The 52,711-nt window shown below is 40.1% G+C and overlaps 2 protein-coding genes across 2 annotated transcripts in view; one reads left to right on the top strand and one right to left on the bottom strand.

Annotated features, from left to right (window-relative positions):
• Positions 1-12,622: 12,622 nt before the first annotated feature.
• LOC124268479 (NACHT domain- and WD repeat-containing protein 1-like) lies at positions 12,623-31,841 on the bottom strand (the record flags this gene model as incomplete). Its single annotated transcript, XM_046703459.1, is given in 27 exon segments — positions 12,623-12,718; positions 13,016-13,179; positions 13,732-13,893; positions 14,747-14,993; positions 15,496-15,608; positions 16,464-16,632; positions 16,828-16,945; positions 17,137-17,344; positions 17,705-17,839; positions 18,277-18,531; positions 21,597-21,959; positions 22,086-22,411; positions 22,772-22,988; positions 23,164-23,466; positions 24,137-24,467; positions 24,588-24,819; positions 25,787-25,870; positions 26,696-26,838; positions 26,980-27,191; positions 27,286-27,414; positions 27,819-27,947; positions 28,062-28,273; positions 29,107-29,222; positions 29,485-29,642; positions 29,645-29,686; positions 30,654-30,970; positions 31,789-31,841. Coding segments are annotated over 27 exon segments (5,034 nt in total), but the record flags the coding sequence as incomplete, so codon positions are not given.
• A 14,725-nt stretch (positions 31,842-46,566) lies between these two features.
• LOC124268478 overlaps positions 46,567-52,711 on the top strand; it is a 79,701-nt gene continuing 73,556 nt past the window's right edge. Inside the window, exon 1 of the mRNA XM_046703458.1 lies at positions 46,567-46,780. Coding sequence (XP_046559414.1) covers positions 46,723-46,780 — 58 coding nt within the window. The 5' untranslated portion in view covers positions 46,567-46,722. The remainder of the gene's footprint in view (positions 46,781-52,711) is intronic.

The following is a 52,711-nucleotide window of genomic DNA, read 5'->3' as shown; positions in this document are numbered from 1 at the left end:
CATAACTACATAATACATAAGTAGGCATCGGTACATGATGTTGTTTCGTATTGAATATGAATTACAACTTGTGTATGTTTGACTGCCCCTGGTAACATACAAGGCATAAATCGCAATAGTTATATCAGCTTCAAACGTTTACTACCTTGGGGAAACCTACAAGCGGATTTGAGGTTCTGATAAAGCTAGAAGCATTCTCATGATTTGAAACCACGATGCCAAGAGATTTCACCACGAAGTGTCGTGTCTTGGACCTCTAGGCCACTCGTCAATATAAAAGACAAAGACGAAGGAGCGGTAGTACATGACCCGCACTACTGGATTAAGCAACTAACTCTACGTTATATCCGTCTGGACAAACATCATATCACAGTAATATAAACTCCCATATCTATTTACCACTGTGGACGTGATTGCACTCTTCCTTGCCATTACTCCACCTTCCCTTTCACTGGTTGTTTTACTTGCTTACCTCTGAGACTCAGTTGTCTGGGGGATACTTTCACACTATGACAACAACCCATGGGCAACCCTTTCCCCAACGTTAACGCTACCCTAAAGACTGCATCACCAACGCATACCACAGGCCCTTTACTGGTACAAGTATATACTTCCGGAACTTAAATGTACATTTCACGAACTAGATAGAAGCAGCAACCACAACCCACGGGCGACCCTCTCCCCCACGCTGCCCTAAAGACTGCATGACCAACATACCACAGAGGCCCTTTACTGATACAAGTATATACTCCCGTAACTTAAATGTACATTTCAAGAACTAAACACTAGCAGCAACAACAACCCACGGGCGACCCTTTCCCCTCGCTACGATACTAAAGACTGCATCACCAACATATCACATACAGACCCTTTACATGATACGAAAATATACTCCCGTAACACTTCGGAACATCTTCGGATATTTCCGTTTTTGAATCTGTTCTTTTCCCCTGTTTCATTAAGCCAAATATAATCACCCATTATAAAGTAGCCTGTATGTTAAAAATTAACTATACAATCAGGCTGACGACGGGTGGGGTGAATGGCATGCTGTCTGTGTACACAGAGGTCGATAAAACTGAATGAACGACCGAGTGTGGTAACGCGTCTGTCTACCTGCAGCTATGACAACCGAGACCCCTCTTCTCAACAAGCGCTTAACACTGTGATGGAAATAGTTTAAAATTCGTGTTTGCGTATTAACATACAGAGTTCCTATACTTAATCAGGAGTGCAATAAATATGTCGTTGCCGGGTTCTGGGTAATATTCGACGAAAACACCAATGAAGCGTTCGTTGACATGTGTTGCGTAAAAACTGACAACTTTTAAAGTTGAAAGAGAATAGTTGCATTGCATTTCGTTCTGTCAAAGGTCTGACACAAGAAAAAAAACTGGTGATTTCCAAACATTTCCAATTTGGAAATATATTTCCAAAAATTTCCAAAATTAGAAACATGATCTTTCCAAAATTGGAAATGTTTTGGAAACATCATCTTTCCAAGACATTTCCAAGCTTGTAAATGTGACCCTTTTTTGCAGTGTGACTTTAACGTTCTACGGGAGTTTTCATCAAACTTCCCCCATGTCGTTCCCTATATTCAAACACATACAATTCCTAGATCGATGTAAGCATGATGTCTTGTACTGAGAGTGTCACTGTTGCGGAGGTTAGACTGGGGCGACTGTCGTGGTTTGTTTCAAAAAAACGCGGTATACATTATGTAAAGTATACCGCTATGTTTTCACGGCGTGTCCAAATCAACCCGACCATACAGCCCTGAGTATATATAGGTGACCTACATCCAAGTTGGTTCCGGGCTCACACAGACGCACGACATGTACTCAATCTTTTCACCAGGTACTGTATTAGCGGACATCACTTGAAAGGTGTTTACGTCTCCAGACGTACCACGTACGGTCACCAATGACCCTCGCGTGGGAGAAGAATGACAGTAACTCGAAGCTGACAATCGGCACATATATGTGTTAATATGGCATACAAACAAACCCAATATGGACAAGGATAGTAGAGTTGAGTTTGTGCTGTGTACCCCTTCTGTGCTGTAGCTGGCGCATAGCGTTGCTATAGCTCACGATTTGTATTGAGTTTCGAAAATGTCTTTGTTAGGTTAGTTCCAGTTTGTAAAACATTTTGATTCAAGGGTTCATGTTTCGAGAACGTACTAGCTGTTAGACGTATACTCCAATGACTATAGATGTTTCTACAACCACTGAAATTATTCATTATACCACTTTGACTAAGAGATCGATAATCGTTAACTAAATATGGATCGATTATCGATAAATATCGGAGGCGTCATTTTGAGCAAAAATGCCAACAATGTCTGAAAGAAATGAATATATTTCACATCATTGGTGACATATATTGGCATGGATTATAAGCAAAACAGCATCCAGAACATAATTTAGAAGCAGACCATTAATAAAGTCCTCAAACTGCATATTGTGTAAGAAAATTAAAACTGTTTTCTTTCGCAAAAGTTAACATACGATATTATCGATAAGACAATTTTCAAATCGTTAGTCATTAATAATAGTTCCTATCGACGATATTTCCGATTATCGATAATTTTAGCAAGCCCTAACTGTGAACAGAGCCCGTGATTATCTTCAGCAAGAAATACATATTGTAAGAGGCGACTAACGGGATCGGGTGGCCAGGCTCACTGACATGGTTGACACATGTCATCGTATCCAAAATCATACATGGATGCTCATGCTGTTGATCACTGGATTTCTGGTCCAGACTCGATTATTTATAGACCGCCGCCATATATTGCTGATGGTGGCGCTAAAATACAAGCAACCAACCAATCAACTAACTATACCGGTTTATAAGTTATACTGCATAGTCAATGACAAGGTTGTCGACACGTGACCAATTCAGAGAGAGAGTGAGTGAGTGAGTGGACCACCCGATCCCGTGAGTCGCCTCTTACGACAAGCATGGGTTACTAAACATCAATTATAATCCTGATTTCCACGGGTCATTGTAGTGTCTGCCAAACCTAGAGTTCCTTTGCAGTTCTCTATTTTGACTTGTACCATGTGTTCCCGTGTTTGTTAAGTGAACAGTTTAGGCAGAATACGCTTAGTGTTTCCAGACAGAGTTTCAATTTAACGTTTATATTAAAGGGTTCTATCAAACTAAATCAACAAGACATGGGTACACTCTGTGAAGCCCACGTCTGGTGTTCTCCGCTGTAATATCGCTGGGGTATTGCTAAAACGGCGTAAAACTACTCACCTACTCACAGATTCACAAGCCTTTGTAATGATGGCACGCCATGTTTACGTATTTGTTTACGCGCTGCCATGACAACAGAAAGCCGGCCTGAAAATCACGCCTGTATGTTGACATTTGTAAGGGATATCTGGGGTGCCACGAGCCTACCTTTCACGACTTGGATAATGTTTAACGCGATACTTATTAGGGCATTATGTCAAAGCCCAAATAGAACTGTACGTTTGGACCGATCATCGTATTTGTATTGTGTCAATGTTCCCCCCTAGTGGACTATTTGTGTTGATTAAGGTCGTCACTATTTCACTCTCCATCAGAGACCGTGTTCGCTTTATCAACTGTTACTTTGCTCAAGGGAGGCAATTCACCGCAACTGCTCGTCTCTATATATATATACTGAACGTCATTGAAAACGCACCAGTCTCAAATTGTCCATATTTTCATCAAGATGGATTTCAACATGACAATGATCAATGAATATAACTAACATGAAGTCGAAGGGCATGTCCAGTTGAAAAAAATCTTTGGAAACAAATTCCTGTCAACAGTATGACTTTTAATTCCAAAATGCATTAACGTGCAGCCACGCCATGAAAAATGCGCGAATTTCATTCTGAAATCATACTGACTGTGACATTAAAAGCAGGTGTATGAGAACCGATTCTCATTGATTCACTAACGACTGTGAAACGAGTACAGAGATGCCGAGGTGAACACATCACGAAAGAGAACGTAAACTAGGGATGGTTCAGGTTGGCACCAGCAGCAGGGATATTGCTCGACAACTTGGACTTGACCACTCCACCATCGTTAGGCTTCATAGACGACATCAGTAGACAGGCAGCACCCGTGACCCTCAATGACCTTGGCAACAACGTGTTACGACGCTCAATCAGGATCGCCATATTGACCTTGTCCATATCAGTGATTGAACACTGCTGACTGCCAGGACTGCTGCACTAGTTCAAGCTTGACGTGGGGGTCATCAGCGCTGACTCCATGCGACGCCGTCTACACGCTACAGGGCTCCATGCTCGACGTCCTTACGTTGGACCAATTCTGACTGACAGACACCGTAATGAGCGTATACAATGGGCTAGCAGGCATTTTCAGTAAAGGTTACAACAATGGCCTGGTGTGGTAGTCACGAGTCACGTCTTCATCTACGTTATGCTGACGGCCGATTTCGTGTTTGGTGTAGACGTGGTGACCGTTATGCTGATGAGTGTGTGGTTCAGACAGACCTTTGGGTGGTGGGAGTGTCATGGTCTGGGGTGGAATAAATTACAATCACAGGACTGCCTTCATGTCTGTCAAGGGAGAGTTAATGCCCTTTATTACCGTGAGCAGATTCTTCAGAATCACATCGTATCTGTCTTCAATCACCACTAAGATGTCCATACTTTTCAACAGGACAACGCACGGGCACACACAATAAGACTTTCCATGCAGTATCTGGCCCAGCAACACATCCAGGTTATTCATTGGCCAGCACAGTCGCCAGATGTATCCCCCATGGAGCACTTGTGGGACGAAATTGGTCAAAGTCTTTCGAGGCGACAACAGATGCGAAACATCCGGGAACTTCAGGCTGCACTACTGCAGAAGTGGAATGCCATCCTCAAGAACTTTATTCGGACGCTTATTTTTGACTCAATGAGGAGACGTTGAACTGCATGTGTCAATGCAAATGGCGGTCACACGCGATATTGACTTTTCGATTTGACCCCACGTGTGTTTGATCCTTTCTGATTGTGGAACATTTCAATGAATGAGCGTCTTTTCTGTGTTGTTGTTTTTGTCAGTCGTCCATCTGTTATTATCCACTCATAAAATATCAATTCCTTACACGTGCTTTTGATAATCTGAACTTTTATAAGTGGTGCGTTTTCAATGATGTTCAGTATATTAAGATTACAAACTTATCGTTTACTATAACGTTGCCGAACCCGGCGTCGATTGTATTCCAGTGCAATGTTGAGGTGTTTCGACAGGTGGACTGTCCCAGTCACGTTCGATATTACGCAGGATTTATAATACACGTTAAACCACTGGATATCTTGCTGCAGTCACTAATGCTATTTACATACACCCACTGATGTTCCGATATTCAAGTGCCATGAGCTACACGTGTCACAAACCAATAACCGAACTCGCAGTAGTACAAGCTACCGGCAATACACCTCTGAACTATATGGAGATATATTTGCATTCATACGCTTCCAGGCTGTATTTAGATCGCCTTCAACAATGGAACTGGAGGTAAAACACTGTTATTTGTAATTAAAGCCTTCTGAAGAGTAGGGGATAATAAATAAATTAACACACTCGCGTAAATATCATATTGTTTTACAACATGAGCGCCTGAAAAATGTTATTTCCCGAGCGAAAGCTTCAAATGTTCAAGGCCATCTAAATATAGCCTTGAAGCGTATGAATACAAATACGGTAATCGCTCACACAATTCGTGACCAACTCGTGTTATTCCGGAACAAGCCGAATAGCGTCTTCTTGGAGGTTACGGAAAGGGGCGAGTGGTGACGAATGCACTGACAGGAACTGTTGTAGGACTAAAAATCAAGCGCCAATATTAAAAACAGTCAGAGTCTGACAAATACACGTAAAACGTGACAAACTCTTGGAAAATGTGATATGCCTTATTTTGTACTGAAGTCTAGTGTTTATTAGTGTTGATAAATGTGTCAGACGGAGGAAAAGTGAGTAACTGAAGTTGTAGTAAGCACTGTATCCGTAGTAAAAAGTTATGTATGAAAAAAGTAGTCCCGCATTCCGATGTCACGTAATTGTCTCAGCCGGCCAGTTAAATGACCTCTAGGGTTTACTACACGTGTCATCACTTATTTTAACATATGGATTCTAAAATAACAATATAACCCATGCAAGGTAAAGACAAAACGTCAAAGACAGAACCTAGCCAGTCTCGATTAAACACAGAAATATGTTCCATTCGGCCATAAAATTAGGGGATAAATGTAGATCTACAGTTGTTTGACGAATTGGGGACGTATACCGGAGGTTACATATCCGCCAATTTAGTTATATCGGCGACGCGTACGCGTAACCATTCTAATTCAGCTCGTTTTATGCTGTTTTTTCGTGAAAGAAATTCATTATTTAAACTAAGTCAAAGTTCCTCTAAGTCAAAAGTTGGTCACATCACTCCTTGAACTTACACCATCGCCAGAAAAAGTAGTTCCTTTTCAAACTTCAACACGTTTATTATGTGCACACTGACTTAATCTGACAATGATGAATAAATCATAGTGTTATAGCTAACATGGACGGAATTATCATGCAACCGCCCTCTAGTTATTAGAAATGAGCGGGCCGCTGCAAATGATACTGGCCCGCTGATTCCTCAACGACGGGCCATTATCAGTTCTGTTGTGAAATGACGTCATAGAAGGTGACGTCACGCTCCATAATGACGTCATACATCTTGTTTCATGATCTAATAGTGTACCCGGCGGGTACTTTTTCAACATTGAATTATTACCCGGACTCACTTTTCAACGCCCGGGGTCTTTTTTTCAACATTGAATAATTACCCGGCTGCTATTGAAAAATAACCCGGGTCACGTATTGAAAACATACCCTCGTTGAATAATGACCCTCGCTGTTTCTAACGCTGTAAACGTACGTAGCCAATTGAAACACCGTTGATTAGCTTTTTACCCATGTACATGTACTTATTTATGTATATTTCTAGCAATATAACTTAATTATAGATTCGTGTTTGTGTTTTAATATGGTCTCTCGCAATTCTGTGTTGAATGGCTTGTGTACACATATTTTATGGTTTTATCAAAATGTTTTGTTCAAAATGCTGTACATACGGTGAGACCGAAATAAATCATTTGTTGGACGACTGTGCCTGTCTTTGATAGACGCCGCAGATCCAGACGGGAACTTCCAAATCTTTGATATCGTGCCGATGCACGTCCGTATAAAAATGTTACACATTTCAAAAGAATATAACACTCATAAAGTCATTGCATTTCAACACTTTTAATCAACGTGGAAGAACAAGAAGTCAAGGATATCTAAGATTTCAAAAGCAGTAGGAACTACCCAAAGTGGGCGTCTAAAATCTTTCAAACTTTCGGCGAAAATGTGAAAAATTCAATCTGGATAACGACAACGTGTTTTTCAAATCCAAATCCGGACCGCTAAGAGTCCCTCACAAGGCAGATGTGCCAGTGTTCCGATTTCTCGAAACAAACTTAAGTTTTAACTCAAATTTCAAACTGAGTTTGACCATTTGAAACAGCTGAATTTTTAACTCAACTGCATTTTTAAAATAAAAAACCCCAAACAACTTAAGTAATCTATCCACCAAACTCAAATTCGCTACTATGTTTGAGTTTTATATCGATTGCAGTTCATTCTGGGAAATACATTTTCTCAAATTTGAGTAAAAACTCTAACTTAAGTCAAAACTCAGACTTAAGTTTGTTTCGAAAAATCGGGCCTGAAGAGCGTCCATCAGGAAATGGGGGCACGCCTTGGTGTAAAAAAAACGTAAGTATACACACTTTTTTAAATGCAAAATCTACTGATATTCTAATGTAGCTGCGGTTTTATTTTATTTGACCTTTTCACGCGTTGAAGTATATATATGAATCCGCTATTACCTGTCCACTAAGGCGTATATAGAACATCTAACTTGATAGCAACGTTAGTTTTCGTACAACATAAATTTCCTTTGAATTATACCGAGAACAAAAACTTAAACGACACTAGCACTACCAAAAAGGTGAAAAGCGGTGATTGGTGAACGTGGATTTTATACGTCATTGACAGAACTATGGCTACATTCCTTCGCTCCTATGAGATTGTTCTGTATTGATCCGATATCCTATAGGTGACTGACGGTGATAGTGTTTTTGGTGTTGTCATGGCTATAAAGACATACATTTCTCAATAATCAGTGTTATCGTAATGAAACTGCAGTAATTTTATTTTATTGCTTTTGTGTGCCGTAAATATTCATCTCTAAGCAATTATGTTGTTTTCTTTCACAAAGCTCTCTTCACTTTGTCCCTTCACCTCAAGCAGACATCTCATCCCACAATATTACACCCCACCCCTATAACCATATATCCCCCACCCCAACAAGACACATAACGCCTGGACATCCACACCCCTACTCGACACCATCTATTACCCGGAACGAATGTACGTGTGTGGAGGTAGTGTTACCGATAGTGGTTTGGCTCGACACCGTCTATTACCCGGAACGAATGTACGTGTGTGGAGGTAGTGTTACAGATAGTGGTTTGGCTCGACACCGTCTATTACCCGGAACGAATGTACGTGTGTGGAGGTAGTGTTACTGATAGCGGTTTGGCTCGACACCGTCTATTACCCGGAACGAATGTACGTGTGTGGAGGTAGTGTTACCCGGAGAGGGTACACCGTCTGGAACGAATGTACGTGTGTGGAGGTAGTGTTACTGATAGCGGTTTGGCTCGACACCGTCTATTACCCGGAACGAATGTACGTGTGTGGAGGTAGTGTTACCGATAGTGGTTTGGCTCGACACCGTCTATTACCCGGAACGAATGTACGTGTGTGGAGGTAGTGTTACACCGTCTAGATAGCGGTTTGGCTCGACACCGTCTATTACCCGGAACGAATATACGTGTAGTGTAGCGGTTTGGCTCGACACCGTCTATTACCCGAACGAATAGTGTGTGGAGGTAGTGTTACCGATAGTTTTGGCTCGACACCGTCTAATACAACGAATATACGTATTTGACTCGACACCGGAACGAATGTGTCTATTACCCGGAACGAATGTACGTGTGTGGAGGTAGTGTTACTGACAGCGGTTTGGCTCGACACCGTCTATTACCCGATAGTGTTACTGACAGCGGTTTGGCTGGACACCGTCTATTACCCGGAACGAATGTACGTGTGTGGAGGTAGTTGGTATACCGTCCCCGAGGTCGATAATACTGAATAAACGACATAGTGCTGTAACGCGTGTGTACGTGCTGCTCTCTTGGGAGCTCTCTTGTAAACAACCACGCACTGCTGTGATGGATATAGTTCATTTGTAGGTAGATAGATAGATACGTCTAGTCTCGTGTGAATTCATAATTTATTGTTCGCTACAGAGGCATATACAACGAAAACGATGAAACGTTCGTGACACGTGTGTTATAATTTCTTGCGATTGGTGAAAGTTGCTTATCTAGAATGCACTTCCAATGGATAGGTAGTCTGTAGGTTGTTTGTCAACAACGTTCTATGGGTTGTTTCTTGGCGCTCTCCATATGTTCCACTGTATAAAAAAATGGAAGGAAATGAGATCGAATGCCGTCTTACCTTACATTAATTGTGGGGTTGAGGGGAAGGTTAGATGCAGCGGGCGACTGTCCTGGGTTTCTTCGATATAACGCGGTATACATGGTGTACTCTATATCGCTATGTGTTCACATTGTGTCGCCATCACATCCATCCACTTCTGCGTGGAGTGACCAATATCCCAAGTTAGATCGCACAGGCTTAAACAAGTAAATATAGTCAGTCTGTGGGTCGTCTATCCATTACCTGAAATTTGATAGGATACCAGTACAGTCACCACAAAGGGTTTCCACTTCACACGAGGAAGATTTCTGTCAAGCATCATTGACTTGCGGTCCACGCATGCGTTGTAACAAACCCCGAGAGTACTGAAGTAGCAGATAGTTGAGCTAGAGCCATGTCCCTGTTCTATGTTGTCGCTGCTATGGTGTTGGTTACAGATTTGGTATGTATTGAGTATAGAAGAGAAACGTTTTATCAGAAGAAAAGAAGAAAAGCGCACTCCTTCTCATTTCATTTTTGATACATATTAACAAGTGTAATGCATTGAGGATTTAGTGTGGGTTTTAGCCTTTACTACAATATCATATGTTTGTCTAAGTACAGGGCGTGAGAAGACACATATCTAGCCAGTCTGGCGCATTTGTCTGGAGACTCACGCTGTTATTACTCATGTCAGCTCTAAAGATAAAACTCATACTTCTGACGCCATACCGGACTCATATGAGAAAATGCTGATGTTGTGAATTATTTTTGTAAGAAAATGAAACAAATTTTATGTGCAGTTATGTGCAGTTAAAATCACGCAAATATGTCTCAAACATCGTTTTCAGTGATTTGTCTGGAAGTTGCAATTATATGTTTGCTGAAGCCCCTCCGAGGTTCCTCATTGGACCTGAAATCCCGGCATCTCAAGCTTTATTCTCCCTTGGGGTTTGAAACTCTGAAGACGAATAGTTCACTCGTCACAGGTTCGACACAGGTTCGATTCCGCACATAAATAGAACGCGAGAAGCTCCTTTCTCCTTTATCCCACCGCAATGTTTCTTGATTATCAATAAAAAGCGACAAAAACGTTACCCACTCACTCACTCATCAAAAACTCAATAAAGGGTCAATCTCTCTATCAAGTACTTCTTCCTAGTAGTACAGCTCTCGTTCACGACAAATAAGAACGCGTTTACGGTTATACCATTCGCTGATTGCGTGGAAAAATCCTGTCGGTTTTATAGATATACGTCAACACACGTGCGTTTTGCAATGTTCTGGCAATATGTAACTGGCGCCACCAGAAATGACACACTGTACCTGGGTTAGGAATCGAACTCAGAAGAGGCAGGCAGGCAAACACATTAATCTATTTTTGCGTTATGGCTGAAGCTGTGTTTGCATCAATAACTATTTATCAGTTATGACTATCTCACGATATACTTCATTCCCGAATCAGCAAACAAAACCCAGAGCAGCTTCCGTCCAAACTCGTTGGTCACACCGATGAAGTAATTAAGCAAAAAAAGAGCCTCTCTACTGTGACAGAACTGTGGACGGTCTGACAATTATTTATTGTACAATTATCACTGATATGAAATATGTCTTGTTCTCGCATGTCTAGCTATTTCAAATTACAAAAGATTTTGTAAAAACACAACAAATCCTTTTAAATGATCATAGCAGCTTTCTGCTCATGGGGATTTGGCTATGAAATGTAGTGTACACAAAGTCTTACATAACAGTCACAACCCTGTTGGGTAAATATAACACACATCATTGCGTTCATATGTATGGATATATTTCTGCAGTAAAGGTGTTTGTAAAGAAACATGTATCACAGTCTTTCTTGTTGAGCAATATGGAATATGAAACTGAAAACAAACACATCTCAAATCCTTCACCTTGGTAATGTGGCCACATATAGCATATAATTATTTTCAGGAAATGGTATACAAACAGTGCATCATATGTCTGATTATTTGTCATTTTAACGTTCATATACAATATACAATACACAATCATATGTAACTATTAGTGACCTGTTATAGTCCAATACATTACTTTTAGAGAACAGTATACCAATTGCACCATACACTAATCATGATGAAAAGGTATTGCTATTTTCTCTGTACATCATGTAGATTCTCACATTCACGAATATTAACCTAGTTTCATTCATTTTAAAGGTATCTTAATACGAATATAGAAATGACTCCCAGGAACTGATAATAGAAACATCCATGTTCTAGTTTCTAATATTGCAGTACCGACATGTACACTGTGACTGTTTCAGATTGCCAGAGTTTGTCTGACGTTTGAATCAGACATTTACGTTGAGCTTTTCTGTCCAATATGGACTAATCAGCCTTCAGAGTCAGTCCAAGAAGAGACGGAGGACATATAGCTCGAGTCATCACTTTCATAATTGACGTCATCGTCCACCTCATCGATGTCTTTGTCAAGGTCATCCGGATCTTCAGCCTCATCCGTGTCCATTACCAGTTGTAGTTTTAGTTGAACCGCTGAGTATATTTAATCACATGTTAACACAATATTTATGGCATTGAAAATATGGTATTTGACAAATGCTGATTGGTTTGAAATTCAGACAGTGCTTAAGAAATGTGTTTATATATTTTAGATACATGAAGCTGCTTAAATTATTCATCTTCAAAACTACTTATGAAACAAATAATAAGACTGTTGTAGTACAATCGATGTAATCCACCATGCAAATAGGATTGTTATGTTCATTGAGCATGACATTAATATATAGTTAAGTAGACACACACACACACACACATACATACATACATCATACATTCATCCATCCATCCATCCAGACAGAAAGATAGATAGATGGATAGAAAAAAATAAAGTCAGACAGACAGACAGATACATAGATCAAAGGGATGATGGCAACTGCAGTTTCTTTTAAAGATAAAGTCGTGTGACACACTTACTGTCAGGTCCATAGATGTCAGGGAAACTGGACAAAGGCTTGAATGCTTCCCTGTTTGGGTCATCTGCAAGATCCTCCCGCCAGACTCCACGACACTGGCTTCCTGAACTCTCGAAAGTAACATACCACATGGTAGCCATCTTCGGTGAGCGATAAATCTCGTGTCTGTAAGGAATGACATAAGGTCACATTTCTACCTTAATGTATAAACTGTAATGACACCACGTTGTCTTGAGAACTCGCATGTACAATTTCTCAAAAATGAACTTTAAATGAGCACTAGATCCGATGAATAAAGAAAATTTGTAAAATAAACCTTTCAAAGGATTTATGAGAGAGAGTCTCAAAACATAATTATTTAAACACGTATGATCATGCGGTATTTCAATGTCCAGACATTTTAAACCAGATATTTTGAATAACAAGAGTGATTATGCACACAACACAGGTTGATAGACTAACATCATAATCGGGTGAAAAGGTGGCTGTGGTTTCAAATGTTGACCTGTCAATCAACTTGATCACATTGTCTTCACTGTAGGTTCCATGTGACATCAAGTAAGGTCCAGCCTTGACAACTGAAAGGTCAGCACTGATGTGTCCTTCAATTCTCCTTTTCACCTCTCCTTGTAAAGTTACAAAGAAACACCTTTACATTTTTACCATACTCGAGGATGGTATTCACTCCTCCGAGTTCAATATCCAATTGTATTTTCATGCATGCTTTATTTTTGTACAGATTATATCAAATGATGTAATAATGTCTCCTCCATAATGCAGGGATAAACTTAACGAGCATTGTAAATGAAACAAGATGAAATGTATGTGATTCTAATTTGATAATCATTCAATTAATGATCATATTCCAATTTCTACAGTTGCCTTAAGATTTAAGACGAGTATATGGATGGCAACTTCTTCTTTATTGCATAACACGACGTTTCTGGGATACTTATATAACAAATCGTCTTGTCATCCATATACTCGTCTTATTTATTCACGAACTTCTAAATGGCTCTCAAGAATGCCTAAATACCTCCCATGTAGGAACCTATGCAGACAGAAAGCAGACTGTCACCTCTTGGCACCTTCATTGTCTTTACCACGATGTAGAGGATGGATGTTGATTTACTTTGTGTAATGCCGATGATGGAAACAAGTATTCATGATTTATCTACCTGTATTTAAATCGAACACTCGAATGAAGGCGTCTTCATGATTGGAGATGATTGTGCTGTTGTCAAGCAGCTTGAAATTGTCTATCCCGATATCCTCGGTGCTATCCTCCTTCTCGTACTTATAGTAGTATTCATAATCAAACAATTCCTTGTGATGGCAGTCTGAAAATAACCCACACACTTATATATAGAGTGGAGATATTAACAAGAGACGTTTTGAGGTTGATGTGAAGGTAACTTTCAAGACAGATAGACAGGTTTTATTTGAATACATTTAGCAAATAAATATCTCATACATGAGACACCTAGACACTTTAGTTTGTTAACAACAGGTGTATTAGAAACTGTGTAGCTTTCGTTGTAACATTTGATAACTGACAATCTTTATGAACAATAAAGTGCATGGTCATTCACATGACAGCACCATCCTCAATATTAGCAACACTTTTACGGATAATATTATTACAAAGAGTGGTTTGTTCACATAAATCTCCATTGTTCACAAAGTTCAATATTTGATCACATTTTTCATAAACAACATACAATTGATGCATTATATTGAATGAGAAAGTCTATTACGCCAATTTTAAACTATCAGTCTTCGGTCAACATGTGTACAAATATTTATGAGTTACCAACGCTTTCGGCAATCCATACATGGTCAGATCTACTTCCCAACATTTAATTAATTTTTATTGATAAAGAAATCCCTGCCATATTTTGAAGCAACCACTGAATGTTTCTTTTGTATCCTTCCCAAGAACAAAATATGTGCGTCTGTATATTTGCATTTTGCCAGACATTTTCCCGAACCTTCCCAACGACCAGGTCTTCAATGGCCGTGTAAATAACAAGGGGCGATAACTCAATATATAATAAGATATCATTCAGGAAATGATACTTATTTTGGTGTGAAGCCCATTTCTTGTGTCCCCCGCCGTGATATTGCTTGAATATTGCTAAAAGCGGCGTAAAACTAAACTCACTCACTATTTTGGGGTGACGTTGTACGTACACAGAATGTCCCAGCATATTGGTATATAGTATTTGCGATTTCCTTCTGGCGCCTGTTGGGGACGTGTGTGTGTTTGGCATACGATGTAGGCGTCGTCATTGGTGATAGCAGTGTCGAGGATGTGAATGTCATCACTTTTGATCAGTTCAGGGTTGATTTCATACAAAAATGTCCTTGCCAGAACGTCGAACACGTAACAAGGGCCGTCATCAGATGTCGCCAGCAGGACCGTACCCTTGTCACTAGCCTGAAACAGATACCTCGTGACATACATGTAAATCAAAACAAAATGACTATACTCCACTATACAGACATATTGTCTACATTAGAAAACTGAACAGATACAAAGGCAGACGGTATCAGATGACACTCCTTAGTAGACTTGAGGCACTTGTCCCCTAGTTTCTAGGTTAGTATAATTTCCCCTGCTTTCAGTAGAAATTCATTATGAATAGAGCTCGGTACCTTTCGTCATTATTAATACAACTTCATTCAACAAAAAGATATCGTTGTCCATTTTGTAAACATAATATGTAATATATATCTAAACAGACGTTTTATGCTGTTGTCTGTAATAGAATAGCTTTCCCTCCACATAGGCATGCTGAATCTAAAGAATAGTCCTTTGAAATTGCCACCGTGAGGGAACTTCTGAAATTATTGAACCCAGCAATGCTTATGTACTTGTGACAATGGTCACTGGAACAAAACATTCACTGACTCAAAAGTATTGGCCAAATGTAACCTACCCTCAGATCATCAAATTTCTTTGAATTATTTGCTTCCATAATGGCCAGTGTCTTTCCAGTTGCGAGATCATATAACTTGATTCCCTTGCGTCCTCTGGTGAAACATGCCACTTCTAGTGAATGAATAAAGAAATTAGAATCAGCAAATCAAGAAAAGCAAGATGTATAGATGCCAATGTCTTTATAGCGAATAACACGACGTTTAAGACTGTATGCTTGCTCCTTTCTCAGGTTGATGAAGGAGCAAGCATACACTCTTAAACGTCATGTTATTCACAATTTAGAAGTTGATATCCACATTCTTATGCAATCTACTTCTAAATACCCTTCAAAGATTGAATTAGCAAATCATTTTGAAGACTAACACAGAGCAAGACTGAAGAAAAATATGGAGAATTCGTCCAAAGGCTGACAAATGAAAGCTGTAGCCGGGAACAGAAGAAAACAATTATCAACTTAAAAAACAAATTATATATAAAAATAGGAATCAGGCTTCATCTCACGCACTAATGGTATTCTCTATGACGGTCTCTTTTAACGTTGTAAAATGCTTTATGTTAATTTCTGAAGTAACTGAGCTCAGGATAATTGATATGGTTTTTTTTATGCTAACGATGATATTTTTCAATGTTTTCAATCACTGAATATTACAAACAATAACTTGACGTAGTACATTTAACACTTGGTGGCCAGGTCGTTAGGAAGTTGCAAGTCGATGTACAGAGCTGCTCCCCTTGATACGCCTGGAACCTACTTCACTTCGAGCTTTCACACGCTTTAACATCACCACGTAAATAACTGTTGAAAATAGCGTTAAAACAAACTAACTCGCATTCAAACTGCAGTTCATCTCTTGTGGAAAGTATCAAGAAAAAATCTATCATTAAAGATCTTATATTGTAAGGCATTATCTAAATTTGTTCAGATAATATTTTTTTTAAATCATTTTTCCATATATTGAAACAAACCTTTCTTTTCAGCTACAAGTGTGGACTCATAACTGCGTTCTGACAGTTTCCCTTCGAACGTCCTCAGGATAGTTCCAGTTGATAGGTCTATAACCTTCAATTTTCTTTTAATTCGTAATAGGACTTGTATGCTGTCTTCAAGTGGGATAATTGTTGAAGGCGCGAGATCCTGAAAATCCAGTAAATCTGAATTTCTTATTATATACAAACTTTCGTAAACAACATGCAAAATGTCATTTGAAATGTGATACAATAACAACGCCGATTGTGACATTCTTTTAAAGAATTCCTTTCGTTTTTTAAATTCTTTTATCTAAACGTAAAAACGTCACAAAACGAATTTAATGTTCATTGTTGTACTCACCACTTTGATGTGCCTAACTACCTTCTTCAGTGGCAGATCGTAAACCTGAAGGTATCTCATCGGTGATCGACTAACTTTCAGCAACACATATCGTGGGTTTGACAGGGTCATGAGCTGCCTGCAAGATACACCAAATCTGAACTAGTTTTGGACTTTTACACTTTAAGTTATACTATATATTTCTTGTTAGAATATATTAGTTCACGTTGGTCCAATGTGTAAGGGTCGACTCTTCGCCTTGTCCGCAGATTACAAGGCCGTACGTGCTAGTCTATGAACGAGGTAAATATATCTATTTCATGAACATACTTGATTTCAATGGGTTTTGCTTTCCTTTCCTCTGTATCAATGTGCGCTGCAACAATTTCGTCATTGCTCACAAGGCACTCTGAGTCTACAACGTCTTCCTCGTCACTGTGAGACTTTGCCTCCCTCGTCAAATCCCATATTCGAACCACCTTGTCATCGCTGAAGGACACAGCTGTTGTTAGGTCCTTCATTACCACATCAGTAATGCCTGGTAAAGATTAAATTATTATTCTTTCATGGTTTTGAAAATGTTTCCTTTTATTTAATTTATAACCCTATAAGTGAGTGATGAATTCAAATGATATACAGAACTTTCAAGTGATGAAATGGTCAAGATCAAGAAACTACTTTGTACCATTTAAACGTTTTGTTCTTTGTTCTAACGAGACATACGCTTTGATTTTGTAAAAGGCAAACATGAAAAGACCCGTTTGTTCTATTGTGAAGTTATTCTTGCATTGGAAACACCTCACAATGTAAATTGTTTTCTCTCCCATACCAAACCACATTGTGATGGTTCTGATCCTCGAGCTCATTAAAACATTTCTCAACATGTACGGAAACATACTTAGTCCTTGTTGAAGAGCTGTTGATCTTGTTCCAGTTTGTAAATCCCATAAAACAACATGGTCTATGTTGGGGAAGTACAGGATTTTCTCATCTTTTGTAATCTTGAAATTCTCAGACGAGTCATTGTCATTGCCTATGAGAATACAAAGGCAATTAAAATCGAACACATGCTAAGATATGTAGACGTACGAACGTAATTTCCTTTGGTACACATAAATTCCTGTAATTATGAACAGTTTTGACTTGTTTATGTGAGGACTGATTTGTCCCCATGGTAACATTTATGGACGAATGAATTCGTTTCTTGCCGCTTGGACAATGTATAATTGGAATGGTCATCCTGGAGTGGGTTGGGTGAGTGAGTGAGTGAGAGAGAGAATGAATGAGTGTGTGAGTGAGTGTAGGAGTGAAGGAGTGAAGGAATGAGGAATGAGTGAATGATTGAGGGATTAAAGGATTGAAGAAGTGAACGAGTTACAGCACAGTTAGCAATGACAGCTTTCTTGAATATGACATTTTGCGACCAAGGCTCATCTTGATCAAAGATAGATCAAAACACACTCCACATACCTGGATATACGCTTTCCTGCTCCATTGTGTGTGTATTGTATACATAAAGGTCGTTTTTATTCATCTCGGACAGGTAGAGTCGGTGACCGCTGAGGGAAAGGGCAAGAGCGTCAATTATGCACTGGTCTTCATCACCATCTTCAGTTTTGAACTTCTCGAAGATCTTTTTCCTTTGAATGAATTGAGATGTCTCTAGATCAAGGATAAATATCCAGTGTTCGTCCATATCAGTCACTGCTATGTATCGCTCGCTTCCTGGGTGAAAATAAAGAACACTTTCTCAAAGATTTCTCACTCCGATTCGACGCTGTAATTATGAATATCGTCATTTTTGTCCTAAAGAGCGACAGTTTCTCTGCTTGTATCATCTAGCAATATCTTCGGCAATATTCTAAGTATCGCGTATCTCACCATTGTTGCATTACAAATCAGTTATGTATATTCAGTAAGGGGGCCACCGGTCCTTTATACACATACATGTCAGAAGGATTCAATATATGACATGAAGCGCCATAAAAGTGACGGAATGGTAATAGAGGCATAATTGTAAAGACTGACTGACTGAGTTTGGGTTTACGCCGCTTTTAGCAATATTCCAGCAACATCACGGCGGGGAACAGCAGAAATGGGCTTCACACATTGTGCCCATATGGGGATTCGAACCCGGGTCTTCGGCGTGACGAGCCAACGCTTTAACCATTAGGCTACCCCACCGCCCCTATAATTGTAAAGAGATGTGAACACAAGATCATAATATTTCATAGTTTTTTCACAGCTAAAAATATATATTTAGCAAGGTTGTTTATAACATTATTACTTTGATAATTAAACAGTAGGGCTAGCTTGTTTTCAGAAGGGTATACATGATAAAAACGTGGTATGAGAGATGCTCTCATATCGTGATGGAATGGACATTCAAGGCAAAAAAGGCATTCAGATTCGATCATAGGAATAACACACAAGGGACACAAACGTTCGTTGCGTGCAAGATTTAAACGTCTTCCATATTCAATCATTAACATATGATTTGAACAGCGAAATCTACAGAGGGCAATACAATATACCTTCACATTTACAGCACTAATGTAATATTCTTCTGGCACAGTCATTTTTATCCGTCTGAAAATATCTTGTTTAGTATATTTTTCAAGATCTGAAGCCCACGTTTGAAGATCAATATCAATACACCTCTGCTCAAATTGTATAAGGAAATTGTATACATTTGTAATTTGTTGAACAACCCAAACATTTCCAAAACCATAGCTGAAGAGAAGTTTCTTAACTCTCAACGCGCAACAGTCAAGATTCTTTTCAGCTAAACGATACTGATATTTATATACTTTATACAAAATAACATTCTTATCTTGACTTATTAACCTGGTCCAGAAATTCAAAATTTTGTAGTAAGTATTAACCTTCAAAGAATAGCGACCTATTTCACCACGTGCAATGATGTTCGGAGTAGAAATAGATAGGTGCAGTATTTGCTTACAGAACTTGTCATTAATATTCTGTATATTTGGTGAAGGATGAAAACCCCAAATTTCAGAACCATACATCAAGACTGGAAGAATTTTAACATCAAATATATGTAATAAGACTTTCAACGGTAAATTTGTGACGCTTTTCATAGAAGATCTGACAATAGACAGTACTTTCCAGGCTTGTTCTGCTAAGGGTTATTTAGTTTGATACCAATTTCCAGAGAAAAGAGAAATGAAGGCCGAGATATTTATATGATGAAACTATCTCTAAAGGGGTTCCGTTTAAAAGGAATTTTTCATATTTCCTAAGTCTACCTGCTTTTCTGAAAACAATAATTTTAGTCTTATCAATGTTTAGTCTCAGTTTCCATTTATTGCAATAAGTACTTAATTTAACAATTCTCCTGTGCAGCCCTAGAAATGTGCCATCAAATAGAACAGTGTCATCAGCGAAGAGCAGAATGAACAGTTCAACAAAATCTAAATCGATACACCTCTGATTATCAGCAGACAAACATTCAACTAGATCTTTGATAAAAAAGGAGAACAAAAAATGGAGATAGTTGACATCCTTGGTGTACTCCATACATGCATTCAAAAAAAGAGGTGTAGCCTGTTTTCAGAGAGACACATGACTTTACATTTTGGTACATACTTTTAAGCTTTCCTTTCACATTTCCAAGCCACAGCTTGTAAAGTAAACTATTTCTGTCAACAAAATCGACAAAAGTGCAGTACAGCCATCCCTTATATAATGATAAGTATTTATTAACGACTGTATGAAGAATACAAATATTATCAGCTGTTTGGAAACCATGTCTAAGGCCTGCTTTCTCTGGGGTGAAAAGTTCTTCTTGCTGAGCCCATGCATACAACCTGCTATTCACGACTTTAGCAAATATCTTTCCTGAAATTTCCAAAAGTGTAATCGGTCTATAGTTAGAAGGTATATCTACACTGCCCTTTTTGTGAAGAGGAATAATAACACCTAGGGTCCAGGCTGACGGGTATAGCCCTGAACATAGTATGGCATTGAACAAAAACTGCAACATTTGGAGGCAACTGATTGGAGCATTTTTTAAGAACTCTATGCTTATCCCACTTAAACCCGGTGCTTTACCGGACTGCATACACTCTACAGCGTCAACAACTTCCTGCATGGATATTTCCCTATGAAGGTATTCCTGGTCTACAGTAGGGGTAATGAGATCAACATCGATAGAATCTACAAACGTTCCACTTCATCAGCAATATCAAAACTGTTAAACAGTTCAAAGGCATTGTCTGTACAAAGAACATAATCTACAGTACTTTGTCCACTATTTGCAAGGCACGTAATTTTGCCAATACCCTTATCGTTGAACAAACGACCATTACAAATTAAAGGTCCTGTAGTTTTACAAAAGTCAACAGCTGATATCCACGTTTGTTGATTAAACAGTCCTGGGATACGCATGGCTCAATCCCGTCATCAGATTGGTAACTTATGTCCTCATCAATTGGTAGACAGGTGAGGTCATCGTTAATTATAATATCGGAATACACATCACCTCCAGTTCGTCCATTAAAGTCTCCTTGGAGAATAATTTGACAGTCAGAATCCTTTGATCGAAGACTTGTAATATTATCTTCCAAAATAGTAAATATGTGTTCATTAGCATAATCAGTGGAGTGAAAATATACAACACCATAATATAAAACATGCAATGAACATTCGCTGTGTATCTTTAACCACATTATAACTGTACAACAAATGTGTTTTGTGTGTTACTGTTGTGACCGCTCGCATGGCGAGCACCTGCGAGAGGTCTTAAATGCATAGCTTAAGATACCTACCAGCACACAGAGATTTAGTTGTCAGTTCCTGACCATCTTCAAGCAGCGTACACACAACAGTTTGTTGTAGAGTCCCTGTGTCAGCTGCATAAAGTGACACTGACTTTGCGTGAAAGATTCCAATGGTAGTGTTGCCCTTTCCTCCAACACAGAAGAGAACTCTTCCATTTTCTGTGTGGATATTGTACAGTAGGGTGCCTGTTTTAAAGTCATAACCAAGTATGTGTTTTTCTGGATGAACAATTATTACAGAGTCATCACAGCATAGTAGAACCTGCTCTGGGTCTTCCCCGACGTCATCCATTGACCGAACCATTTTTCCACTGCCAATATCCCAAATTTTCACAGACTTGTCAAACGCACCTGCGAACATAAGTAAAGCTGACCATAAGAAGGCTGAAGATGTTAACAGTATAACATTCACCGTTTATACATCCAAAGGATGTTATGGCACTTAATGGTATGACACTAATTAAAACCAGGACTTACATGTCACAATAAAATTGGAGTCATTAGTCATATCAGTTCCATTCAGTTCTTTTTTGTGTCCGGCAAGGCAGTTCACAAGCTGTCCACCGGGTTCGGTTAAGACTGATCTGTCAGGCTGAAGAAAGTACTTTGGTGCCGTCTTACAACCAGCTCGAAGATTCTCCAGGCCATCCCATACTTTGATCCTGCCCAGCAGCTGAGATGGAAGCTCGTTGGGATAGGATACCAGAGCATCTTGGGACAACTGAAGACTCTCTCCAACAGTCTTTAGAGCTTGGTCATCTGGGTACACATTTCTGGCAGCAATAAAGTCCTCTAGGATAGGCCTGGATTCAATACATGCAAAACAGGATTTATAAATAACACTCATATTGTTATATACATGTTAAATGCTGGTGAATACATGTTTTCAAGGTCTGAGAGTCCTCTAAGAGAGGCCTGGATTCATGGAGATATGATGGACGGATTTAATAGGAATACTGACATCCTAAAATTATTCCTATGTGTTTAGTCTAAGTCTTAGAGTGATTAGTTACCAAGCTTGGGATCCCAGGTGTAACTCCCCACAATACTTGTTTGTACCTTACAAAGAGCGTGAAATTCTAAATATGACATATGCTATATCAGCACATGCAAAACAAACCATAAAAGTACCCAACTGCACCTTTGAGTGTCGTTTGGCTTACCTTAAACCTGATGCATGTAGTTTTGACAGAAGGAAAGCAAAGTTCATCAAACACTCCTCCTTCAGCAGACCTAACTGCTTTGCCTCTGTCCGCTGATGAGGAAGGTTGTTCAGTTTCCTTAAGTTATAACCTGTCTTGAATTTGTCAGGCTGTGATGCAGGCTTACGGTCAGCAGTTTCTGTGTTGCCCTTCTTGTCTACGTATGATTTAGGTTTACCTGAATTTCAACATGAAAATTATAAATATATAACGTCAACGCCGGATAATAATAAGTCCGAAATGTCCGCCGAAACAGATCCCATTGGGAGTACAAGGCTAAATGTTGGTGACAGTTACACGAATGAAAAAACAAACAATCAGTGGTGCTGCTTCCCTTGTATCCTGTAACTGACCGTTTGCCCAGGTTCCCGCGAAAAAATCAGCCAGCGCTCCATGTATTAGTTGGTTGAATTGAGGATCAGAGCAATATTTGTCTGTAGCAGCCTCAATGAACTGTCTGTGGTACCAGAAGAAGACCCTCACTCCATCAGCTCCTCTGTCCACCAAATACTGACCAAGGTCTGCCTTCAGCCTGACCAGGAGAAGAGGCGGAAGTCGCCTGACAGGGGGAGTCCAATACATGTACACGTCATTGAGGACATCATCGTCACATGACAGGATGTCCTCCAGCTCACTCTCCGTCAGGCCTGTTTTACCTGAAGAAGAAATAACTCATGTAGTCATCTGAGTTCAAAACGAAATTTATTATATGTAAAATAATAGTGCACAGTTACAAAAGTTGTTTTCAAAAGGCTACCACATAAACAATTGTCAAATGATGCATATATATATGTTTCAAATACGACCAACATTATTGTCTTTTATTACCTACGAGGGCGAACATATCGGGGTTCATATTTTTCACACGATGCCCTAGGGCAAAATTTCACTTTGTCATGGTGACGTGACGTCATGAACAAGGCTATGACGTCACGTTTCTCCTTTTTTTGGTGTGACGTTGCATTCTACATGCGGCGATGGCGGGTAGCCAGTCTATGTTTTTATTTTCCTCAATTTGACGACTACGGTAATAAACAGAATATTATATTCGTGCCCATATCATACTATGTTTACGACACTCGTGCCTAAATATCGGTATTTGTGTGGAATCAAAAAGCTCAGTACACAGCTCACATTTCAAGATTCTGAATCAGTTGGGATAACACTAAGTCAGTATACCAAAGAGATACCTCGATCACACAACACAGTCTACTTTATGCAACATTTGCTGTATTTAGGAATACACTTTCCCAGTCAAGTACAAAGACCTTTAGTGGATGAGCCCTATTCGAACCTCCAATCTTAGAGTAAATCGCCAAGACTTACTTAATGTCAGATACGCTAAAGCTCTTGACACAAAGATTTTTCCATGAAGTGCTTCAATCCTTGAAAACAGGGCGTTGATACTTCCACGAATGGATGTTTGGAGAGTTGTCTCTGACTGGGATGCAAAGGATGACCATCGACATGCCTCATCAAAAGACAGTTTCAGGAACAATGGGAGTGGACACTTCTGGAAGGCCTCAAGGACAGTTTGCCTCTGTTGTTGCATCAGATCACGACGACTTGCATTCAACCATTTGGTAAGAATGCCCTCAACGTCTTTGTCTGCGAGCTTTGGCACTTTAAGGAAATTGCCCCTTTCAGAATACATTTCCTGAAAAAGAATATGTAGAATGCAACATGTAAAATGCATGTAAATATCTTAAATTAGGTGTTTATTGTTGATTGTGACTCAAGAACTGAGGCAGTGACTGTCTAAGTTGCTTCCATTTACCTGTAATCGAGGAAAAGTCTCATACTGAGGTTCTGGTAACGTTGACAAGATCATCTTTACATTGTCAGGGAGTTGTTTCGGTAGCCAGAAGAGTTGGCGAGCGCCCCCCGATGGGTCAAACTGATCAAGTGAGTCCAGCAGGAGTACCAAAGGCTCATCACTAGTGGCCAAATTCAGACACTCGTGGAATATTTTGGTCAGTTCCTTCGTATCCTTGAACGGAAGAGAACAACACGTCGAGGTTGAAGTTTAATACATTGCACTGTGTCTTTCAACATTTGATGCACATACATAGAGTATTGTCATGTACCACACGTACAATGAATTTATATGGTACTTATTTCAATTTCAGAAATATTTCAACAATGATACTTTGGAAAGTATGGCTTTACTTTGAATCATATTTGCCCATAATATTACACTTTACACAAGAGAACTTTATCGACCAGACTTCATGGCGAGACACATCTTGTATTCTATTTTCCCCAGCAACCCTGACGAGCCATACATTGACCAGCTTGACTCAAGGTTTTAAAGAGACACATATTTACCAGAAAGACTATACTGTGAAGAATAGATCTCTACCCCAATTGTCTACGTTGTTAAGAAGATACTGTGCCAACAATACCAAACTTTGAAGAAGAAAGAATCTAATGATGAAGAGACAAACATCTTTCAATTACGCTACTCAGTGGAGCGGAGACAAACACTAACCAGAAGACTACCTTATGAAGCAGAAGGTACGTGTTTTGCAAGCTGATGCAAGATAACTGTAAAAACATCTATGAATGGGCCACTTAGAATCAGCACTGACACCAACATAGACACAGCTCTTCCCATAATACTAACCTTTAAAGGAGAGAAACATCTCTTACTTACAGGGATTTGCAGTAAATGCACATATCTATGGTCAAGACGTTCATAAGAAGAAAAGACACATCTTTTGGTGACACTTTCAAGAAAGGACACATAATTATGCATTAGACTATCATAGAAGTCTTTACCCTCTTGACTATCACGAGAAGAACATGACTTCACCCTATTGAGTACCCTCTTCGCAACGCCATGAAGAAAAGGAATATCCTCAACCATTAGATTACACTTCAAAGAAGAGATACATCTAGGCAGCACTTTGAAGAGGAGAGTCAATTTGGGAGCAGACACTGAAACCTACAGCAGGCAGCTCCTCATCCATATCTTCGCCATAAATCCTGCAAATCTGTGACGTCACACTGGACAACAAGGCACCAATGGTGGAACTGTCAGGAGTGGTTCCAATGAATCTGAAGAGTTGGAACATACACATCAGTGACAATCATTATTAAAAAGACTGGGAATTCTTTTGCAACAACTATTTATATATATACTCATGCCAATAATGGTTGTCACCCCTTCAATTGTTTTAATTGGGTATGAGGGGGTTGGGGGGTGGGGGGGGGTTGGGGCTGGGTGTGACAACCATTATTGGCATGAGTATATTTGACCATGTGCAAATTTAATGATTGGAAACACTAAAAATCAGTGAAGACACTTATTGCTTAGGGCAGTTGCAGCAGGTTGTATCAAAAAGGTATGTTACTGAAAAGCGCTTTACACGTTTTGTTGCCAGCTTCATTATCAAGATCTAAGAACACACTCCATAATGTATGCAATGATATTTATTACAGTATTAACAGCAAGAACAACGGTTTGGTGATTTACTTAACGAGTACACGACGTACTTCATAGCGTACCTCTGTCACTCAGAAGCATCAAACACAGAGTAACCAGGTCTATCTTATGACCACAAATTCTCACACCTGTATAACGGCAGCTTTAGACCACACCCGTGTATTTTGAAATCCTGTTAAGGAGACTTTGATTTCAACAGTTTCACCTGTACATCTAAATACTTCCTATGAACATTATGAATCAATTAGAGAAAACTTAAAATTATCCCCCAATCGCATTTGTTTACTCTTTGTCTTCTAAATGTAACAATGCAGTCGCCGTTTAAGACAAGACCAAATGCAAATATTTTGTGGTTTGTAAATGAAAGACAATATTGGTAAATTAGAGATATTACGTATGGAATACAAAGTAGTGATCCTTTTTCAAAATGTTCATACCGTATAACCACCCCAGCCTTGATGTTTAAGCTCTTTAGTGCTAATGTGGCTGCCATGGCAACGATGGATGTCTTCCCACAACCTGATGGCCCATGCACAATGAAAGGAGTTCTGGACTTTCCTTGGAGGTACTTCGATATGAGCTAAAGTCAAAGACAGAGCTAGTGCTTAAATAGGCACGCATTGAGTCGAATGGAAAGATATTACGTGAATCTGACAATCTTGTTATCATTGAATGTTTTCTAAAATCGAAATGTTAAAATCGAAAAGAGACACAAACATACGTCTAGCGTCTCTTGTCGTCCGTGAAAAGCTTTGCATTTAGACTGACAGAAGACTGTATGTTCCACAATCTCTGCGTACAAAGGGTTGGCCAGGTCGGTTCTCTTCCTGTCCTCAATGGCCTGCATCACCTTCTGTGAAATCTCCTCTGTGAAATCCTGACACAGCTGTTGGATATAGGCCTCGTGTCTTTTACTCTTTGTGGGGTCGACTCCTTTTAACAAAACAGACAAATATATTTGAATGTCTTCCCCAAATAGGTTTCCTGGTTTAAATACAAAATGGTTGAACAAATGACATGTACTCACCATTGTCTGTCCATTCGATGCTATATTTTTTGTGATTCTCAGGTGACAACAAATTGGGAAGTTTTTTTTCTCGTAGATCAGATAAAAGATCCTGAGATTCTTTGAGTTTTTCCTCAGGTCCAGTGCATTCTGTAATAATGACGTATATCATACAAAGTGGTCATCGTTTCATGTTATGTTCCTATAATGAACCTATTGTTAAGAAATATTAACCGTCTCATTGTCTTCAACATTGTAGTTTGATACCTTGTCTATTTAGTCAACTGTGTATTGCAAAGATTCAATATTCTTATCACAATTACCAAAGGGAAAGACGTTTTACACTTATATCTGCTGAGGGTGTAACTTGGTTCCTGTTTGTCTATGGCAAAATGGTTCGGTGAAACCACAAACAGCTAGACGACTTCGGAGGATATTTAACACTTGGAAATACTATATAATTTAATCTCGTATCTTTTGTAGCAAACGATGTATTGAAAATCAACAAAACATTATGACAGGTAACACTTGACAGTTTGCCAACAACATTCTACCCTTGTATCTGCTGAGGATGTAACTTGGTTCCTGTTTGTCAATGGCATCAATGGTTCGGTGAAACCACAAACAGCTGGACGACCTTTCTTCAGACTCCACTACCCCTCGTGTGATTTCAGCCTCGGTCACTGTAAACGGTACAAGGCCAATTACCGAGGGCATAACAGTTGTTAACAATAAAAGAACGAGAATGAAACAATCATTATTAGGAAACATAAAGATTACAAATCAGAGTTGCATACCGGACATGACGTAACGGTGAGCTGTCTTTGTATCAAGTTTCTCATTGGCTGCTTTCTCAAGGGCTTTCTGCATGATTGTATTCTGATCGTACCAAGCTGCCTTCGCGGACTTCTGCTTTTCTTCATTCTCATCTCGGAAGTCTGGTAGAATGGAGCTGACTGGTTGAAGAATATAGGTCGGGGGCACTGCGTTGTCATCTCTCTTGAACCAGCTGATGTTAAACAGAGATTGGAGTTTTTCGTGTATACCGCTAATTCCTCAACAATATTCTGAAATCACATAGGCTGTTGAAAAATATATATCAATGACAACCATTCACCTTAATATAATATCTTATAAACTAAATAAAGAAATACATATGTTAACACAAGTTCCTGGCGCCATTTTGAACAGAATTATGATAGTATCTGTACACGATCTATCAGTATGTGAATATGTCCAACCAGTGGTTGTATACCTCTACGTTATTTATAGTCTCGTGGAGACACCTCCATCGTCTTCTGAAGAGATCGCCTGTATGGATAGTGGACTATCACTGGTTCAGTGCCTGTCTACAGCACGTTAAAAATGGTACTTACTGTTAAAAGATCGTATTTCTGGTTAAAGGGATAAAATAAGACCTGGTCGGCTGAGAGTCCTTACATATACTATGAGTATACTGTGAGAATACTGAATGTACTCTGAGTATACTGTGAGAATACTGTGAGTATACTGTGATAATACTGTGAGTACTGTGAGTATACTGTGAGAATACTGTGAGTATACTGTGAGAATACTGTGAGTATACTGTGAGTATAGTATTCGTGTCAAACTGCGCATTGTGTTTATGTGGGATACCAATATAAAATGGCATTAGTCAAACAGTACGAGGAGCCACGCACACTCGCACTCATACGCTCACCACCGCGAGGTCGTCATTATATAGGTGAAATAACCTTGATCGTTGCATTTCTGTCAAAATCCAAAACATGCCATTCAATTCTCTTTAAGCTCACACCTAAGTTTCTGTCAAAGCCTGTATACAAATAATTGGCGTGTACATACGTTTTAAGGAGCACCAATGCCTCTTCCTCCTTCACAGCCGCAATCAGTGTGTCAAATTCAGTGGCCTCAATTTTATTAGGGAAGTCACGATAACCATATTTGTGACTTAAAAATGTCTGAAAAGGAAAGTTGATGAACAACGTAAATCAAATAATGAGAAAGTTTGAATCAACAGTGGAAGACCGTCATTTTATCATTTCACTGACTAAACACCCCAGGTTCACAATGGAGATGAAATGATCCCTATAATATTTGCTGTTAAAACTGTGTAGGTGCCATCTACGTATAAATACACAGGAACGTAGCTGGTGATTAGTTAAACGTATAAAAATCATAACTGCACACCATCAATTACCCGATCAGAAGTTCATCACTTACAACAAAACTCGGTCCAGTAGACAACTTCTTGCAGAGATCAATTTCCCTCAGACAGAGTTCTGTCCCCATGTGGTCGTCCGTGGCCTCATCTCTGATGCCCCATCTCATGTCCACGACCTGGAACTCGTACCCCTGCTGCTGACACACCTCCTTCAGGGCGGGTACGCCCTCTCCATCAGGGCGTTCCTCTCGTGCCATGTGTCTGAGATATACAGCGGCATTAATGAGAGCACAACGTACAGAGATGTTGAGTGGCATCAATTAGAACAGACTTTATTCATACATGTTCAAAGTGCTGTGTAGTAGCGGTAAGACGTTTGCATTGTCATCATCGGAAATTACAATACTACATGTCACTCCTCTGCTTCAGCTGAAGGTTGTCTGTAACGAATGGATAGGATACTGACCTTCCTTCTGCAATGCGAACGTTCAGCTCATGCACTAATGCCCAGAATATACTGGATACAATGATCTGGATTAATGGATTCATGAAACCGCCTACTAGTTATCAGAAATGATAATGGCAAATGATAGGTAATGCAAATGAATATGGCCAGCTGATTCCTTAACGACGGGCCATCAAATGACGCCACAGCATAACGACGTCATGACGTTCCATGACCTAACACTGTTGGGTCAACAGCCCATTGAGAGTTGTTTGAAGTAAACTTTCAATTTAATTGATGATACTGTTTTGTCTTTTTTAGCACAAATTCCACCCATTTTAGCTAGAATAGGGGTAACTCTGTTTCACAGGGCATTATCATTTGCAGAAGCCCACGGAGATTTAGGGTTTCTGCAAATGATAATACCCGGCAAAATAGCGTTACTCCTATAAAACATACTGAATACAACGATCTGAATTAATGCTAAGAATATAAAGGATACAACTCGACCATAATGCAGGTGCAGTTCAAACTAAGCACATCAAAGAAGTTAAAATGAAACATTGTTATCGAAGAACGAAGTTAAAAATTACTAATGTATTGTAAAATAAGTAAGTGAAATATATTTGTGTAAGAAATGTCATACCGTATGGCTGTATTGTAGACCATATTTGATATTTGCTGCAGAAGCAAGGTAACACGACACACATTCAGAAAATAATTATTTTAGACAATTGTCCAGATACGTGTCCGTCGTCCTTGACATTTTCAGCTGAATGGTACCTGTGAATGTGCTGCTTGTGAAGATCCGGACAATTTTGGCTGTAGACGGACATTCCACTGTCACATTACCACGGATGACCTCATCTGTATCTGATTTCTTCCCGTGATGCTTTGGGTGATCTCTGTGTCGATGACTCGTTCCAGGTCTCTCTGAATGTCGGCCATCTTGACGCCGTGACGTCAACTCAGATTTCTTTTTACTAATGGTAGGTCTAGCTTTGACCACAGACTCTGTCGTGGATTCAGTCTTCTCAGAGACAAAATCCAGATTGGCTCCTTCTTCTTTCCTAGGGGCTTCATTTGGATACTGTGTAACCCTGTAAATAAAACGTGATGTCGTTGAAAAGATATATATGACAGATCTCAAGCATATTCCCTGCGTGGCTCTATCGTGAATGACTGAGTTGGTTTTAACCTCACAACATTTCAGTTATATCATGGTATACATGGTACTAGTTGAATCAGCTTGTTTATACCCACGATGCCAAAAGAATTCACAACGAAGTATGGTGTCTTGGAACTCTAGGTCGAAGGGGTGGTAGTACATGATCCACATGACCGGAATTAAGTTAATTCTTTACAAAGTGTCGAACAAATATAAACTCCCATATATGCAAATCCTTGGCGATGTGTTACACAAATATAAATCCCCATATATATATGTTAATCCTTGGCGATGTGTCACACAAATATAAACTCCCATATATGCAAATCCTTGCCGATGTGTCAGACAAATATAAATCCCCATATATGTTAATCCTTGGCGATGTGTTAATCCTTGGCGATGTGTCACACAAATAAAAATCCCCATATATGTTAATCCTTGGGAATGTGTCACACAAATATAAATCCCCATATATATATGTTAATCCTTGGCGATGTGTCACACAAATATACATCCACATATATGTTAATCCTTGGCGATGTGTCACACAAGTATAATTCCTCTTATATGTTAATCCTTGGCAACGTGTCGACCAAGTATAAATTACTATACATGTTTATCCTTAGCGAAGTGTCAAACAAATATAAACTTCTACATCTGTTTATCCTAGTGGATAAAGATATACAAACTTCCATATCTGTGTATCCTCGTGGACGTGTTTACCTTTCAGTGGATCTTCTACAAGCTTACCTCGTAGGCTCAGTTGCCCGGAGGGATGCCAGCTCACTATGACCGCAACCCATTGGTGACACTCTACCCTATTCTACCCGGGAAACTGAATTACCAACATATCGCAGACACCTTACTGCTACATGTATATGCTCCCCGGATCGTCAGTGTACATTCCACTCACAATAGAGAACCAACCACACCATGGTATGGGTATTAACTGTACAGTTAGGCTGACGGTGGGATGAATGACATGATCTTGGTGTGTACACAGAGGTCGATAAATCTGAATGAACGCCATACGTGGTATCCCGCTTGTTTATCCGCCGCTATGACAACCATGAGACCTCTTCCCTATATTCTGTTCTCATATTCAAACACAGACAATACTTAGATCTATGCAAGCATACTGTCTTACCTTGTACTGTGAGTGTAACTGTTTGGGAGGTTAGATCCAACGAGCGTCTGTCGTGGTTTGTTTCGATATAACGCGGTATACATTATGTAAACTATACCGCTATGTCTTCACGGTGTGTCTCCATCAACCCGACCATCCAGCTCTGAGTATAGATGACCTATAGCCGAGTTGGTTCCGCGCTCACAAAGCAACGCGTCATATTCACGTACTCAATCTATTCACCAGGTACTGTATTAGCGACCATTAACTGAAAGCTGTTTACATCTCCAAGACGTACCGCGTACGGTTACCAATAACCCTGGGAGAAGAATGACAGTAACTCGAAACTGGCAATCGGTACATATATGTGTTAAGATGACATGCAAACAAACCCCAATACGCACGTGGATCATAAAGTTGAGCTTGTGCTGGGTGTTCCTTCTCTGCTATAGCTGGCGCACAGTGTTGCTTACAGCTCACGATTTATGTTGAGTTACGAGATGTCTTTGTTAGGTTACAGTAATGTAGCAAGATCACTTCAGTTTATGTTGTTGTCAGTTCAAGGGTTCGTGTTTCTAACAATTCAGTTCCCAATTGCGCAGATCGATGCCATATAGCTGGAATATTACTGAGTGCGGCGTAAAACTAAACTCACTCACTCACTCGTCACGATATGGCTGGGATATTGCCGATGTGACGTTAAATCTTAACTCACTCACTCACTCATTACTACTACTACAACTACTACTACTACTACTACTACTACTACTACTACTACTGCTACTGAAATTATTTATTATACCACTGCGCCTTATCATCAGGACCCATGAAGATCTTCGGCAACAAATACTTGCATACATGCATACATACATACATACATACATACATACATACATACATACATACATACATACATACATACATACATACATACATACATACATACATACATACATACATACATACATACATACATACATACATACATACATACATACATACATACATACATACATACATACATACATACATACATACATACATACATACATACATACATACATATTCCAGCAATATCACGTGGGGGGCACCAGTAATGGGCTTCACACGTATACCCATGCGGGAATCGAACCCAGTTCTTCTGCGTGACGAGCGAACACTTTAACCACTAGGCCACCCCACGCCCTTAAAACAATCAGGAATTGTTTGCGGGAGGTGCGACTTAGACCTGGAAGACAGTATCTGTCCATGTATTGATACGTATGCCGTGTGTATCACTGTATAATCACTAACTCAGGTAAGAAGCAATAATCACTAACTCAGGTAAGAAGCAATAATCACTAACTCAGGTAAGAAGCAATAATCACTAACTCAGGTAAGAAGCAATAATCACTAACTCAGGTAAGAAGCAATAATCACTAACTCAGGTAAGAAGCAATAATCACTAACTCAGGAAAGAAGCAATAATCACTTACTCAGGTAAGAAGCAATAATCACTAACTCAGGTAAGAAGCAATAATCACTAACTCAGGTAAGAAGCAATAATCACTAACTCAGGTAAGAAGCATCTTGTTCCGTATTGAATCGTTCATCGAGATGAAGGACGGCGTGTCTATGGACGTTGAGATGAACTTTCTGGACCAAACTCCGTTCGACAGGTCGACAGATTTGGTGACGGCGTTGTGAGGGGAGCCATATTCTAAACACGGATATGTGACTTGGTGGTTCTGGGGTATCTGACAGCAAATAGGGACATCAACCAAATTCTCAACGTCACCATTTCCCAATTATCAACCGACAGAGGCAGTCATGGCAACGCTACACTCCACACAGATCGTGTCACCGTTGACGTCCTTCATAACTGAAATGTCAATATCTTGCCGTCTAAACGTCTAACTGGTGGACCCCTTCATTCTCCCATATGCTTGAAACGGTATAAGAATCTATACCGAAACGTCGCCATTGTCAAAATAAAGAAGTTGATCATCCATAAAGGCTTGTCATCCCAATACCACCAACTTCTAGAATGCCACTCAAACAAATCGTCTAAACGTCATCTCTTGGATGAACTTTGTCAAGCTTGAAAATCACGGTTTCAATCTTTGCTTCGCACTCTGAAAGATATTGTTTTTAAACTACATTACTGTCCATAAATTTATGATTTATGTGGTACGCGGGTGACCCTGGTGTAAGAAGCGTCCCAGTGCGCCGAACAGAGTTTCGTCCCTTTAGTAGTGCTACTATTTTTCTATACCACTCTGAATTGGTGAGCTGGACTGATGGTATGATCCTCGTCAATTACTAGAAAGTGAAGTGCGTTCCTCTGTCAACTTATCATAAATTGATCAATTGATATGTAATATGTACGTTCTACTAAATTACCAAATATAGTGATTTGGGCATTTCAAGGAGTTTCCAAACAATAGCATCATGCATGCATCTCCGTAGAGCTGAAATCCCACAGCATTGTTTGTTCGGAATCACCACAATGACCGTTGGAACATTGTGTCAACAATCCTCCAGCTCTTTGACCACGGTCTGGTGATAATCGAGTCCACCAGCAGCGCAACGATGACCAAGTCAGCGAGCCTGACCACCCGATTCCCTTAGTTACAAGCATGAATTCCTGATGATCAACCAGGATCTTCACGGGTAAGACATTATGAGTGAGTGAGTTTAGTTTTACGCCGCTTTCAGCAATATTCCAGCAATATCACAGCTGGGGACACCAGTAATGGGCTTCAAGCACTGTACCCATGTGGGAAAAGAACCCGTGCCTTCGGCGTGACGAGCGAAAGCTTTAACCACTAGGCTACCCCACCGCCCGTACGACATTATGAAGCATTCTTGGTTAGTGCATTCACTTGGACCGTTAACGACCAGGACAATCAACGTTGTCCTGTAACGGTGTTTTAATGATATTTTATTATATATAATTCACTTAGTGACTGCATACCCGCTGCTTTGTATTTTCACCTGCCACTACCACAAATCGGAATCAGTTTGAACATGCAGTCAATTATTGGGTGATTATACTAACCTTTAGGAACACATTTGCTGTTTCGTAGCCCTCAGTTAAATGAACTATAACTGCCAAGCACCTTTACGCAGCAGAAATAGTTACCAGTTTAATGACCTACCATGCCATTTAGACGGAATACCATGTGTAATGGCCTCTCTCCAGTCACACTTTCCAACTATTCTAATATGGTAAGAGTTTGTAAGTGAGTATGTAAATGCTTTCAGCAATATTAAAGCAACATCACGGCGGGGGACACCAGAAATGGGCTTTGCACATTGTACCCATGTGGGGAATCGAACCCGGGCCTTCGGCGTGACGAGCGAACGTTTTAACTACTAGGCTGCCCCACCGACCCAGACTCAAAGAGTACGTATGGGTATCTCTTGACTTATTCAAATCTTCATTGAAGACCCATCTTTTCCGGAAATATTACGAATGACTTGTACAATTGCTGCAGTTTTTAGCTGTACACGTGGGGCGCCATGAGCATACACTAGTGTGTGGTAAACGGCGCCATACATATGGACATTATTATTATGTTTATGTATCTGTAGGCCTTTTCTGTTAATGGGTTATGGATTTGCTTGTCCATGCATGAACCGGTTTGTGATATAATCTGGGGTGTCCAAACTCGTCGGTAACAAATAAATCCCTCTTTATTGCGAATAGCAATTTTTTAAACGTTCTTGATTATTACGGTCAGCGGATCTGTGAACCAAGAAACATTAAAAAAAACTCCATTTTGGTCTTTGGAAATGACAAAGTTGAATTTACAGGAACATTATAAATTTAGTCAGTAAAGCCAGTGAACGTGTTCATATGATTGGCTTGCTAATGGAGATAATCTGTTTTGTTACTCTCTACCATTCCTTAAATGTAACCTTACCTTGAAAAGAATAAAGTTTTAATTCTCATTCAAATCGATACATTTGAGAACCATTTCCCTTCGACTTCCGCCTCCTACTCTGTGGCTAACAGCACAACTCTTAACATCTCCATCAGTGTTCCAGGATGCATTTGAAATTCCGATGTATTTCTTTCAGGAAATAAAACATTACGACAGTTCTCAAAAGGAAATGATTGAGAGGGTCATCTGTTCGCGTCTTTGATGTTGTTAAGCCAGGTTTTATTCAGGAAGTAGCTGATTGGAATGAGCTGATTCTCAGAGGGAAGCGCATTGGAAACATTGCAGAAGATGCACTGCCAATAAAACAACCAATCTCATTGACGTGTAAAAATAGAAATCTTTGACAGAGCCATCTGAAGCATTTAGGGAATCAAGGCCTCTTGCGACTTCGGAGTTATTAACACGTGATCACACCATAGAAGACTTGCTCCTTATTTCATGATGATATTAACATGGCTCTGTTTGATACAGAATTGACAATGTTCTGGTATGCTGTTGCACACGTTAACATCATCTCTCCATTCACTGTTGTGCTATTTGTTTTGAACCACTGTTCAAAGGGAGTTAACTCTGTCTGTTCTGTTACGAGAACAGTAAAATCCTCAGTTGAAGATGATGTCACTTCACTATTATGTTACGTCAATATTGATTATTTGACCCCATTTTCTCTTTCTAAACTATATTTGTTTGAGAGAAACACACATACAGAGATACATAGATACAGAGAGAGAGAGACATACATACATACATACATATACATACATACATACATACATAGATACATACATACATACATAGATACATACATAGAGAGAGACAGAGAGATACAGAGAGAGACAGAGAGAGAGAGAGAGAGAAAGAGTCTTTATATCCAAATGCTGGTAATCCCACGGGAATATGCAACTTTAACATGGGCGCGGGTTTCTGATTCACTATCAAATAGTGAAAAAACAGTCGTTTGCAAAACTGAGACCGTATCCTGGCCCATTTATGGCCCAAACACTCTCAAAAACAATTTGACACACTTTTCGTAATATGAGGTTTAATATGAAAAACACGTAGAACATATTCTTCAATGAATAAATTCTAAACGGTTTGAATGGTATTTCTGAAGAAACGTGGATAGGTAAACAAGAAACTACATTCCATGCAATACAAACTAATATCACTTTTGACATCTTACCATATTGGAATAGTTAGAAAGTAAATTATATAACTTCATTCCCCCATTTCGACGAAGGGTGTTATTCTTTGCCTTTCTTCAAACGGCAAACCTATGTTATTGCTGCAGAGCTTCATAACACGGGGACCCCTAAGGCTGTTTCAAACGTCAATACACAGCGTGGAATATGTAGGAATTCATAGACACATTGCTCTGTAAAAGCAGAAGATTAGTGTGTTCTATTTTCAAAACACAGACTTGAATTGTTAATCAAACAATCCGTTTTAATCAATCAGACGGAACGTATAAGACTAAACTTAATTGCTATGTATGTTTGTTCCGTGAGAAACAGCGGTCTATCGCCTTGATATCAAACATTGCCATCGGATTATGGCGGTGTTTGATTACCGGCAAGATATTAGGCTGTTAAACACGATACGTATATCGATTTTTGCATCACAGAATATTGGACGGTCTTTTGAAGTATGATTTAACCTTTCCAGAATGGTAGGTGGCGGTTGGTGAGTCTTGACTGACGTTTTGAAGCAAATGAATAATGCTGGCTTGAAAGTAATATAGAAGTGAATTCAACTGACGTTAATTGTAATGTCTCACGGAACGGAGTCAACCATATAAATGTCTGGCGGAATATTCCAAACTGTGAACACGTGAGCTTCCCAGCAAACAAACAAACAAATAAATGCATTTCAGTGTAAAATAATACCTGGTCTTGAGTGTCCTCAACAACAAATTCCATTTGGTGTAAAGGATCACTGTAAATTAGTGTTAACATCAAGTGCACTAACTATTCTATTTGATGTTGTTGTCGAACATTGTCTTACCTGTTATAGATTGTCATCACAGACAGGATGTTGTCTTGCCTGTGGTATATTGTCATCACTTCGTGACGGAGATGGTATTGACGTGCCCGTCGTATATTGCCATCACTTCGTGACGGAGGTGATATTGATTTGATTGTAGTATATTGTCATCACTTCGTGACGGAGATGATATTGATTTGATTGTCGTATATTGTCATCACTTCGTGACGGAGATGATATTGACATGCCTGTCGTATATTGTCATCACTTCGTGACGGAGATGATATTGATATGCCTGTCGAATATTTTCATCTCACCGTGACGGAGATGATATTGACTTGATTGTAGTATATTGCCATCCCTTCGTGACGCAGATGATATTGACATGTCTGTCGTATATTGTCGTCACTTCATGACGGAGGCGATACTGACATGCTCCAAGAGGAACCTCGCATTATGGCAATGATAAGAACATGACTTCAAATCAAAGTGAAGTCACAATTTTATACTCCAACAATGTATTAACAACGCTGTGATACCGTTGTGTGTTTGCAGGAATTTACCCAAAATTCCACAACATTCCAGAGTCACGATCCGACCACATAATCCCAGTAAAGCCTGAAGTGATATGGACCCTATGAACCAGGGCATATGTTAATCGCCTGGATCAGACAAAGAAATATGATGACCTCTTCCGTTGTCGGGGAACAAACCAAACGAGTCGAGTCACAAACTGTAACACCAGATCGTTATTGTAGGTCAAACAGGAAGTGCTTCAGAACCTTCTTCTTGGACTGTCCGGAATTTCTGAGAGATCACGATAGATCACGACATACAAAGACAATTGAGCAACACGCTTATGTTCCAAAGCACACACTATTACAGAAATAAAGAGCTTGAAGATGGCATTCTATTGGTGTTGATTCAAACTGATGCATGAACCCTCAGAGACACATGTCAGCTACGATAGGGAAAAAGCATCATACATTTGACACAGGGATATCAGACTCTTCAGAGCTCAAAGAAAATATGTTTTATAGTGAATAATGAACGCTTTAAACGCCGGGCTGCCCCACCGTCCCCATAGACCAACAGGTGCACAATCATTTGTGCAGATTGTTTAGATAGTTTGCTAATTGTGAACCTTCAAACAGTTATGTGTCAACATATCCACAATTGTGCGCACACGTGCAAATAACTATGCATAAATAAACGCACACCATGCATGAACATGCGCACAACTGTGTGTAAAAAATCACACAAGTAAACGAAAACATGCATAAAACCATGAGCACAGATACACACTTATATTGTCATAGCCTGCCAAGCAGTTGTGAAATAGTTCTTGCAATCTAATATCTGTCATACATCCATCTGCCCGTGGTCTGCGCTTTTTGTCATCGGTCTGAAAACAAGGCTCTTCACGGTAAAATGTCCGGAGCTCCGTCCTACGGTCGGCACAGCTCGGCACAGCTCGGCATCTGGATACTTCACACGGGATTCTGTTGTCCATTAAGTTCTTCACAAGCAGTTTTTTCGCATCCTTTGTCACATTGTGTTTTTATATAGGTTGTCTCGTTTCAGTAGGCCAGTTTATTAATGTATTGAAGATGTTTTAGTTACATTAAGGTATATTACTGAATAGATTATATGTGCCATGTAGAATGTTTTCATGAAGACAATTTCTGCCGGACATATCTGGTTGCAAGTCAGTTTGGTACCTATGATTAGGTTCAGCTCTTTGTCCCTACAATCCTTATATGGTTTCGTAGATAGTTTGCTTCTCGTGTTTTCCTTATTTTAGCAAACGCAGTTCTAGCTATTCCCTTGGGGCATTTAGGGGTCCTTGCGAGTTATATTGGTTCTCAATGAGTCTCTTCGACGTCGGGTCGCCGGTTTGAAGAACCTTGAATCAAAACGGTCGACAGGCATTGTCAGACCGATACTGGTCGAACTGTTACTGAGTGGTCAAGTCAACATTTGTAATTGGTTTCGCAAGTAATTAACGAGCAATGATGCTGAACTGTCTTGCTTACGGTATTACTGATCTAAACTTATTTGCTAGTTTGTTTTATAACCCATATGGGAAAGTGGACACAGGGTAGTATTTTTCCTGTTAGTCCCAAGGGAGGTTACACCTTTTGGTGAACGTTGATTGGCTGTTTCAGAAAATGGAACAGCCAATGAACGCGTAGGGATATGGGGATTCCCCACATCGCGGATTTCTCTGTAGAGAAAGCTGTTTTCATTTGAGCGTTTTCTAGATCGAAAACTGATATGGGAAATATTAACAATAACCAACCCCTGACAGGGAATGACAGATTAACTTTCCTTCGATATATTAATTATAATGTGTCATTCCCCGTCATTCGTTAGTTATTGTCTAAATATCTTATATTCCCTACTTCTAGTAATCGGTTCTAACCAATTTTCACCGGATTTCCTAGTTCAGGTCAAGGACGTCTTAATTATCAAGTTACTCTTTTCGTGAAGTACATGTCTAAAAGTGTAGAATTCCCTTGTCCAGTACAATCAGCAAGGCTAGGATTCTATTTAGGGGTGTTTGCCTAACCTTAACTGTCCAAGAAACATATTTTAGGGGTAGCCCCGAAGTGCTAATTTCTCCTGATGCCAGGGTCCCGAGCCACAAAGGGTTCTTAGCGTTACGAGAAGTCGTAACTATATAGTTTACTATAGGATTATGAATGACTTAGTCCTACGCACGCTTTGTGGATCGACCCGTGAAGATCCGGGTTAGAATTCGCCTTCAGTAACCCATGCTTGTCGTAAGAGGCGACTAATTATAACGGGATCGAGTGGTCAGGCTTGCTGACTTGGTTTACACATGCCATCGTTTCCCAATTGCGTAGATCGAAGCTCATGCTGTTGATGACTGGATTTACAGATCGCCGCCATATATTTGGAATATTGGTGAGTGCGGCGTAAAACTAAACTCACTCACTCGCTTTGTGGATCGAGTCCTATTTACTCGCTCAGAGGAGCGTTGAGTTAAATAACTGCCAGGTGACTATTTGATCACAGCTGACAAAACGGACTGTTTGTAAATCTTGCTGATTGCTTTGTAAGAGATTTTATCTATGCTTGGTCATAGGGGCGTGTCTCGCTTAGAAACAGCGTTAGAGTGAGTGAGTGAGTTATTATTTAACGTCACATCGGCAATATTTCAGCCATATCGTGACGAGAACATATTTGATTTTGAAATGAAACATATGTATATTATAAAAACCTGTCGACGAAGGACAGTAAAACAACTAGAATATCACAATTACAACTAAAACTAGTATGGAGAGTTAAAACTGATAGCACTATTTGGACAATACAATATAAAAACAAGCTATAGATCGCCAACACCAGAAGGTAGATCACCAAACTAGGGACCATGGGGACTTACAGTACCTTGGCTACCTGCATGGACCCTAGTTGGATTTACACCATCCCTTCAGCTGCTGGCGATTGTAAGAAATGTTAGCTACAATTAAAAAGACAAGAATGCTAGGATTAATAATCCTGGCAAGTTTAAATTGACTTTGAAAGTTTTGGGACTTACGTACCCTCTCAGGAGGACAATAATTTTACGTTACGTCAACCCCCTTTGAGGGTACAGCCAGAAACAGCGTTAGAAAGACATATAGGTGTATAGACCCAACCCTATTGCTATTTTATATAGTAATACTAGGGCTGTGTCTTTACACCTATTTGTCTTTCTAATGCTGTTTCTAAGCGAGACACGCCCCTCTGTGCTTGGTAATAGCCGTTATACCATTGCTCACGTTGGTTACATATTTGTTCATATTTTGTTAATCGTCGATCCCTTGTCAGCGTTAAGTGGGGCTTTCATCCCTTGATCTCCTGTCTTTAGTTATATTTAGCTCGGGTATTAACGCTATGGACGAGTACAACGGGTTGTATTATTCCTTTATCCCTATTCAGTGACACCCCGATCTCTGAAGCGAAGTTCCGTAACAACTTGTATGCATTAACAATAAGCGAACTGAAAACAATTAGAAAATATAAAATGTGCATAAAAAGGAAAATGATTATTTAATTTATAATTTTGAAGAATGCTTTAATGCCAAATGCACAACAATTGTACAAGAACAGCAGTTTAGTTATGTATTCATTAGATTGACGCACCATTGGTTTTGAAATAACACGGTTTTTAAAACAATACTAAACTGCAAACTATAGTCTCTACGTCTCCGGTTTAAATGTGAGCAAAGAGATTCACACAGTGACCTAACCAATAAAAAATCATTAGGATCTCCCAGAGATATGGTCTCTGCATCTTCCAAGAAGGTCGGTATTTGCGACCATTGAAACAGCTGCCAATTGCACTTGGGATTTATGTTGAAAGAGCAGGGATTGTTATGTTCATTGCATAATTGAAAGAAGACGGCAGTGTCGTGTGTCGGTTCAGCTTGGCAGTCGACATGTGGCAACTAGGACGTTCCGGGCGACGTCCTGGTCAAGGACAACGCGGGCGTCATCATGCTGTATCTCCTCTGTAATGCTTGTTCATGTTACAGCGTAGGGAACAGCGCTGCGGGAGACAACTGGTTACCAAGGGCGTACAGTACAGGAAGCGGATATTGTGATGGAAATTGAATGGTGGATGTCGTGGAGGGAATTCTTGCGTATCGAGGCTCAGCTGCTTGATTGTTACAGAACCAGGTTGAATACGTGTACGTGTACCGAAATACGTGAACGGTTTAGGCGGTTATATTCCTAAGCTTCATCATAACGTTGATCAATCTTAAAGGATTTTTCTGATCTGTTTAACAGGTGATGTAATTCCTTGTTGTATTTTAAGATATATTTGACGATTGAATCGTTGCATTGTGAGTGAGTGAGTGCGTGAGTGAGTGTAAATATGTTGTCTCTCATCTTCGACAGCTGTTGGTTGAAATGAAGCCACATGTTATGACATGTAAACTCACCGCAGTATGCCGCCCACCTCACAATGACCCTCAGATCAACGGACTCACCACAATATGCCGTTCATATCAACGGACTCACCACAGTATGACGTTCAGATCAGCGGACTCACCACAGTATGCCGTTCAGAGCAACGGACTCACCACAGTATGTCGCTCAGATCAACGCACTCGCAACAGTATGCCGTTCAGATCAACGGACCCATCACAGTATACCGTTTAGATCAACGGACTCACCACAGTATGTCGCTCAGATCAACGGACTAACCACAGTATGCCGTTCAGATCAACGGACTCACCACAGTATGTCGCTCAGATCAACGCACTCACCACAGTATGTCGCTCAGATCAACGGACCCATCACAGTATACCGTTCAGATCAACGGACTCACCACAGTATGTCGCTCCAGATCAACGGACTCACCACAGTATGCCACTCAACGGACTCAGATCAACGGACTCACCACAGTATGTCGCTCAGATCAACGGACTCACCACAGTATGTCGCTCAGATCAACGGACTCACCACAGTATGCCGTTCACTCAGATCAACGGACTCACCACAGTATGCCGTTCAGATCAACGGACTCACCACAGTATGCTGTTTAGATCAACGGACTCACCACAGTATGCCACTCAGATCAACGGACTCACCACAGTATGTCGCTCAGATCAACGGACTCACCACAGTATGTCGCTCAGATCAACGGACTCACCACAGTATGCCGTTCAGATCAACGGACTCACCACAGTATGCTGTTTAGATCAACGGACTCACTACAGTATGCCACTCAGATCAACGGACGCGCCACAGTATGCCGCTCAGATCAACGGACTCACCCCACCCAATGACGCTCAGATCAATTGGGCTAAGAACACAATGGCGCTCAGATTAACGTTCCAATACCTACGCCACAAAGGGGCCCAAGGAAGTAACCACTCAACTGTCCCCTACCCCTATACTGACACCCACCCTGCATTTCACGAGATAACGGGTACCACAACAGTTATTCCACGTAGTCACGATGAAGGATACCCCCACCCTCCACCCCAAAATGACTTCATGAAGTGGTGGTGCTAAAAGGGCTACATCCAACTTCTGTATTCCCTTCAAAAAACGGATACAACACACGGATTCAACTGATGGATACAACTGCATGATGATTTATGCCGCAGTCCGAAATATTCAAGACGGTCACTTCTGACCACATCCTCCTCGTTTTTGCTCCTACGACAGTCTGTGTTGAACAAACAATTGTTCGATAGCAAGGCCATCTCTCCACGTCGTGTGTCACCAACTGTAAGCAACATACAGCTAAGTAGTCGTCTATTTACGCCAAACATGCGTTACAAGGGGCCTTTCTGTCTGGGATACTGAGATACTGAGAGGTCACTATATACGTTTGGAGGATTCAAAGACAATTGAGAAACACACTTACACTCGAAAGAACAATCAACTATACAACTTAAAATTCTTATCTTATCTCACAAAGAAGATAGGACACTGAGAACACCCATAAATTATCATCACGAGGACGCACAAAATACCAAAAACCCAAAATGCCAGATAGATTTATCTTGCCCGTGAGAGGCGTACGCTATTATTGTGACCACAAGCCTGGTCTCGCTGGCCCACATTGTCTACATTCAACAATATAATCGCAGTGTGCTGTAAGCACTCACGCGTTCATATGGAATTGATGGTATCATGAATCCGTCGATTGTACGTCGAATACATAACATCATTAATTGCATGAATTGTTATACAGTACCGTTTTTTAGTGCCACGCCGCTTACAGACACCCCTGGTACTAGAGCTTTACACAACCTCTTAAGTAGATTAGATTCTACTCGAGTCAATCATGAGATTGTGGGGAGATGAGTCTCACTGGACTGAAACGCCGCTATTGGCCGTGTTGAGGCGTGGCACCTGGATCCGCATGTAGGATGTTCGAATCCGATAGTTACCCCGTTTATGATTCTTGGATAATATAGGCTGGAAGGACACATTTACCTATTTATATATATGATTATGTCTGTTTTCCTCGGTTGTATATTACCATTTACAAGTATGACCATTTTAAATGTTTCTGCATTGTTTCAACTCTAGCCGAATTTGCATTCGTGACAGACTTTCGGAAATGTTTGCAATATACTACGAAACTCTCTCCTCCTCTCAGTAAATATTCATACAGATGATGCAGAGGGCGACATTACACTTTTCATTCATTATCAGTTGAATTGTACTCCAGGGTGATGCTACCCGTGAAGGTCCGGGTTAGAATAGTGGTCTTCAGTAATCCATGCTTGTAGTAAGAGGCGACTAACGGGATCGGGTGGTCAGGCTCGCTGACTTGGTTGACACATGTCATCGGTTCCCAATTGCGCAGATTGATGCGCATGCTGTTGATCACTGGATTGTCTGGTCCAGACTCGATTATTTACAGACCGCGCCATATAGCTGGATCTTTGCGGAGTGCGGCGTAAAACTAAACTCACTCACTCACTCCGGGGAGATGCAGCAGTGACAATGGGTATTGCTCTGGCAAACGGAAGATATCATACTCACGTTGCACCTTTTACGTTTACTCGAAGAAGAGGTTCTCTTTGCAAACCTAACATTATATCTGTCTCTTGGAATGGAATCTCGCTGTTAGCTGCATAATCCCATACTAGACCTATTATAATAGATTGTATGGAATGGACGTTCATTCGATATTCCATATTCATTCCTAAATACCAATGTGATCATAAGCTTAAGGGAAGGCTTTTGTTGCTTTTTTTCAATCTGAATTGTGCTTCTAGCTTTTTAATGGTATATATGTTGCGCTGAATTGTATTGTTTATATTTTTATACCACATGCACTTTACTTCTGATAGAATTGGTTGGGATTGCAATAGAATTCTTCGAATAGCTGACTGTGACTGGTATTTTGGGACAGTGTGTTAACTGGTGGCATTGACAATAACCACAATTGCAAGAGATGCAAACATTGCAAAATGAATGAAAACGTATTTGCGGATCCTGACAGTGAAAGACTGACAACTGTATCCAACGTAAACACAAAATATATATACGCGTAGCCACTGGACATAACGTTGACCTTACAACACTCCCTGTGATCACTGTCATAGTCTGGCTTATCTATGCGGAGCAGGCCAGACACCGCCATGGTCGGGGGAACTGCTCCTTACAGCGTTAGGTGGTGAAAACGTCCTTTCTGGATTACCACCCCAGTTGTTATGAGCTAATATATCACCTGAGAGCGATAACAAAGATCTATAGCATGTAAGCCGGCATGTAACTGGAAGGAGAACGCCGAGCTCTGCATAAAATGTCCCATGAAAACGCAATTTGCTGAAATGCTAGAACACAATCTACACGCCTGGACTGTGAAATCCCCGTCAACTTCACAGGTCGAGAAGGTTGGATAAAAACAATAACAAATCAATACAAAACAACAATTATTCTTGTCTACTGGTGATGGCGAAATCGATTGCTTTTATATTTCGCCAATTCCATTGTGCCGCCCATTTTAATTCGATTTCCAAGAGATAGTTGTCAGTGGAATAAGAAACAGCGAGCTTCCGATTGTCGCTAACCCAGTTACCCTCTAAATGAAATTGGACTGGTCCAAGTGAGGCCGACTGCCTCCACTAACATCCCATAGAGACGGGTGATGCCTTCGGTATGGGGAGGCGAGCTTTTGTGATCTTGGTTGGTCTGGTGGTGCTGATTCGGTCGCAAGGTAGGTGTATATATATGTATACGTTTACACATTACAGCACGTTTACACCGAGAGCACGTGGCTCCTTATCGATTTAAGGTAACGAGGAAAGGTTGTGGTTTTACGTAAATATGCTACATATTATTTCGTCTACGCTGTTTGTGCCGTGTTTCTTGTGGGAAATATAACAAAACACTTGACGTCCATTATCTAACCTACTGTAAACAAGAATAAGCTATAATTATGTTTTCACATTACAACTATTACAAACTCATACATTTTTATAAATGTATACAAACCCGAACCTGACATTTCCTACATTTAGGATCCATTCAAATTTAATATTAACAATACAACAATTTATATGAATTATTGTTAATATTCAGTTATCATATATTGCATCAAGGCTTCATGTCGATCTTAAAACTTTGCTTAAGCCAAGCACTGATCTCCATCTAGAACGAAATAGGTTGTGGCAATACTATGAGTTTATATACACCAAAGGTTAAATCAGTATGTCAGCCAATCCCAAGCTGATATCTTCTAGGTGTGTATTGCATTCCTATGGTATATGGTAATTATTTCTTCATGTTGCTCTTAGGCGTGTATTGTAAACATACAGGAAGAGTACACGTAATGCGTTCTGATGAAAACCACATGCTAATTATACACATACCTATCTAAAATAGTCTTGTTCCTTCCTTATTGGTTTATTAATTATGCCCATTGCTTGCTCTCAACATAAAACATTAAATTTTTAAACGTTGGTTTTGATAAGCACTGAATAAAATATTAAACAGCTTTTAATTTCAAGGGCTGAAAGTGTGCACTTTTACAGTTCGTGCTCTCAACATACACAATAGCGTTTTTAAACGTTGTGTTTTGATAAGGCACTGAATAAAATATTGAACAGATTTTAATTTCAAGGGTTGAAATTGTGCAGTTTTACAGTTCGCCGTGCAGTGCGGCCTGTGACCGCATCAGGCCGACATTACTCTGACATTAAATATATTTAAACTGAGTTGGAATGGATGTGTTGTGATAACATAATGTCAAGTCAGTGTTGCTAATTCGAGATGCGATAAGTCAGGCTATGCCGCGAGCTGGGAGGGAGCTGAAATTTTACATCGCAGTGTCAATGTTGCAGCAATAGCACGTGGAATGGGGACGTCATCAGGAACGTCTCAGTTGAGGGGGTTGTTAATAAGGAGGCCCCAACCTGAAAACAAATCTGAGAATGTCTGCAAATGAACTGTTATCTTTTGATATTTTACCCCAATGGGAGCTTCAGTTATCAAGGAGGTTATTTTGAAATCACAAGGTTTAGTGTTTGTTTGTTGTTTAACGCCGCATTTGGCGTTTTGCAGTATGACTACTGTAAGTAATGGCATCTGGGCCAGACAATCTGGTTACTGGCGTGATCATCGATCATTGACACACTGATGTCCTTCAACTAATTATAGACAGACAGACAGACAGACAGGAACCTCATTACATAATTAGAAGTATATTCACACAAAACGATGACAATAAAATATGTAATGAGACACTCTTAATAGAGTTACGGATGACATAATCTGATTATATTATAGATGTATGTACATGAATAAATATAATCAATAATTGTAAAATAAACATAAAAGTAATAAAAATGGAAATATATATTTACATACACTGATAAAAATACATTTGAAGATATTAATGCTCATATAATAATATTTTAATGCAGTAATTATAAGTCTCCGAGTCTGACCACCCAATCCCGTTTGTTTCTCTGGGTTGCCGAGAACCAATGCTGTTTCTCTCAGGGTGACATTTTGTCAACAACCATCCAGAAGACTGACTGACTGACTGAGTTTAGTTTTACGCCGCTTTTAGCAATATTCCAGCAATATCACGGCGGGGGACACCAGAAATGGGCTTAACACATTGTGCCCATGTGGGGAATCGAACCCGGGCCTTCGGCGTGACGAGCCAACGCTTTAACCACTAGGCTACCCCACCGCCCTCCAGAAGATTGAGTGTCAGAAGAACGGAGTTCAGATCCGTAAGGTTTCACTATTCATGATTTGGGTGACGTTAGGTTCATGGTAATGAATCTAGTATATTCGCACTTCACATTTCATTCTGATAGAACTTTGACAACATCGTGTATGATTATTTTACAGGACTGTACAGGTATTTTAATGCATGTACAGATATTGGAACATGCCAGCATACCTGTCTGATGTACGGGTATATGACTGGTACACAATTTGACCAGCATGTACTTAAATGGATTGTGTATAAATATAGATAGCGACGTATTCTGTAACTCACTGGTTTGCCTGGACCAGTATAGATGAATTTTAGCATTGCCGTGAAATAGATACAATATTGATGATCACTCACTCACTCACTCACTCACTCACTCACTCACTCACTCACTCAGCCCCACACTCACTCACTCACTCACTCACTCACTCACTCCCCTCACTCACTCACCCCCTCACTCACTCCTCACTCACTCACTCACTCACTCGATCAATCACTTGTCCAAAATAAAGTTTAACTATCTCTCATGTAGCAAATGAATATTTGAAGGAAACAATCTGAGCGTTGTTCCGTCATTATTGGATGAAGACCGATGGAACTTAACATGACATTGATATCGAAACCTCCATATTTTGGGGAAAACATTTCTGAGAAATAAATGCCATGAATCATAAATAATTGAAATAATGTTTATGGAGATTGAAGTGGCAGTGGGTATGTAACTACATTATGATTCCGAGTTTGATAATGAGCTTTAGTTTCTGTGATCGATCACATTGTCACCTTCCAGAGCTTGGAGGCAGCATTCTCTAGGGGCTGTTTCAAAAGCAACTTTCACACTTTTTGAACAATTCACATGATCCAATGGTCTATTGGCTGCTGAAATATGTGCAATATACACCTGGAATGATATCTTGTCCAGACTAACATCACCCAAGGGACCGTTCATAATTTATGGTCTTGTTTTTTTAAAAGAAATTGATTTAATTAGTGAATTTTGATAAATATGTTCTGTAGATAGATGTGTTTTAATGATTGGTAGTTTTGATTAGTAACTTAGATTGTTAGTGGCTGTACCCTCAAGGGGGGTTGAAGTATCGTAAAAGTATTGTCCCCCTGAGAGGGTACGTAAGCCCCCAAACCCCAAAGTCAATTTAAACCAACCAGGATTTTTAAACGTAGTATTCTTGTTATTTTAATTTTGGCTAACATTTCTTATAATCTCCAACGGCTGAAGGGATGGTGTAAATCCAACTAGGGTCCATGCAGGTAGCAAAGGTACTGTAAGTCCCCATGGTCCCTAGTATGGTGATCTACCTTCTGTTGTTGGCGATCTATAGCCTGTTTTTATATTGTATTGTCCCAATAGTGCTATTAGTTTTAAACTTTCCACGCTAGTTTTAATTCTAATTGTGATATTCTAGTTGTTTTACTGTCCTTCGTCGACAGGTTTTTATAATATACATATATTCCACTTCAAAGTCAAATATGTTCTCGTCGCGATATGGCTGCAATATTGCCGATGTGACGTTAAACAATAACTCACTCACTCACTCATAATTTATGGCTAGGGGGGGTGATGGTGATTTTTATGGAGGAGCATGTACAATGAGAATACCACCGCCCCTAAAATCTGAGTACAAAGTAAGTACCCCTCCCCCCCAATGTCATGTTCAAAATTGCTGACCGCCTAGTACATGTGTACAAGATTGATGACCCCCCTACCTCCCCAGTACAAAATGGGTGACCCCCTTTCAATCATCACCACCAGCCCTAAATTTTGAACCGTCCCTATTGAGGACATGTCTGCGTCATCGTTACATCGCACATGAAATCTGGTTAATCGGTGCAAGTTAAAGCACTACGTATTCCAAATATTAACAAATAATGATTCTCTTTAAACGTTATGTTACTATGGCAACATGGATACATACTTAATGATCGAAATTAATAACTGAACGTTAATTATAACCTATGAATATACCTCAGGTAATTACACTTACCCTGTGTACACACATATATGTTGTCACTGATTCGCTGCTTTTTTATTTTGTCTATTAACATGTCGGTGTATTTGCTTGTACAGAAGGAATGTGGGAGTAATAGTGTTAGAGAACGGAGGAAGAAGTCATTTGCAGGCGTGTGTGGAGACGTTGACGTACAGAGCATGTGACGAAGAGTGAGAGGCAGGAGGGGAGAGAGAGGGGGAGATAGAACGGAGAGGGAAAGACCGGGGGAGATAGTACGGTGAGGGAGAGAATTAAAGGAGTCGGAAATTGAATGGAGAGGTAGAGAGAGATAGGGGTAGAATGAGAGGGAGAGAGAAATGAAATTTATTGGGAAAGAGTTGGAGAGCGAATACAGTAGAGTATACGAAACAGCAGGAGTTGTGTGTGTGTGTGTGTGTGTGTGTGTGTGTGTGTGTGTGAGAGAGAGAGAGAGAGAGAGAGAGAGAGAGAGAGAGAGAGAGAGAGAGAGAGAGAGAGAGACACAGAGAGAGAGAGAGAGAGAGAGAGGGAGAGAGAGAGAGAGACAGAGGGGACAGAGAGAGACAGAGAGAGAGAGGAGAGAGAGAGGAGAAAGGGGGCTGAGAGGGAGAAAGAGGGACTGAGAGAGAGAGAGAGAGAGAGAGAGAGAGAGAGAGAGAGAGAGAGAGAGAGAGAGAGAGAGAGAGAGAGAGAGGAGAGAGAGAGAGAGAGAGGATAGAATGGAGAAGCAAATTTTGGGACAGAGTTGAAGAGCAGAAGACACTAGAGTATAAGAAAGAGAGAGGATTGTGTGTGTGTGTGACAGAGAGAAAGAGAGATAGAGAACAGAGAGAAAGAGAGAGAGAAGAAAGAGAGGAGAGAGAGAGTGTGTGTGAGAGAGAGAGAGAGAGAGAGAGAGAGAGAGAGAGAGAGAGAGAGAGAGAGAGACTGAGAGAGAGACAGAGAGAGAGAGACAGAGAGAGAAAGGGAGAGGAGAGGGACAGAGTGTGAGAGAGACAGAGAGGAGAGAGAGAGAGAGAGAGGAGAGAGACAGAGGGTGAGAGGAGAGAGAGGACAGAGAGAGAGAGAGAGAGGAGAGAGAGGAGAGAGAGAGAGAAGAGAGAGAGGAGGGAGAGAAGCAAATCTGATGGGACTGAGGAGGACAGAGAGAGACAGAGGAGAGAGAGGGAAGGACACTAGAGAGAGAGACAGAGACAGAGAGAGAGAAGAGAGAGAGGGAGAGAGAGAGAGAGAGAGGGGACAAGAGAGTGAGAGTGTGTGTGACAGAGAGCAGAGACAGAGAGAGAGAAAGTGAGAGAGATAGAGAGAGAGAGAGAGAGAGAGAGAGAGAGAAGGGAGAGAGAGAGAGAGAGAGAGAGAGAGAGACAGAGAGAGAGAGAGAGAGAGAGACAGACAGACAGACAGACAGAAGGAGGGGGAGAGAGAGACATAATTATACACCTGGCTTCCCGAACCAGTCATCAGTGAAGTAGATTATCGAAGCTTGTAATTTTATTGTCTTAAGTTAAACTAACCATATTACGTCGAGACTGTGAGTATCTATCTTGGAGACAAGCAATACATCATATCGCTGAGTGATCAATATCTAAATACACATAGCCAAGGGTTACATAAGCTTCATGTCCGTTTTATTCAACACTCGTGGTATTTAACGTTGAAAAGGGTCAGTGATACACACAAGGGTCGGGCGAACAAAGACGACTACAGGCGACAGGAGTTGTTTGCTCTGCCGACTGAGTGCATAGGGAATAGACAGTTGCAATGAAGGATAACGTACCGTCTCAGACGCATTATCTCCATTCTTGGTAAACATCCTTTTGAAGTAGAATCCTCCATTCAGATCGATCATACAAATGACGTTACTTTACAAGCAAAATTAAATTCAAATTCAATCTGATATTTCCTCATCTTTAAACTGATGGCATTTAGC

Source organism: Haliotis rubra, unplaced genomic scaffold (assembly GCF_003918875.1).
Source record: "Haliotis rubra isolate DU_JTF1 unplaced genomic scaffold, ASM391887v1 Scf1383, whole genome shotgun sequence".
NCBI classification, from domain to species: Eukaryota; Metazoa; Mollusca; class Gastropoda; order Lepetellida; family Haliotidae; genus Haliotis; species Haliotis rubra.
Note: the sequence above shows the minus strand (reverse complement) of the source record. Positions and strands in the feature narration are given on the sequence as shown.